A 70,573-nucleotide genomic window follows, 5' to 3' on the forward strand; every position below is an offset into this window, starting at 1 on the left:
ATTTGCCTGTAGCCTATCATGACTACTACCATTGCCGAATTCTAGTCATTCTTCTCCAATCGCAAGAGTAAGCAACTTACAATTTAAGCTTACCACGGAGAATTCTCAGACCCCCCCTCCTTCCTTCTTCTTCTTCTTCTTCTTGCTCCATCGACATTTCTTGTTTGCCTGCGAGAGCTCTCTTTTTGGTCAAAACATGTGTTCTATTCCCTTATGCCCTTCTTGAGACTCATTTACGTGGGGAAAAACAGGTGCTCGTTTGGAGTCACATACCGTTGTCCTAATCATCAAAGAAAATCTCCTTCCAACTCCATCTTCCAGCCTTTGCCTTCTCACTTAGTCAGCGATCAGTGTTTCAGCAGAACACCTTTTCCTCTCCATCAAAACCTCCTTCCATTCCTACCTCATGCTAAGTTTCTACATTCACACATCTTTCTGCCAAGCCTACATAGCTGTGAAACTTTCTTCCCAAACTTTCATCCTCCCCAACAAGCTCGAGCTCCAAGGACACCCTTTGGCTTTCGCTGAGTCCAAGCTGCCCACGCAGCTCTCGCTGAGCCAAGTGTGCCGGGCGTCTGCATTCGAAGAAAGGCGCAGAGCCGCAGCGGGATGAGCCCTTTCCGGAGGCTGCTCGGAGAAGGGGTGCTTTAGGAAGGCCTTCTGCTTTGACGCCTGCTCCTGGCTGAGCTCTAGCTGCAGGGACTCTGCAAGGCTGAAGGACTAGCAAAGTGCCTGTCTCCACGCTGCGGGGTGAAGTGCTACGGCTCCGCCTTCCCTTTCGCAGAAGCGAGGACGCCCTCAGCCGGCTCGGCTTGTGAACGAGCCCTTGCTGGACTTCTGCGACTCGCTGCACTGCACACGCAAGCCCGCTGCTCTGCGGCTTCGTTCTTCGCCTCACCTTGTCCGCACGAAAGGGAAGCCCAGCGAGGGCACTGGACTTGGCCGCTTTTGCTCGTGCATGCTGCACGCACCCACGCTGTAGCGTGCACGCTTTCTTTGCCACAGCTCTGGAGGAGAAAGGCTCACGAAGGCTGTCTGCACTTCAGGCGGCTCTCTTGAAAGCTGGTTCTTGCACAGGCGAACTTACAGCCTTTCAGGCAGTGGGTACGCAGAGCCAGCCCTGCAGCTGTCAGCTACAGCTCGTAGGCATACCGGGAGCCGCTTTCTGTTCAAGTTACAAGGCATTATATCGGTTTCTTTGCTGAGTCCCTTAATACAGTACAAGCAACAAGCACCATACACAGTGATACCTTGACATTTGCCTGTAGCCTATCATGACTACTACCATTGCCGAATTCTAGTCATTCTTCTCCAATCGCAAGAGTAAGCAACTTACAATTTAAGCTTACCACGGAGAATTCTCAGACCCCCCCTCCTTCCTCCTTCCTTCTTCTTCTTCTTGCTCCATCGACATTTCTTGTTTGCCTGCGAGAGCTCTCTTTTTGGTCAAAACATGTGTTCTATTCCCTTATGCCCTTCTTGAGACTCATTTACGTGGGGAAAAACAGGTGCTCGTTTGGAGTCACATACCGTTGTCCTAATCATCAAAGAAAATCTCCTTCCAACTCCATCTTCCAGCCTTTGCCTTCTCACTTAGTCAGCGATCAGTGTTTCAGCAGAACACCTTTTCCTCTCCATCAAAACCTCCTTCCATTCCTACCTCATGCTAAGTTTCTACATTCACACATCTTTCTGCCAAGCCTACATAGCTGTGAAACTTTCTTCCCAAACTTTCATCCTCCCCAACAAGCTCGAGCTCCAAGGACACCCTTTGGCTTTCGCTGAGTCCAAGCTGCCCACGCAGCTCTCGCTGAGCCAAGTGTGCCGGGCGTCTGCATTCGAAGAAAGGCGCAGAGCCGCAGCGGGATGAGCCCTTTCCGGAGGCTGCTCGGAGAAGGGGTGCTTTAGGAAGGCCTTCTGCTTTGACGCCTGCTCCTGGCTGAGCTCTAGCTGCAGGGACTCTGCAAGGCTGAAGGACTAGCAAAGTGCCTGTCTCCACGCTGCGGGGTGAAGTGCTACGGCTCCGCCTTCCCTTTCGCAGAAGCGAGGACGCCCTCAGCCGGCTCGGCTTGTGAACGAGCCCTTGCTGGACTTCTGCGACTCGCTGCACTGCACACGCAAGCCCGCTGCTCTGCGGCTTCGTTCTTCGCCTCACCTTGTCCGCACGAAAGGGAAGCCCAGCGAGGGCACTGGACTTGGCCGCTTTTGCTCGTGCATGCTGCACGCACCCACGCTGTAGCGTGCACGCTTTCTTTGCCACAGCTCTGGAGGAGAAAGGCTCACGAAGGCTGTCTGCACTTCAGGCGGCTCTCTTGAAAGCTGGTTCTTGCACAGGCGAACTTACAGCCTTTCAGGCAGTGGGTACGCAGAGCCAGCCCTGCAGCTGTCAGCTACAGCTCGTAGGCATACCGGGAGCCGCTTTCTGTTCAAGTTACAAGGCATTATATCGGTTTCTTTGCTGAGTCCCTTAATACAGTACAAGCAACAAGCACCATACACAGTGATACCTTGACATTTGCCTGTAGCCTATCATGACTACTACCATTGCCGAATTCTAGTCATTCTTCTCCAATCGCAAGAGTAAGCAACTTACAATTTAAGCTTACCACGGAGAATTCTCAGACCCCCCCTCCTTCCTCCTTCCTTCTTCTTCTTCTTGCTCCATCGACATTTCTTGTTTGCCTGCGAGAGCTCTCTTTTTGGTCAAAACATGTGTTCTATTCCCTTATGCCCTTCTTGAGACTCATTTACGTGGGGAAAAACAGGTGCTCGTTTGGAGTCACATACCGTTGTCCTAATCATCAAAGAAAATCTCCTTCCAACTCCATCTTCCAGCCTTTGCCTTCTCACTTAGTCAGCGATCAGTGTTTCAGCAGAACACCTTTTCCTCTCCATCAAAACCTCCTTCCATTCCTACCTCATGCTAAGTTTCTACATTCACACATCTTTCTGCCAAGCCTACATAGCTGTGAAACTTTCTTCCCAAACTTTCATCCTCCCCAACAAGCTCGAGCTCCAAGGACACCCTTTGGCTTTCGCTGAGTCCAAGCTGCCCACGCAGCTCTCGCTGAGCCAAGTGTGCCGGGCGTCTGCATTCGAAGAAAGGCGCAGAGCCGCAGCGGGATGAGCCCTTTCCGGAGGCTGCTCGGAGAAGGGGTGCTTTAGGAAGGCCTTCTGCTTTGACGCCTGCTCCTGGCTGAGCTCTAGCTGCAGGGACTCTGCAAGGCTGAAGGACTAGCAAAGTGCCTGTCTCCACGCTGCGGGGTGAAGTGCTACGGCTCCGCCTTCCCTTTCGCAGAAGCGAGGACGCCCTCAGCCGGCTCGGCTTGTGAACGAGCCCTTGCTGGACTTCTGCGACTCGCTGCACTGCACACGCAAGCCCGCTGCTCTGCGGCTTCGTTCTTCGCCTCACCTTGTCCGCACGAAAGGGAAGCCCAGCGAGGGCACTGGACTTGGCCGCTTTTGCTCGTGCATGCTGCACGCACCCACGCTGTAGCGTGCACGCTTTCTTTGCCACAGCTCTGGAGGAGAAAGGCTCACGAAGGCTGTCTGCACTTCAGGCGGCTCTCTTGAAAGCTGGTTCTTGCACAGGCGAACTTACAGCCTTTCAGGCAGTGGGTACGCAGAGCCAGCCCTGCAGCTGTCAGCTACAGCTCGTAGGCATACCGGGAGCCGCTTTCTGTTCAAGTTACAAGGCATTATATCGCTTTCTTTGCTGAGTCCCTTAATACAGTACAAGCAACAAGCACCATACACAGTGATACCTTGACATTTGCCTGTAGCCTATCATGACTACTACCATTGCCGAATTCTAGTCATTCTTCTCCAATCGCAAGAGTAAGCAACTTACAATTTAAGCTTACCACGGAGAATTCTCAGACCCCCCCTCCTTCCTCCTTCTTTCTTCTTCTTCTTGCTCCATCGACATTTCTTGTTTGCCTGCGAGAGCTCTCTTTTTGGTCAAAACATGTGTTCTATTCCCTTATGCCCTTCTTGAGACTCATTTACGTGGGGAAAAACAGGTGCTCGTTTGGAGTCACATACCGTTGTCCTAATCATCAAAGAAAATCTCCTTCCAACTCCATCTTCCAGCCTTTGCCTTCTCACTTAGTCAGCGATCAGTGTTTCAGCAGAACACCTTTTCCTCTCCATCAAAACCTCCTTCCATTCCTACCTCATGCTAAGTTTCTACATTCACACATCTTTCTGCCAAGCCTACATAGCTGTGAAACTTTCTTCCCAAACTTTCATCCTCCCCAACAAGCTCGAGCTCCAAGGACACCCTTTGGCTTTCGCTGAGTCCAAGCTGCCCACGCAGCTCTCGCTGAGCCAAGTGTGCCGGGCGTCTGCATTCGAAGAAAGGCGCAGAGCCGCAGCGGGATGAGCCCTTTCCGGAGGCTGCTCGGAGAAGGGGTGCTTTAGGAAGGCCTTCTGCTTTGACGCCTGCTCCTGGCTGAGCTCTAGCTGCAGGGACTCTGCAAGGCTGAAGGACTAGCAAAGTGCCTGTCTCCACGCTGCGGGGTGAAGTGCTACGGCTCCGCCTTCCCTTTCGCAGAAGCGAGGACGCCCTCAGCCGGCTCGGCTTGTGAACGAGCCCTTGCTGGACTTCTGCGACTCGCTGCACTGCACACGCAAGCCCGCTGCTCTGCGGCTTCGTTCTTCGCCTCACCTTGTCCGCACGAAAGGGAAGCCCAGCGAGGGCACTGGACTTGGCCGCTTTTGCTCGTGCATGCTGCACGCACCCACGCTGTAGCGTGCACGCTTTCTTTGCCACAGCTCTGGAGGAGAAAGGCTCACGAAGGCTGTCTGCACTTCAGGCGGCTCTCTTGAAAGCTGGTTCTTGCACAGGCGAACTTACAGCCTTTCAGGCAGTGGGTACGCAGAGCCAGCCCTGCAGCTGTCAGCTACAGCTCGTAGGCATACCGGGAGCCGCTTTCTGTTCAAGTTACAAGGCATTATATCGGTTTCTTTGCTGAGTCCCTTAATACAGTACAAGCAACAAGCACCATACACAGTGATACCTTGACATTTGCCTGTAGCCTATCATGACTACTACCATTGCCGAATTCTAGTCATTCTTCTCCAATCGCAAGAGTAAGCAACTTACAATTTAAGCTTACCACGGAGAATTCTCAGACCCCCCCTCCTTCCTCCTTCCTTCTTCTTCTTCTTGCTCCATCGACATTTCTTGTTTGCCTGCGAGAGCTCTCTTTTTGGTCAAAACATGTGTTCTATTCCCTTATGCCCTTCTTGAGACTCATTTACGTGGGGAAAAACAGGTGCTCGTTTGGAGTCACATACCGTTGTCCTAATCATCAAAGAAAATCTCCTTCCAACTCCATCTTCCAGCCTTTGCCTTCTCACTTAGTCAGCGATCAGTGTTTCAGCAGAACACCTTTTCCTCTCCATCAAAACCTCCTTCCATTCCTACCTCATGCTAAGTTTCTACATTCACACATCTTTCTGCCAAGCCTACATAGCTGTGAAACTTTCTTCCCAAACTTTCATCCTCCCCAACAAGCTCGAGCTCCAAGGACACCCTTTGGCTTTCGCTGAGTCCAAGCTGCCCACGCAGCTCTCGCTGAGCCAAGTGTGCCGGGCGTCTGCATTCGAAGAAAGGCGCAGAGCCGCAGCGGGATGAGCCCTTTCCGGAGGCTGCTCGGAGAAGGGGTGCTTTAGGAAGGCCTTCTGCTTTGACGCCTGCTCCTGGCTGAGCTCTAGCTGCAGGGACTCTGCAAGGCTGAAGGACTAGCAAAGTGCCTGTCTCCACGCTGCGGGGTGAAGTGCTACGGCTCCGCCTTCCCTTTCGCAGAAGCGAGGACGCCCTCAGCCGGCTCGGCTTGTGAACGAGCCCTTGCTGGACTTCTGCGACTCGCTGCACTGCACACGCAAGCCCGCTGCTCTGCGGCTTCGTTCTTCGCCTCACCTTGTCCGCACGAAAGGGAAGCCCAGCGAGGGCACCGGACTTGGCCGCTTTTGCTCGTGCATGCTGCACGCACCCACGCTGTAGCGTGCACGCTTTCTTTGCCACAGCTCTGGAGGAGAAAGGCTCACGAAGGCTGTCTGCACTTCAGGCGGCTCTCTTGAAAGCTGGTTCTTGCATAGGCGAACTTACAGCCTTTCAGGCAGTGGGTACGCAGAGCCAGCCCTGCAGCTGTCAGCTACAGCTCGTAGGCATACCGGGAGCCGCTTTCTGTTCAAGTTACAAGGCATTATATCGGTTTCTTTGCTGAGTCCCTTAATACAGTACAAGCAACAAGCACCATACACAGTGATACCTTGACATTTGCCTGTAGCCTATCATGACTACTACCATTGCCGAATTCTAGTCATTCTTCTCCAATCGCAAGAGTAAGCAACTTACAATTTAAGCTTACCACGGAGAATTCTCAGACCCCCCCTCCTTCCTCCTTCCTTCTTCTTCTTCTTGCTCCATCGACATTTCTTGTTTGCCTGCGAGAGCTCTCTTTTTGGTCAAAACATGTCTTCTATTCCCTTATGCCCTTCTCGAGACTCATTTACTTGGGGAAAAACAGGTGCTCCTTTGGAGTCACATACCGTTGTCCTAATCATCACAGAAAATCTCCTTCCAACTCAATCTTCCAACCTTTGCCTTCTCACTTAGTCAGCGATCAGTGTTTCAGCAGAACACCTTTTCCTCTCCATCAAAACCTCCTTCCATTCCTACCTCATGCTAAGTTTCTACATTCACACATCTTTCTGCCAAGCCTACATAGCTGTGAAACTTTCTTCCCAAACTTTCATCCTCCCCAACAAGCTCGAGCTCCAAGGACACCCTTTGGCTTTCGCTGAGTCCAAGCTGCCCACGCAGCTCTCGCTGAGCCAAGTGTGCCGGGCGTCTGCATTCGAAGAAAGGCGCAGAGCCGCAGCGGGATGAGCCCTTTCCGGAGGCTGCTCGGAGAAGGGGTGCTTTAGGAAGGCCTTCTGCTTTGACGCCTGCTCCTGGCTGAGCTCTAGCTGCAGGGACTCTGCAAGGCTGAAGGACTAGCAAAGTGCCTGTCTCCACGCTGCGGGGTGAAGTGCTACGGCTCCGCCTTCCCTTTCGCAGAAGCGAGGACGCCCTCAGCCGGCTCGGCTTGTGAACGAGCCCTTGCTGGACTTCTGCGACTCGCTGCACTGCACACGCAAGCCCGCTGCTCTGCGGCTTCGTTCTTCGCCTCACCTTGTCCGCACGAAAGGGAAGCCCAGCGAGGGCACCGGACTTGGCCGCTTTTGCTCGTGCATGCTGCACGCACCCACGCTGTAGCGTGCACGCTTTCTTTGCCACAGCTCTGGAGGAGAAAGGCTCACGAAGGCTGTCTGCACTTCAGGCGGCTCTCTTGAAAGCTGGTTCTTGCACAGGCGAACTTACAGCCTTTCAGGCAGTGGGTACGCAGAGCCAGCCCTGCAGCTGTCAGCTACAGCTCGTAGGCATACCGGGAGCCGCTTTCTGTTCAAGTTACAAGGCATTATATCGGTTTCTTTGCTGAGTCCCTTAATACAGTACAAGCAACAAGCACCATACACAGTGATACCTTGACATTTGCCTGTAGCCTATCATGACTACTACCATTGCCGAATTCTAGTCATTCTTCTCCAATCGCAAGAGTAAGCAACTTACAATTTAAGCTTACCACGGAGAATTCTCAGACCGCCCCCCCCCCCCGCCCTCCTTCCTTCTTCTTCTTCTTCTTGCTCCATCGACATTTCTTGTTTGCCTGCGAGAGCTCTCTTTTTGGTCAAAACATGTGTTCTATTCCCTTATGCCCTTCTTGAGACTCATTTACGTGGGGAAAAACAGGTGCTCGTTTGGAGTCACATACCGTTGTCCTAATCATCAAAGAAAATCTCCTTCCAACTCCATCTTCCAGCCTTTGCCTTCTCACTTAGTCAGCGATCAGTGTTTCAGCAGAACACCTTTTCCTCTCCATCAAAACCTCCTTCCATTCCTACCTCATGCTAAGTTTCTACATTCACACATCTTTCTGCCAAGCCTACATAGCTGTGAAACTTTCTTCCCAAACTTTCATCCTCCCCAACAAGCTCGAGCTCCAAGGACACCCTTTGGCTTTCGCTGAGTCCAAGCTGCCCACGCAGCTCTCGCTGAGCCAAGTGTGCCGGGCGTCTGCATTCGAAGAAAGGCGCAGAGCCGCAGCGGGATGAGCCCTTTCCGGAGGCTGCTCGGAGAAGGGGTGCTTTAGGAAGGCCTTCTGCTTTGACGCCTGCTCCTGGCTGAGCTCTAGCTGCAGGGACTCTGCAAGGCTGAAGGACTAGCAAAGTGCCTGTCTCCACGCTGCGGGGTGAAGTGCTACGGCTCCGCCTTCCCTTTCGCAGAAGCGAGGACGCCCTCAGCCGGCTCGGCTTGTGAACGAGCCCTTGCTGGACTTCTGCGACTCGCTGCACCGCACACGCAAGCCCGCTGCTCTGCGGCTTCGTTCTTCGCCTCACCTTGTCCGCACGAAAGGGAAGCCCAGCGAGGGCACCGGACTTGGCCGCTTTTGCTCGTGCATGCTGCACGCACCCACGCTGTAGCGTGCACGCTTTCTTTGCCACAGCTCTGGAGGAGAAAGGCTCACGAAGGCTGTCTGCACTTCAGGCGGCTCTCTTGAAAGCTGGTTCTTGCACAGGCGAACTTACAGCCTTTCAGGCAGTGGGTACGCAGAGCCAGCCCTGCAGCTGTCAGCTACAGCTCGTAGGCATACCGGGAGCCGCTTTCTGTTCAAGTTACAAGGCATTATATCGGTTTCTTTGCTGAGTCCCTTAATACAGTACAAGCAACAAGCACCATACACAGTGATACCTTGACATTTGCCTGTAGCCTATCATGACTACTACCATTGCCGAATTCTAGTCATTCTTCTCCAATCGCAAGAGTAAGCAACTTACAATTTAAGCTTACCACGGAGAATTCTCAGACCCCCCCTCCTTCCTCCTTCCTTCTTCTTCTTCTTGCTCCATCGACATTTCTTGTTTGCCTGCGAGAGCTCTCTTTTTGGTCAAAACATGTGTTCTATTCCCTTATGCCCTTCTTGAGACTCATTTACGTGGGGAAAAACAGGTGCTCGTTTGGAGTCACATACCGTTGTCCTAATCATCAAAGAAAATCTCCTTCCAACTCCATCTTCCAGCCTTTGCCTTCTCACTTAGTCAGCGATCAGTGTTTCAGCAGAACACCTTTTCCTCTCCATCAAAACCTCCTTCCATTCCTACCTCATGCTAAGTTTCTACATTCACACATCTTTCTGCCAAGCCTACATAGCTGTGAAACTTTCTTCCCAAACTTTCATCCTCCCCAACAAGCTCGAGCTCCAAGGACACCCTTTGGCTTTCGCTGAGTCCAAGCTGCCCACGCAGCTCTCGCTGAGCCAAGTGTGCCGGGCGTCTGCATTCGAAGAAAGGCGCAGAGCCGCAGCGGGATGAGCCCTTTCCGGAGGCTGCTCGGAGAAGGGGTGCTTTAGGAAGGCCTTCTGCTTTGACGCCTGCTCCTGGCTGAGCTCTAGCTGCAGGGACTCTGCAAGGCTGAAGGACTAGCAAAGTGCCTGTCTCCACGCTGCGGGGTGAAGTGCTACGGCTCCGCCTTCCCTTTCGCAGAAGCGAGGACGCCCTCAGCCGGCTCGGCTTGTGAACGAGCCCTTGCTGGACTTCTGCGACTCGCTGCACTGCACACGCAAGCCCGCTGCTCTGCGGCTTCGTTCTTCGCCTCACCTTGTCCGCACGAAAGGGAAGCCCAGCGAGGGCACCGGACTTGGCCGCTTTTGCTCGTGCATGCTGCACGCACCCACGCTGTAGCGTGCACGCTTTCTTTGCCACAGCTCTGGAGGAGAAAGGCTCACGAAGGCTGTCTGCACTTCAGGCGGCTCTCTTGAAAGCTGGTTCTTGCACAGGCGAACTTACAGCCTTTCAGGCAGTGGGTACGCAGAGCCAGCCCTGCAGCTGTCAGCTACAGCTCGTAGGCATACCGGGAGCCGCTTTCTGTTCAAGTTACAAGGCATTATATCGGTTTCTTTGCTGAGTCCCTTAATACAGTACAAGCAACAAGCACCATACACAGTGATACCTTGACATTTGCCTGTAGCCTATCATGACTACTACCATTGCCGAATTCTAGTCATTCTTCTCCAATCGCAAGAGTAAGCAACTTACAATTTAAGCTTACCACGGAGAATTCTCAGACCCCCCCTCCTTCCTCCTTCCTTCTTCTTCTTCTTGCTCCATCGACATTTCTTGTTTGCCTGCGAGAGCTCTCTTTTTGGTCAAAACATGTGTTCTATTCCCTTATGCCCTTCTTGAGACTCATTTACGTGGGGAAAAACAGGTGCTCGTTTGGAGTCACATACCGTTGTCCTAATCATCAAAGAAAATCTCCTTCCAACTCCATCTTCCAGCCTTTGCCTTCTCACTTAGTCAGCGATCAGTGTTTCAGCAGAACACCTTTTCCTCTCCATCAAAACCTCCTTCCATTCCTACCTCATGCTAAGTTTCTACATTCACACATCTTTCTGCCAAGCCTACATAGCTGTGAAACTTTCTTCCCAAACTTTCATCCTCCCCAACAAGCTCGAGCTCCAAGGACACCCTTTGGCTTTCGCTGAGTCCAAGCTGCCCACGCAGCTCTCGCTGAGCCAAGTGTGCCGGGCGTCTGCATTCGAAGAAAGGCGCAGAGCCGCAGCGGGATGAGCCCTTTCCGGAGGCTGCTCGGAGAAGGGGTGCTTTAGGAAGGCCTTCTGCTTTGACGCCTGCTCCTGGCTGAGCTCTAGCTGCAGGGACTCTGCAAGGCTGAAGGACTAGCAAAGTGCCTGTCTCCACGCTGCGGGGTGAAGTGCTACGGCTCCGCCTTCCCTTTCGCAGAAGCGAGGACGCCCTCAGCCGGCTCGGCTTGTGAACGAGCCCTTGCTGGACTTCTGCGACTCGCTGCACTGCACACGCAAGCCCGCTGCTCTGCGGCTTCGTTCTTCGCCTCACCTTGTCCGCACGAAAGGGAAGCCCAGCGAGGGCACTGGACTTGGCCGCTTTTGCTCGTGCATGCTGCACGCACCCACGCTGTAGCGTGCACGCTTTCTTTGCCACAGCTCTGGAGGAGAAAGGCTCACGAAGGCTGTCTGCACTTCAGGCGGCTCTCTTGAAAGCTGGTTCTTGCACAGGCGAACTTACAGCCTTTCAGGCAGTGGGTACGCAGAGCCAGCCCTGCAGCTGTCAGCTACAGCTCGTAGGCATACCGGGAGCCGCTTTCTGTTCAAGTTACAAGGCATTATATCGCTTTCTTTGCTGAGTCCCTTAATACAGTACAAGCAACAAGCACCATACACAGTGATACCTTGACATTTGCCTGTAGCCTATCATGACTACTACCATTGCCGAATTCTAGTCATTCTTCTCCAATCGCAAGAGTAAGCAACTTACAATTTAAGCTTACCACGGAGAATTCTCAGACCCCCCCTCCTTCCTCCTTCTTTCTTCTTCTTCTTGCTCCATCGACATTTCTTGTTTGCCTGCGAGAGCTCTCTTTTTGGTCAAAACATGTGTTCTATTCCCTTATGCCCTTCTTGAGACTCATTTACGTGGGGAAAAACAGGTGCTCGTTTGGAGTCACATACCGTTGTCCTAATCATCAAAGAAAATCTCCTTCCAACTCCATCTTCCAGCCTTTGCCTTCTCACTTAGTCAGCGATCAGTGTTTCAGCAGAACACCTTTTCCTCTCCATCAAAACCTCCTTCCATTCCTACCTCATGCTAAGTTTCTACATTCACACATCTTTCTGCCAAGCCTACATAGCTGTGAAACTTTCTTCCCAAACTTTCATCCTCCCCAACAAGCTCGAGCTCCAAGGACACCCTTTGGCTTTCGCTGAGTCCAAGCTGCCCACGCAGCTCTCGCTGAGCCAAGTGTGCCGGGCGTCTGCATTCGAAGAAAGGCGCAGAGCCGCAGCGGGATGAGCCCTTTCCGGAGGCTGCTCGGAGAAGGGGTGCTTTAGGAAGGCCTTCTGCTTTGACGCCTGCTCCTGGCTGAGCTCTAGCTGCAGGGACTCTGCAAGGCTGAAGGACTAGCAAAGTGCCTGTCTCCACGCTGCGGGGTGAAGTGCTACGGCTCCGCCTTCCCTTTCGCAGAAGCGAGGACGCCCTCAGCCGGCTCGGCTTGTGAACGAGCCCTTGCTGGACTTCTGCGACTCGCTGCACTGCACACGCAAGCCCGCTGCTCTGCGGCTTCGTTCTTCGCCTCACCTTGTCCGCACGAAAGGGAAGCCCAGCGAGGGCACTGGACTTGGCCGCTTTTGCTCGTGCATGCTGCACGCACCCACGCTGTAGCGTGCACGCTTTCTTTGCCACAGCTCTGGAGGAGAAAGGCTCACGAAGGCTGTCTGCACTTCAGGCGGCTCTCTTGAAAGCTGGTTCTTGCACAGGCGAACTTACAGCCTTTCAGGCAGTGGGTACGCAGAGCCAGCCCTGCAGCTGTCAGCTACAGCTCGTAGGCATACCGGGAGCCGCTTTCTGTTCAAGTTACAAGGCATTATATCGGTTTCTTTGCTGAGTCCCTTAATACAGTACAAGCAACAAGCACCATACACAGTGATACCTTGACATTTGCCTGTAGCCTATCATGACTACTACCATTGCCGAATTCTAGTCATTCTTCTCCAATCGCAAGAGTAAGCAACTTACAATTTAAGCTTACCACGGAGAATTCTCAGACCCCCCCTCCTTCCTCCTTCCTTCTTCTTCTTCTTGCTCCATCGACATTTCTTGTTTGCCTGCGAGAGCTCTCTTTTTGGTCAAAACATGTGTTCTATTCCCTTATGCCCTTCTTGAGACTCATTTACGTGGGGAAAAACAGGTGCTCGTTTGGAGTCACATACCGTTGTCCTAATCATCAAAGAAAATCTCCTTCCAACTCCATCTTCCAGCCTTTGCCTTCTCACTTAGTCAGCGATCAGTGTTTCAGCAGAACACCTTTTCCTCTCCATCAAAACCTCCTTCCATTCCTACCTCATGCTAAGTTTCTACATTCACACATCTTTCTGCCAAGCCTACATAGCTGTGAAACTTTCTTCCCAAACTTTCATCCTCCCCAACAAGCTCGAGCTCCAAGGACACCCTTTGGCTTTCGCTGAGTCCAAGCTGCCCACGCAGCTCTCGCTGAGCCAAGTGTGCCGGGCGTCTGCATTCGAAGAAAGGCGCAGAGCCGCAGCGGGATGAGCCCTTTCCGGAGGCTGCTCGGAGAAGGGGTGCTTTAGGAAGGCCTTCTGCTTTGACGCCTGCTCCTGGCTGAGCTCTAGCTGCAGGGACTCTGCAAGGCTGAAGGACTAGCAAAGTGCCTGTCTCCACGCTGCGGGGTGAAGTGCTACGGCTCCGCCTTCCCTTTCGCAGAAGCGAGGACGCCCTCAGCCGGCTCGGCTTGTGAACGAGCCCTTGCTGGACTTCTGCGACTCGCTGCACTGCACACGCAAGCCCGCTGCTCTGCGGCTTCGTTCTTCGCCTCACCTTGTCCGCACGAAAGGGAAGCCCAGCGAGGGCACCGGACTTGGCCGCTTTTGCTCGTGCATGCTGCACGCACCCACGCTGTAGCGTGCACGCTTTCTTTGCCACAGCTCTGGAGGAGAAAGGCTCACGAAGGCTGTCTGCACTTCAGGCGGCTCTCTTGAAAGCTGGTTCTTGCATAGGCGAACTTACAGCCTTTCAGGCAGTGGGTACGCAGAGCCAGCCCTGCAGCTGTCAGCTACAGCTCGTAGGCATACCGGGAGCCGCTTTCTGTTCAAGTTACAAGGCATTATATCGGTTTCTTTGCTGAGTCCCTTAATACAGTACAAGCAACAAGCACCATACACAGTGATACCTTGACATTTGCCTGTAGCCTATCATGACTACTACCATTGCCGAATTCTAGTCATTCTTCTCCAATCGCAAGAGTAAGCAACTTACAATTTAAGCTTACCACGGAGAATTCTCAGACCCCCCCTCCTTCCTCCTTCCTTCTTCTTCTTCTTGCTCCATCGACATTTCTTGTTTGCCTGCGAGAGCTCTCTTTTTGGTCAAAACATGTCTTCTATTCCCTTATGCCCTTCTCGAGACTCATTTACTTGGGGAAAAACAGGTGCTCCTTTGGAGTCACATACCGTTGTCCTAATCATCACAGAAAATCTCCTTCCAACTCAATCTTCCAACCTTTGCCTTCTCACTTAGTCAGCGATCAGTGTTTCAGCAGAACAGCTTTTCCTCTCCATCAAAACCTCCTTCCATTCCTACCTCATGCTAAGTTTCTACATTCACACATCTTTCTGCCAAGCCTACATAGCTGTGAAACTTTCTTCCCAAACTTTCATCCTCCCCAACAAGCTCGAGCTCCAAGGACACCCTTTGGCTTTCGCTGAGTCCAAGCTGCCCACGCAGCTCTCGCTGAGCCAAGTGTGCCGGGCGTCTGCATTCGAAGAAAGGCGCAGAGCCGCAGCGGGATGAGCCCTTTCCGGAGGCTGCTCGGAGAAGGGGTGCTTTAGGAAGGCCTTCTGCTTTGACGCCTGCTCCTGGCTGAGCTCTAGCTGCAGGGACTCTGCAAGGCTGAAGGACTAGCAAAGTGCCTGTCTCCACGCTGCGGGGTGAAGTGCTACGGCTCCGCCTTCCCTTTCGCAGAAGCGAGGACGCCCTCAGCCGGCTCGGCTTGTGAACGAGCCCTTGCTGGACTTCTGCGACTCGCTGCACTGCACACGCAAGCCCGCTGCTCTGCGGCTTCGTTCTTCGCCTCACCTTGTCCGCACGAAAGGGAAGCCCAGCGAGGGCACCGGACTTGGCCGCTTTTGCTCGTGCATGCTGCACGCACCCACGCTGTAGCGTGCACGCTTTCTTTGCCACAGCTCTGGAGGAGAAAGGCTCACGAAGGCTGTCTGCACTTCAGGCGGCTCTCTTGAAAGCTGGTTCTTGCACAGGCGAACTTACAGCCTTTCAGGCAGTGGGTACGCAGAGCCAGCCCTGCAGCTGTCAGCTACAGCTCGTAGGCATACCGGGAGCCGCTTTCTGTTCAAGTTACAAGGCATTATATCGGTTTCTTTGCTGAGTCCCTTAATACAGTACAAGCAACAAGCACCATACACAGTGATACCTTGACATTTGCCTGTAGCCTATCATGACTACTACCATTGCCGAATTCTAGTCATTCTTCTCCAATCGCAAGAGTAAGCAACTTACAATTTAAGCTTACCACGGAGAATTCTCAGACCGCCCCCCCCCCCCGCCCTCCTTCCTTCTTCTTCTTCTTCTTGCTCCATCGACATTTCTTGTTTGCCTGCGAGAGCTCTCTTTTTGGTCAAAACATGTGTTCTATTCCCTTATGCCCTTCTTGAGACTCATTTACGTGGGGAAAAACAGGTGCTCGTTTGGAGTCACATACCGTTGTCCTAATCATCAAAGAAAATCTCCTTCCAACTCCATCTTCCAGCCTTTGCCTTCTCACTTAGTCAGCGATCAGTGTTTCAGCAGAACACCTTTTCCTCTCCATCAAAACCTCCTTCCATTCCTACCTCATGCTAAGTTTCTACATTCACACATCTTTCTGCCAAGCCTACATAGCTGTGAAACTTTCTTCCCAAACTTTCATCCTCCCCAACAAGCTCGAGCTCCAAGGACACCCTTTGGCTTTCGCTGAGTCCAAGCTGCCCACGCAGCTCTCGCTGAGCCAAGTGTGCCGGGCGTCTGCATTCGAAGAAAGGCGCAGAGCCGCAGCGGGATGAGCCCTTTCCGGAGGCTGCTCGGAGAAGGGGTGCTTTAGGAAGGCCTTCTGCTTTGACGCCTGCTCCTGGCTGAGCTCTAGCTGCAGGGACTCTGCAAGGCTGAAGGACTAGCAAAGTGCCTGTCTCCACGCTGCGGGGTGAAGTGCTACGGCTCCGCCTTCCCTTTCGCAGAAGCGAGGACGCCCTCAGCCGGCTCGGCTTGTGAACGAGCCCTTGCTGGACTTCTGCGACTCGCTGCACCGCACACGCAAGCCCGCTGCTCTGCGGCTTCGTTCTTCGCCTCACCTTGTCCGCACGAAAGGGAAGCCCAGCGAGGGCACCGGACTTGGCCGCTTTTGCTCGTGCATGCTGCACGCACCCACGCTGTAGCGTGCACGCTTTCTTTGCCACAGCTCTGGAGGAGAAAGGCTCACGAAGGCTGTCTGCACTTCAGGCGGCTCTCTTGAAAGCTGGTTCTTGCACAGGCGAACTTACAGCCTTTCAGGCAGTGGGTACGCAGAGCCAGCCCTGCAGCTGTCAGCTACAGCTCGTAGGCATACCGGGAGCCGCTTTCTGTTCAAGTTACAAGGCATTATATCGCTTTCTTTGCTGAGTCCCTTAATACAGTACAAGCAACAAGCACCATACACAGTGATACCTTGACATTTGCCTGTAGCCTATCATGACTACTACCATTGCCGAATTCTAGTCATTCTTCTCCAATCGCAAGAGTAAGCAACTTACAATTTAAGCTTACCACGGAGAATTCTCAGACCCCCCCTCCTTCCTCCTTCCTTCTTCTTCTTCTTGCTCCATCGACATTTCTTGTTTGCCTGCGAGAGCTCTCTTTTTGGTCAAAACATGTGTTCTATTCCCTTATGCCCTTCTTGAGACTCATTTACGTGGGGAAAAACAGGTGCTCGTTTGGAGTCACATACCGTTGTCCTAATCATCAAAGAAAATCTCCTTCCAACTCCATCTTCCAGCCTTTGCCTTCTCACTTAGTCAGCGATCAGTGTTTCAGCAGAACACCTTTTCCTCTCCATCAAAACCTCCTTCCATTCCTACCTCATGCTAAGTTTCTACATTCACACATCTTTCTGCCAAGCCTACATAGCTGTGAAACTTTCTTCCCAAACTTTCATCCTCCCCAACAAGCTCGAGCTCCAAGGACACCCTTTGGCTTTCGCTGAGTCCAAGCTGCCCACGCAGCTCTCGCTGAGCCAAGTGTGCCGGGCGTCTGCATTCGAAGAAAGGCGCAGAGCCGCAGCGGGATGAGCCCTTTCCGGAGGCTGCTCGGAGAAGGGGTGCTTTAGGAAGGCCTTCTGCTTTGACGCCTGCTCCTGGCTGAGCTCTAGCTGCAGGGACTCTGCAAGGCTGAAGGACTAGCAAAGTGCCTGTCTCCACGCTGCGGGGTGAAGTGCTACGGCTCCGCCTTCCCTTTCGCAGAAGCGAGGACGCCCTCAGCCGGCTCGGCTTGTGAACGAGCCCTTGCTGGACTTCTGCGACTCGCTGCACTGCACACGCAAGCCCGCTGCTCTGCGGCTTCGTTCTTCGCCTCACCTTGTCCGCACGAAAGGGAAGCCCAGCGAGGGCACTGGACTTGGCCGCTTTTGCTCGTGCATGCTGCACGCACCCACGCTGTAGCGTGCACGCTTTCTTTGCCACAGCTCTGGAGGAGAAAGGCTCACGAAGGCTGTCTGCACTTCAGGCGGCTCTCTTGAAAGCTGGTTCTTGCACAGGCGAACTTACAGCCTTTCAGGCAGTGGGTACGCAGAGCCAGCCCTGCAGCTGTCAGCTACAGCTCGTAGGCATACCGGGAGCCGCTTTCTGTTCAAGTTACAAGGCATTATATCGCTTTCTTTGCTGAGTCCCTTAATACAGTACAAGCAACAAGCACCATACACAGTGATACCTTGACATTTGCCTGTAGCCTATCATGACTACTACCATTGCCGAATTCTAGTCATTCTTCTCCAATCGCAAGAGTAAGCAACTTACAATTTAAGCTTACCACGGAGAATTCTCAGACCCCCCCTCCTTCCTCCTTCCTTCTTCTTCTTCTTGCTCCATCGACATTTCTTGTTTGCCTGCGAGAGCTCTCTTTTTGGTCAAAACATGTGTTCTATTCCCTTATGCCCTTCTTGAGACTCATTTACGTGGGGAAAAACAGGTGCTCGTTTGGAGTCACATACCGTTGTCCTAATCATCAAAGAAAATCTCCTTCCAACTCCATCTTCCAGCCTTTGCCTTCTCACTTAGTCAGCGATCAGTGTTTCAGCAGAACACCTTTTCCTCTCCATCAAAACCTCCTTCCATTCCTACCTCATGCTAAGTTTCTACATTCACACATCTTTCTGCCAAGCCTACATAGCTGTGAAACTTTCTTCCCAAACTTTCATCCTCCCCAACAAGCTCGAGCTCCAAGGACACCCTTTGGCTTTCGCTGAGTCCAAGCTGCCCACGCAGCTCTCGCTGAGCCAAGTGTGCCGGGCGTCTGCATTCGAAGAAAGGCGCAGAGCCGCAGCGGGATGAGCCCTTTCCGGAGGCTGCTCGGAGAAGGGGTGCTTTAGGAAGGCCTTCTGCTTTGACGCCTGCTCCTGGCTGAGCTCTAGCTGCAGGGACTCTGCAAGGCTGAAGGACTAGCAAAGTGCCTGTCTCCACGCTGCGGGGTGAAGTGCTACGGCTCCGCCTTCCCTTTCGCAGAAGCGAGGACGCCCTCAGCCGGCTCGGCTTGTGAACGAGCCCTTGCTGGACTTCTGCGACTCGCTGCACTGCACACGCAAGCCCGCTGCTCTGCGGCTTCGTTCTTCGCCTCACCTTGTCCGCACGAAAGGGAAGCCCAGCGAGGGCACCGGACTTGGCCGCTTTTGCTCGTGCATGCTGCACGCACCCACGCTGTAGCGTGCACGCTTTCTTTGCCACAGCTCTGGAGGAGAAAGGCTCACGAAGGCTGTCTGCACTTCAGGCGGCTCTCTTGAAAGCTGGTTCTTGCACAGGCGAACTTACAGCCTTTCAGGCAGTGGGTACGCAGAGCCAGCCCTGCAGCTGTCAGCTACAGCTCGTAGGCATACCGGGAGCCGCTTTCTGTTCAAGTTACAAGGCATTATATCGGTTTCTTTGCTGAGTCCCTTAATACAGTACAAGCAACAAGCACCATACACAGTGATACCTTGACATTTGCCTGTAGCCTATCATGACTACTACCATTGCCGAATTCTAGTCATTCTTCTCCAATCGCAAGAGTAAGCAACTTACAATTTAAGCTTACCACGGAGAATTCTCAGACCCCCCCTCCTTCCTCCTTCCTTCTTCTTCTTCTTGCTCCATCGACATTTCTTGTTTGCCTGCGAGAGCTCTCTTTTTGGTCAAAACATGTGTTCTATTCCCTTATGCCCTTCTTGAGACTCATTTACGTGGGGAAAAACAGGTGCTCGTTTGGAGTCACATACCGTTGTCCTAATCATCAAAGAAAATCTCCTTCCAACTCCATCTTCCAGCCTTTGCCTTCTCACTTAGTCAGCGATCAGTGTTTCAGCAGAACACCTTTTCCTCTCCATCAAAACCTCCTTCCATTCCTACCTCATGCTAAGTTTCTACATTCACACATCTTTCTGCCAAGCCTACATAGCTGTGAAACTTTCTTCCCAAACTTTCATCCTCCCCAACAAGCTCGAGCTCCAAGGACACCCTTTGGCTTTCGCTGAGTCCAAGCTGCCCACGCAGCTCTCGCTGAGCCAAGTGTGCCGGGCGTCTGCATTCGAAGAAAGGCGCAGAGCCGCAGCGGGATGAGCCCTTTCCGGAGGCTGCTCGGAGAAGGGGTGCTTTAGGAAGGCCTTCTGCTTTGACGCCTGCTCCTGGCTGAGCTCTAGCTGCAGGGACTCTGCAAGGCTGAAGGACTAGCAAAGTGCCTGTCTCCACGCTGCGGGGTGAAGTGCTACGGCTCCGCCTTCCCTTTCGCAGAAGCGAGGACGCCCTCAGCCGGCTCGGCTTGTGAACGAGCCCTTGCTGGACTTCTGCGACTCGCTGCACTGCACACGCAAGCCCGCTGCTCTGCGGCTTCGTTCTTCGCCTCACCTTGTCCGCACGAAAGGGAAGCCCAGCGAGGGCACTGGACTTGGCCGCTTTTGCTCGTGCATGCTGCACGCACCCACGCTGTAGCGTGCACGCTTTCTTTGCCACAGCTCTGGAGGAGAAAGGCTCACGAAGGCTGTCTGCACTTCAGGCGGCTCTCTTGAAAGCTGGTTCTTGCACAGGCGAACTTACAGCCTTTCAGGCAGTGGGTACGCAGAGCCAGCCCTGCAGCTGTCAGCTACAGCTCGTAGGCATACCGGGAGCCGCTTTCTGTTCAAGTTACAAGGCATTATATCGGTTTCTTTGCTGAGTCCCTTAATACAGTACAAGCAACAAGCACCATACACAGTGATACCTTGACATTTGCCTGTAGCCTATCATGACTACTACCATTGCCGAATTCTAGTCATTCTTCTCCAATCGCAAGAGTAAGCAACTTACAATTTAAGCTTACCACGGAGAATTCTCAGACCCCCCCTCCTTCCTCCTTCCTTCTTCTTCTTCTTGCTCCATCGACATTTCTTGTTTGCCTGCGAGAGCTCTCTTTTTGGTCAAAACATGTGTTCTATTCCCTTATGCCCTTCTTGAGACTCATTTACGTGGGGAAAAACAGGTGCTCGTTTGGAGTCACATACCGTTGTCCTAATCATCAAAGAAAATCTCCTTCCAACTCCATCTTCCAGCCTTTGCCTTCTCACTTAGTCAGCGATCAGTGTTTCAGCAGAACACCTTTTCCTCTCCATCAAAACCTCCTTCCATTCCTACCTCATGCTAAGTTTCTACATTCACACATCTTTCTGCCAAGCCTACATAGCTGTGAAACTTTCTTCCCAAACTTTCATCCTCCCCAACAAGCTCGAGCTCCAAGGACACCCTTTGGCTTTCGCTGAGTCCAAGCTGCCCACGCAGCTCTCGCTGAGCCAAGTGTGCCGGGCGTCTGCATTCGAAGAAAGGCGCAGAGCCGCAGCGGGATGAGCCCTTTCCGGAGGCTGCTCGGAGAAGGGGTGCTTTAGGAAGGCCTTCTGCTTTGACGCCTGCTCCTGGCTGAGCTCTAGCTGCAGGGACTCTGCAAGGCTGAAGGACTAGCAAAGTGCCTGTCTCCACGCTGCGGGGTGAAGTGCTACGGCTCCGCCTTCCCTTTCGCAGAAGCGAGGACGCCCTCAGCCGGCTCGGCTTGTGAACGAGCCCTTGCTGGACTTCTGCGACTCGCTGCACTGCACACGCAAGCCCGCTGCTCTGCGGCTTCGTTCTTCGCCTCACCTTGTCCGCACGAAAGGGAAGCCCAGCGAGGGCACCGGACTTGGCCGCTTTTGCTCGTGCATGCTGCACGCACCCACGCTGTAGCGTGCACGCTTTCTTTGCCACAGCTCTGGAGGAGAAAGGCTCACGAAGGCTGTCTGCACTTCAGGCGGCTCTCTTGAAAGCTGGTTCTTGCATAGGCGAACTTACAGCCTTTCAGGCAGTGGGTACGCAGAGCCAGCCCTGCAGCTGTCAGCTACAGCTCGTAGGCATACCGGGAGCCGCTTTCTGTTCAAGTTACAAGGCATTATATCGGTTTCTTTGCTGAGTCCCTTAATACAGTACAAGCAACAAGCACCATACACAGTGATACCTTGACATTTGCCTGTAGCCTATCATGACTACTACCATTGCCGAATTCTAGTCATTCTTCTCCAATCGCAAGAGTAAGCAACTTACAATTTAAGCTTACCACGGAGAATTCTCAGACCCCCCCTCCTTCCTCCTTCCTTCTTCTTCTTCTTGCTCCATCGACATTTCTTGTTTGCCTGCGAGAGCTCTCTTTTTGGTCAAAACATGTCTTCTATTCCCTTATGCCCTTCTCGAGACTCATTTACTTGGGGAAAAACAGGTGCTCCTTTGGAGTCACATACCGTTGTCCTAATCATCACAGAAAATCTCCTTCCAACTCAATCTTCCAACCTTTGCCTTCTCACTTAGTCAGCGATCAGTGTTTCAGCAGAACACCTTTTCCTCTCCATCAAAACCTCCTTCCATTCCTACCTCATGCTAAGTTTCTACATTCACACATCTTTCTGCCAAGCCTACATAGCTGTGAAACTTTCTTCCCAAACTTTCATCCTCCCCAACAAGCTCGAGCTCCAAGGACACCCTTTGGCTTTCGCTGAGTCCAAGCTGCCCACGCAGCTCTCGCTGAGCCAAGTGTGCCGGGCGTCTGCATTCGAAGAAAGGCGCAGAGCCGCAGCGGGATGAGCCCTTTCCGGAGGCTGCTCGGAGAAGGGGTGCTTTAGGAAGGCCTTCTGCTTTGACGCCTGCTCCTGGCTGAGCTCTAGCTGCAGGGACTCTGCAAGGCTGAAGGACTAGCAAAGTGCCTGTCTCCACGCTGCGGGGTGAAGTGCTACGGCTCCGCCTTCCCTTTCGCAGAAGCGAGGACGCCCTCAGCCGGCTCGGCTTGTGAACGAGCCCTTGCTGGACTTCTGCGACTCGCTGCACTGCACACGCAAGCCCGCTGCTCTGCGGCTTCGTTCTTCGCCTCACCTTGTCCGCACGAAAGGGAAGCCCAGCGAGGGCACCGGACTTGGCCGCTTTTGCTCGTGCATGCTGCACGCACCCACGCTGTAGCGTGCACGCTTTCTTTGCCACAGCTCTGGAGGAGAAAGGCTCACGAAGGCTGTCTGCACTTCAGGCGGCTCTCTTGAAAGCTGGTTCTTGCACAGGCGAACTTACAGCCTTTCAGGCAGTGGGTACGCAGAGCCAGCCCTGCAGCTGTCAGCTACAGCTCGTAGGCATACCGGGAGCCGCTTTCTGTTCAAGTTACAAGGCATTATATCGGTTTCTTTGCTGAGTCCCTTAATACAGTACAAGCAACAAGCACCATACACAGTGATACCTTGACATTTGCCTGTAGCCTATCATGACTACTACCATTGCCGAATTCTAGTCATTCTTCTCCAATCGCAAGAGTAAGCAACTTACAATTTAAGCTTACCACGGAGAATTCTCAGACCGCCCCCCCCCCCCGCCCTCCTTCCTTCTTCTTCTTCTTCTTGCTCCATCGACATTTCTTGTTTGCCTGCGAGAGCTCTCTTTTTGGTCAAAACATGTGTTCTATTCCCTTATGCCCTTCTTGAGACTCATTTACGTGGGGAAAAACAGGTGCTCGTTTGGAGTCACATACCGTTGTCCTAATCATCAAAGAAAATCTCCTTCCAACTCCATCTTCCAGCCTTTGCCTTCTCACTTAGTCAGCGATCAGTGTTTCAGCAGAACACCTTTTCCTCTCCATCAAAACCTCCTTCCATTCCTACCTCATGCTAAGTTTCTACATTCACACATCTTTCTGCCAAGCCTACATAGCTGTGAAACTTTCTTCCCAAACTTTCATCCTCCCCAACAAGCTCGAGCTCCAAGGACACCCTTTGGCTTTCGCTGAGTCCAAGCTGCCCACGCAGCTCTCGCTGAGCCAAGTGTGCCGGGCGTCTGCATTCGAAGAAAGGCGCAGAGCCGCAGCGGGATGAGCCCTTTCCGGAGGCTGCTCGGAGAAGGGGTGCTTTAGGAAGGCCTTCTGCTTTGACGCCTGCTCCTGGCTGAGCTCTAGCTGCAGGGACTCTGCAAGGCTGAAGGACTAGCAAAGTGCCTGTCTCCACGCTGCGGGGTGAAGTGCTACGGCTCCGCCTTCCCTTTCGCAGAAGCGAGGACGCCCTCAGCCGGCTCGGCTTGTGAACGAGCCCTTGCTGGACTTCTGCGACTCGCTGCACCGCACACGCAAGCCCGCTGCTCTGCGGCTTCGTTCTTCGCCTCACCTTGTCCGCACGAAAGGGAAGCCCAGCGAGGGCACCGGACTTGGCCGCTTTTGCTCGTGCATGCTGCACGCACCCACGCTGTAGCGTGCACGCTTTCTTTGCCACAGCTCTGGAGGAGAAAGGCTCACGAAGGCTGTCTGCACTTCAGGCGGCTCTCTTGAAAGCTGGTTCTTGCACAGGCGAACTTACAGCCTTTCAGGCAGTGGGTACGCAGAGCCAGCCCTGCAGCTGTCAGCTACAGCTCGTAGGCATACCGGGAGCCGCTTTCTGTTCAAGTTACAAGGCATTATATCGCTTTCTTTGCTGAGTCCCTTAATACAGTACAAGCAACAAGCACCATACACAGTGATACCTTGACATTTGCCTGTAGCCTATCATGACTACTACCATTGCCGAATTCTAGTCATTCTTCTCCAATCGCAAGAGTAAGCAACTTACAATTTAAGCTTACCACGGAGAATTCTCAGACCCCCCCTCCTTCCTCCTTCCTTCTTCTTCTTCTTGCTCCATCGACATTTCTTGTTTGCCTGCGAGAGCTCTCTTTTTGGTCAAAACATGTGTTCTATTCCCTTATGCCCTTCTTGAGACTCATTTACGTGGGGAAAAACAGGTGCTCGTTTGGAGTCACATACCGTTGTCCTAATCATCAAAGAAAATCTCCTTCCAACTCCATCTTCCAGCCTTTGCCTTCTCACTTAGTCAGCGATCAGTGTTTCAGCAGAACACCTTTTCCTCTCCATCAAAACCTCCTTCCATTCCTACCTCATGCTAAGTTTCTACATTCACACATCTTTCTGCCAAGCCTACATAGCTGTGAAACTTTCTTCCCAAACTTTCATCCTCCCCAACAAGCTCGAGCTCCAAGGACACCCTTTGGCTTTCGCTGAGTCCAAGCTGCCCACGCAGCTCTCGCTGAGCCAAGTGTGCCGGGCGTCTGCATTCGAAGAAAGGCGCAGAGCCGCAGCGGGATGAGCCCTTTCCGGAGGCTGCTCGGAGAAGGGGTGCTTTAGGAAGGCCTTCTGCTTTGACGCCTGCTCCTGGCTGAGCTCTAGCTGCAGGGACTCTGCAAGGCTGAAGGACTAGCAAAGTGCCTGTCTCCACGCTGCGGGGTGAAGTGCTACGGCTCCGCCTTCCCTTTCGCAGAAGCGAGGACGCCCTCAGCCGGCTCGGCTTGTGAACGAGCCCTTGCTGGACTTCTGCGACTCGCTGCACTGCACACGCAAGCCCGCTGCTCTGCGGCTTCGTTCTTCGCCTCACCTTGTCCGCACGAAAGGGAAGCCCAGCGAGGGCACTGGACTTGGCCGCTTTTGCTCGTGCATGCTGCACGCACCCACGCTGTAGCGTGCACGCTTTCTTTGCCACAGCTCTGGAGGAGAAAGGCTCACGAAGGCTGTCTGCACTTCAGGCGGCTCTCTTGAAAGCTGGTTCTTGCACAGGCGAACTTACAGCCTTTCAGGCAGTGGGTACGCAGAGCCAGCCCTGCAGCTGTCAGCTACAGCTCGTAGGCATACCGGGAGCCGCTTTCTGTTCAAGTTACAAGGCATTATATCGCTTTCTTTGCTGAGTCCCTTAATACAGTACAAGCAACAAGCACCATACACAGTGATACCTTGACATTTGCCTGTAGCCTATCATGACTACTACCATTGCCGAATTCTAGTCATTCTTCTCCAATCGCAAGAGTAAGCAACTTACAATTTAAGCTTACCACGGAGAATTCTCAGACCCCCCCTCCTTCCTCCTTCCTTCTTCTTCTTCTTGCTCCATCGACATTTCTTGTTTGCCTGCGAGAGCTCTCTTTTTGGTCAAAACATGTGTTCTATTCCCTTATGCCCTTCTTGAGACTCATTTACGTGGGGAAAAACAGGTGCTCGTTTGGAGTCACATACCGTTGTCCTAATCATCAAAGAAAATCTCCTTCCAACTCCATCTTCCAGCCTTTGCCTTCTCACTTAGTCAGCGATCAGTGTTTCAGCAGAACACCTTTTCCTCTCCATCAAAACCTCCTTCCATTCCTACCTCATGCTAAGTTTCTACATTCACACATCTTTCTGCCAAGCCTACATAGCTGTGAAACTTTCTTCCCAAACTTTCATCCTCCCCAACAAGCTCGAGCTCCAAGGACACCCTTTGGCTTTCGCTGAGTCCAAGCTGCCCACGCAGCTCTCGCTGAGCCAAGTGTGCCGGGCGTCTGCATTCGAAGAAAGGCGCAGAGCCGCAGCGGGATGAGCCCTTTCCGGAGGCTGCTCGGAGAAGGGGTGCTTTAGGAAGGCCTTCTGCTTTGACGCCTGCTCCTGGCTGAGCTCTAGCTGCAGGGACTCTGCAAGGCTGAAGGACTAGCAAAGTGCCTGTCTCCACGCTGCGGGGTGAAGTGCTACGGCTCCGCCTTCCCTTTCGCAGAAGCGAGGACGCCCTCAGCCGGCTCGGCTTGTGAACGAGCCCTTGCTGGACTTCTGCGACTCGCTGCACTGCACACGCAAGCCCGCTGCTCTGCGGCTTCGTTCTTCGCCTCACCTTGTCCGCACGAAAGGGAAGCCCAGCGAGGGCACCGGACTTGGCCGCTTTTGCTCGTGCATGCTGCACGCACCCACGCTGTAGCGTGCACGCTTTCTTTGCCACAGCTCTGGAGGAGAAAGGCTCACGAAGGCTGTCTGCACTTCAGGCGGCTCTCTTGAAAGCTGGTTCTTGCACAGGCGAACTTACAGCCTTTCAGGCAGTGGGTACGCAGAGCCAGCCCTGCAGCTGTCAGCTACAGCTCGTAGGCATACCGGGAGCCGCTTTCTGTTCAAGTTACAAGGCATTATATCGCTTTCTTTGCTGAGTCCCTTAATACAGTACAAGCAACAAGCACCATACACAGTGATACCTTGACATTTGCCTGTAGCCTATCATGACTACTACCATTGCCGAATTCTAGTCATTCTTCTCCAATCGCAAGAGTAAGCAACTTACAATTTAAGCTTACCACGGAGAATTCTCAGACCCCCCCTCCTTCCTCCTTCCTTCTTCTTCTTCTTGCTCCATCGACATTTCTTGTTTGCCTGCGAGAGCTCTCTTTTTGGTCAAAACATGTGTTCTATTCCCTTATGCCCTTCTTGAGACTCATTTACGTGGGGAAAAACAGGTGCTCGTTTGGAGTCACATACCGTTGTCCTAATCATCAAAGAAAATCTCCTTCCAACTCCATCTTCCAGCCTTTGCCTTCTCACTTAGTCAGCGATCAGTGTTTCAGCAGAACACCTTTTCCTCTCCATCAAAACCTCCTTCCATTCCTACCTCATGCTAAGTTTCTACATTCACACATCTTTCTGCCAAGCCTACATAGCTGTGAAACTTTCTTCCCAAACTTTCATCCTCCCCAACAAGCTCGAGCTCCAAGGACACCCTTTGGCTTTCGCTGAGTCCAAGCTGCCCACGCAGCTCTCGCTGAGCCAAGTGTGCCGGGCGTCTGCATTCGAAGAAAGGCGCAGAGCCGCAGCGGGATGAGCCCTTTCCGGAGGCTGCTCGGAGAAGGGGTGCTTTAGGAAGGCCTTCTGCTTTGACGCCTGCTCCTGGCTGAGCTCTAGCTGCAGGGACTCTGCAAGGCTGAAGGACTAGCAAAGTGCCTGTCTCCACGCTGCGGGGTGAAGTGCTACGGCTCCGCCTTCCCTTTCGCAGAAGCGAGGACGCCCTCAGCCGGCTCGGCTTGTGAACGAGCCCTTGCTGGACTTCTGCGACTCGCTGCACTGCACACGCAAGCCCGCTGCTCTGCGGCTTCGTTCTTCGCCTCACCTTGTCCGCACGAAAGGGAAGCCCAGCGAGGGCACCGGACTTGGCCGCTTTTGCTCGTGCATGCTGCACGCACCCACGCTGTAGCGTGCACGCTTTCTTTGCCACAGCTCTGGAGGAGAAAGGCTCACGAAGGCTGTCTGCACTTCAGGCGGCTCTCTTGAAAGCTGGTTCTTGCACAGGCGAACTTACAGCCTTTCAGGCAGTGGGTACGCAGAGCCAGCCCTGCAGCTGTCAGCTACAGCTCGTAGGCATACCGGGAGCCGCTTTCTGTTCAAGTTACAAGGCATTATATCGGTTTCTTTGCTGAGTCCCTTAATACAGTACAAGCAACAAGCACCATACACAGTGATACCTTGACATTTGCCTGTAGCCTATCATGACTACTACCATTGCCGAATTCTAGTCATTCTTCTCCAATCGCAAGAGTAAGCAACTTACAATTTAAGCTTACCACGGAGAATTCTCAGACCCCCCCTCCTTCCTCCTTCCTTCTTCTTCTTCTTGCTCCATCGACATTTCTTGTTTGCCTGCGAGAGCTCTCTTTTTGGTCAAAACATGTGTTCTATTCCCTTATGCCCTTCTTGAGACTCATTTACGTGGGGAAAAACAGGTGCTCGTTTGGAGTCACATACCGTTGTCCTAATCATCAAAGAAAATCTCCTTCCAACTCCATCTTCCAGCCTTTGCCTTCTCACTTAGTCAGCGATCAGTGTTTCAGCAGAACACCTTTTCCTCTCCATCAAAACCTCCTTCCATTCCTACCTCATGCTAAGTTTCTACATTCACACATCTTTCTGCCAAGCCTACATAGCTGTGAAACTTTCTTCCCAAACTTTCATCCTCCCCAACAAGCTCGAGCTCCAAGGACACCCTTTGGCTTTCGCTGAGTCCAAGCTGCCCACGCAGCTCTCGCTGAGCCAAGTGTGCCGGGCGTCTGCATTCGAAGAAAGGCGCAGAGCCGCAGCGGGATGAGCCCTTTCCGGAGGCTGCTCGGAGAAGGGGTGCTTTAGGAAGGCCTTCTGCTTTGACGCCTGCTCCTGGCTGAGCTCTAGCTGCAGGGACTCTGCAAGGCTGAAGGACTAGCAAAGTGCCTGTCTCCACGCTGCGGGGTGAAGTGCTACGGCTCCGCCTTCCCTTTCGCAGAAGCGAGGACGCCCTCAGCCGGCTCGGCTTGTGAACGAGCCCTTGCTGGACTTCTGCGACTCGCTGCACTGCACACGCAAGCCCGCTGCTCTGCGGCTTCGTTCTTCGCCTCACCTTGTCCGCACGAAAGGGAAGCCCAGCGAGGGCACTGGACTTGGCCGCTTTTGCTCGTGCATGCTGCACGCACCCACGCTGTAGCGTGCACGCTTTCTTTGCCACAGCTCTGGAGGAGAAAGGCTCACGAAGGCTGTCTGCACTTCAGGCGGCTCTCTTGAAAGCTGGTTCTTGCACAGGCGAACTTACAGCCTTTCAGGCAGTGGGTACGCAGAGCCAGCCCTGCAGCTGTCAGCTACAGCTCGTAGGCATACCGGGAGCCGCTTTCTGTTCAAGTTACAAGGCATTATATCGGTTTCTTTGCTGAGTCCCTTAATACAGTACAAGCAACAAGCACCATACACAGTGATACCTTGACATTTGCCTGTAGCCTATCATGACTACTACCATTGCCGAATTCTAGTCATTCTTCTCCAATCGCAAGAGTAAGCAACTTACAATTTAAGCTTACCACGGAGAATTCTCAGACCCCCCCTCCTTCCTCCTTCCTTCTTCTTCTTCTTGCTCCATCGACATTTCTTGTTTGCCTGCGAGAGCTCTCTTTTTGGTCAAAACATGTGTTCTATTCCCTTATGCCCTTCTTGAGACTCATTTACGTGGGGAAAAACAGGTGCTCGTTTGGAGTCACATACCGTTGTCCTAATCATCAAAGAAAATCTCCTTCCAACTCCATCTTCCAGCCTTTGCCTTCTCACTTAGTCAGCGATCAGTGTTTCAGCAGAACACCTTTTCCTCTCCATCAAAACCTCCTTCCATTCCTACCTCATGCTAAGTTTCTACATTCACACATCTTTCTGCCAAGCCTACATAGCTGTGAAACTTTCTTCCCAAACTTTCATCCTCCCCAACAAGCTCGAGCTCCAAGGACACCCTTTGGCTTTCGCTGAGTCCAAGCTGCCCACGCAGCTCTCGCTGAGCCAAGTGTGCCGGGCGTCTGCATTCGAAGAAAGGCGCAGAGCCGCAGCGGGATGAGCCCTTTCCGGAGGCTGCTCGGAGAAGGGGTGCTTTAGGAAGGCCTTCTGCTTTGACGCCTGCTCCTGGCTGAGCTCTAGCTGCAGGGACTCTGCAAGGCTGAAGGACTAGCAAAGTGCCTGTCTCCACGCTGCGGGGTGAAGTGCTACGGCTCCGCCTTCCCTTTCGCAGAAGCGAGGACGCCCTCAGCCGGCTCGGCTTGTGAACGAGCCCTTGCTGGACTTCTGCGACTCGCTGCACTGCACACGCAAGCCCGCTGCTCTGCGGCTTCGTTCTTCGCCTCACCTTGTCCGCACGAAAGGGAAGCCCAGCGAGGGCACCGGACTTGGCCGCTTTTGCTCGTGCATGCTGCACGCACCCACGCTGTAGCGTGCACGCTTTCTTTGCCACAGCTCTGGAGGAGAAAGGCTCACGAAGGCTGTCTGCACTTCAGGCGGCTCTCTTGAAAGCTGGTTCTTGCACAGGCGAACTTACAGCCTTTCAGGCAGTGGGTACGCAGAGCCAGCCCTGCAGCTGTCAGCTACAGCTCGTAGGCATACCGGGAGCCGCTTTCTGTTCAAGTTACAAGGCATTATATCGCTTTCTTTGCTGAGTCCCTTAATACAGTACAAGCAACAAGCACCATACACAGTGATACCTTGACATTTGCCTGTAGCCTATCATGACTACTACCATTGCCGAATTCTAGTCATTCTTCTCCAATCGCAAGAGTAAGCAACTTACAATTTAAGCTTACCACGGAGAATTCTCAGACCCCCCCTCCTTCCTCCTTCCTTCTTCTTCTTCTTGCTCCATCGACATTTCTTGTTTGCCTGCGAGAGCTCTCTTTTTGGTCAAAACATGTGTTCTATTCCCTTATGCCCTTCTTGAGACTCATTTACGTGGGGAAAAACAGGTGCTCGTTTGGAGTCACATACCGTTGTCCTAATCATCAAAGAAAATCTCCTTCCAACTCCATCTTCCAGCCTTTGCCTTCTCACTTAGTCAGCGATCAGTGTTTCAGCAGAACACCTTTTCCTCTCCATCAAAACCTCCTTCCATTCCTACCTCATGCTAAGTTTCTACATTCACACATCTTTCTGCCAAGCCTACATAGCTGTGAAACTTTCTTCCCAAACTTTCATCCTCCCCAACAAGCTCGAGCTCCAAGGACACCCTTTGGCTTTCGCTGAGTCCAAGCTGCCCACGCAGCTCTCGCTGAGCCAAGTGTGCCGGGCGTCTGCATTCGAAGAAAGGCGCAGAGCCGCAGCGGGATGAGCCCTTTCCGGAGGCTGCTCGGAGAAGGGGTGCTTTAGGAAGGCCTTCTGCTTTGACGCCTGCTCCTGGCTGAGCTCTAGCTGCAGGGACTCTGCAAGGCTGAAGGACTAGCAAAGTGCCTGTCTCCACGCTGCGGGGTGAAGTGCTACGGCTCCGCCTTCCCTTTCGCAGAAGCGAGGACGCCCTCAGCCGGCTCGGCTTGTGAACGAGCCCTTGCTGGACTTCTGCGACTCGCTGCACTGCACACGCAAGCCCGCTGCTCTGCGGCTTCGTTCTTCGCCTCACCTTGTCCGCACGAAAGGGAAGCCCAGCGAGGGCACCGGACTTGGCCGCTTTTGCTCGTGCATGCTGCACGCACCCACGCTGTAGCGTGCACGCTTTCTTTGCCACAGCTCTGGAGGAGAAAGGCTCACGAAGGCTGTCTGCACTTCAGGCGGCTCTCTTGAAAGCTGGTTCTTGCACAGGCGAACTTACAGCCTTTCAGGCAGTGGGTACGCAGAGCCAGCCCTGCAGCTGTCAGCTACAGCTCGTAGGCATACCGGGAGCCGCTTTCTGTTCAAGTTACAAGGCATTATATCGCTTTCTTTGCTGAGTCCCTTAATACAGTACAAGCAACAAGCACCATACACAGTGATACCTTGACATTTGCCTGTAGCCTATCATGACTACTACCATTGCCGAATTCTAGTCATTCTTCTCCAATCGCAAGAGTAAGCAACTTACAATTTAAGCTTACCACGGAGAATTCTCAGACCCCCCCTCCTTCCTCCTTCCTTCTTCTTCTTCTTGCTCCATCGACATTTCTTGTTTGCCTGCGAGAGCTCTCTTTTTGGTCAAAACATGTGTTCTATTCCCTTATGCCCTTCTTGAGACTCATTTACGTGGGGAAAAACAGGTGCTCGTTTGGAGTCACATACCGTTGTCCTAATCATCAAAGAAAATCTCCTTCCAACTCCATCTTCCAGCCTTTGCCTTCTCACTTAGTCAGCGATCAGTGTTTCAGCAGAACACCTTTTCCTCTCCATCAAAACCTCCTTCCATTCCTACCTCATGCTAAGTTTCTACATTCACACATCTTTCTGCCAAGCCTACATAGCTGTGAAACTTTCTTCCCAAACTTTCATCCTCCCCAACAAGCTCGAGCTCCAAGGACACCCTTTGGCTTTCGCTGAGTCCAAGCTGCCCACGCAGCTCTCGCTGAGCCAAGTGTGCCGGGCGTCTGCATTCGAAGAAAGGCGCAGAGCCGCAGCGGGATGAGCCCTTTCCGGAGGCTGCTCGGAGAAGGGGTGCTTTAGGAAGGCCTTCTGCTTTGACGCCTGCTCCTGGCTGAGCTCTAGCTGCAGGGACTCTGCAAGGCTGAAGGACTAGCAAAGTGCCTGTCTCCACGCTGCGGGGTGAAGTGCTACGGCTCCGCCTTCCCTTTCGCAGAAGCGAGGACGCCCTCAGCCGGCTCGGCTTGTGAACGAGCCCTTGCTGGACTTCTGCGACTCGCTGCACTGCACACGCAAGCCCGCTGCTCTGCGGCTTCGTTCTTCGCCTCACCTTGTCCGCACGAAAGGGAAGCCCAGCGAGGGCACTGGACTTGGCCGCTTTTGCTCGTGCATGCTGCACGCACCCACGCTGTAGCGTGCACGCTTTCTTTGCCACAGCTCTGGAGGAGAAAGGCTCACGAAGGCTGTCTGCACTTCAGGCGGCTCTCTTGAAAGCTGGTTCTTGCACAGGCGAACTTACAGCCTTTCAGGCAGTGGGTACGCAGAGCCAGCCCTGCAGCTGTCAGCTACAGCTCGTAGGCATACCGGGAGCCGCTTTCTGTTCAAGTTACAAGGCATTATATCGGTTTCTTTGCTGAGTCCCTTAATACAGTACAAGCAACAAGCACCATACACAGTGATACCTTGACATTTGCCTGTAGCCTATCATGACTACTACCATTGCCGAATTCTAGTCATTCTTCTCCAATCGCAAGAGTAAGCAACTTACAATTTAAGCTTACCACGGAGAATTCTCAGACCCCCCCTCCTTCCTCCTTCCTTCTTCTTCTTCTTGCTCCATCGACATTTCTTGTTTGCCTGCGAGAGCTCTCTTTTTGGTCAAAACATGTGTTCTATTCCCTTATGCCCTTCTTGAGACTCATTTACGTGGGGAAAAACAGGTGCTCGTTTGGAGTCACATACCGTTGTCCTAATCATCAAAGAAAATCTCCTTCCAACTCCATCTTCCAGCCTTTGCCTTCTCACTTAGTCAGCGATCAGTGTTTCAGCAGAACACCTTTTCCTCTCCATCAAAACCTCCTTCCATTCCTACCTCATGCTAAGTTTCTACATTCACACATCTTTCTGCCAAGCCTACATAGCTGTGAAACTTTCTTCCCAAACTTTCATCCTCCCCAACAAGCTCGAGCTCCAAGGACACCCTTTGGCTTTCGCTGAGTCCAAGCTGCCCACGCAGCTCTCGCTGAGCCAAGTGTGCCGGGCGTCTGCATTCGAAGAAAGGCGCAGAGCCGCAGCGGGATGAGCCCTTTCCGGAGGCTGCTCGGAGAAGGGGTGCTTTAGGAAGGCCTTCTGCTTTGACGCCTGCTCCTGGCTGAGCTCTAGCTGCAGGGACTCTGCAAGGCTGAAGGACTAGCAAAGTGCCTGTCTCCACGCTGCGGGGTGAAGTGCTACGGCTCCGCCTTCCCTTTCGCAGAAGCGAGGACGCCCTCAGCCGGCTCGGCTTGTGAACGAGCCCTTGCTGGACTTCTGCGACTCGCTGCACTGCACACGCAAGCCCGCTGCTCTGCGGCTTCGTTCTTCGCCTCACCTTGTCCGCACGAAAGGGAAGCCCAGCGAGGGCACCGGACTTGGCCGCTTTTGCTCGTGCATGCTGCACGCACCCACGCTGTAGCGTGCACGCTTTCTTTGCCACAGCTCTGGAGGAGAAAGGCTCACGAAGGCTGTCTGCACTTCAGGCGGCTCTCTTGAAAGCTGGTTCTTGCACAGGCGAACTTACAGCCTTTCAGGCAGTGGGTACGCAGAGCCAGCCCTGCAGCTGTCAGCTACAGCTCGTAGGCATACCGGGAGCCGCTTTCTGTTCAAGTTACAAGGCATTATATCGGTTTCTTTGCTGAGTCCCTTAATACAGTACAAGCAACAAGCACCATACACAGTGATACCTTGACATTTGCCTGTAGCCTATCATGACTACTACCATTGCCGAATTCTAGTCATTCTTCTCCAATCGCAAGAGTAAGCAACTTACAATTTAAGCTTACCACGGAGAATTCTCAGACCCCCCCTCCTTCCTCCTTCCTTCTTCTTCTTCTTGCTCCATCGACATTTCTTGTTTGCCTGCGAGAGCTCTCTTTTTGGTCAAAACATGTGTTCTATTCCCTTATGCCCTTCTTGAGACTCATTTACGTGGGGAAAAACAGGTGCTCGTTTGGAGTCACATACCGTTGTCCTAATCATCAAAGAAAATCTCCTTCCAACTCCATCTTCCAGCCTTTGCCTTCTCACTTAGTCAGCGATCAGTGTTTCAGCAGAACACCTTTTCCTCTCCATCAAAACCTCCTTCCATTCCTACCTCATGCTAAGTTTCTACATTCACACATCTTTCTGCCAAGCCTACATAGCTGTGAAACTTTCTTCCCAAACTTTCATCCTCCCCAACAAGCTCGAGCTCCAAGGACACCCTTTGGCTTTCGCTGAGTCCAAGCTGCCCACGCAGCTCTCGCTGAGCCAAGTGTGCCGGGCGTCTGCATTCGAAGAAAGGCGCAGAGCCGCAGCGGGATGAGCCCTTTCCGGAGGCTGCTCGGAGAAGGGGTGCTTTAGGAAGGCCTTCTGCTTTGACGCCTGCTCCTGGCTGAGCTCTAGCTGCAGGGACTCTGCAAGGCTGAAGGACTAGCAAAGTGCCTGTCTCCACGCTGCGGGGTGAAGTGCTACGGCTCCGCCTTCCCTTTCGCAGAAGCGAGGACGCCCTCAGCCGGCTCGGCTTGTGAACGAGCCCTTGCTGGACTTCTGCGACTCGCTGCACTGCACACGCAAGCCCGCTGCTCTGCGGCTTCGTTCTTCGCCTCACCTTGTCCGCACGAAAGGGAAGCCCAGCGAGGGCACCGGACTTGGCCGCTTTTGCTCGTGCATGCTGCACGCACCCACGCTGTAGCGTGCACGCTTTCTTTGCCACAGCTCTGGAGGAGAAAGGCTCACGAAGGCTGTCTGCACTTCAGGCGGCTCTCTTGAAAGCTGGTTCTTGCACAGGCGAACTTACAGCCTTTCAGGCAGTGGGTACGCAGAGCCAGCCCTGCAGCTGTCAGCTACAGCTCGTAGGCATACCGGGAGCCGCTTTCTGTTCAAGTTACAAGGCATTATATCGGTTTCTTTGCTGAGTCCCTTAATACAGTACAAGCAACAAGCACCATACACAGTGATACCTTGACATTTGCCTGTAGCCTATCATGACTACTACCATTGCTGAATTCTAGTCATTCTTCTCCAATCGCAAGAGTAAGCAACTTACAATTTAAGCTTACCACGGAGAATTCTCAGACCCCCCCTCCTTCCTCCTTCCTTCTTCTTCTTCTTGCTCCATCGACATTTCTTGTTTGCCTGCGAGAGCTCTCTTTTTGGTCAAAACATGTGTTCTATTCCCTTATGCCCTTCTTGAGACTCATTTACGTGGGGAAAAACAGGTGCTCGTTTGGAGTCACATACCGTTGTCCTAATCATCAAAGAAAATCTCCTTCCAACTCCATCTTCCAGCCTTTGCCTTCTCACTTAGTCAGCGATCAGTGTTTCAGCAGAACACCTTTTCCTCTCCATCAAAACCTCCTTCCATTCCTACCTCATGCTAAGTTTCTACATTCACACATCTTTCTGCCAAGCCTACATAGCTGTGAAACTTTCTTCCCAAACTTTCATCCTCCCCAACAAGCTCGAGCTCCAAGGACACCCTTTGGCTTTCGCTGAGTCCAAGCTGCCCACGCAGCTCTCGCTGAGCCAAGTGTGCCGGGCGTCTGCATTCGAAGAAAGGCGCAGAGCCGCAGCGGGATGAGCCCTTTCCGGAGGCTGCTCGGAGAAGGGGTGCTTTAGGAAGGCCTTCTGCTTTGACGCCTGCTCCTGGCTGAGCTCTAGCTGCAGGGACTCTGCAAGGCTGAAGGACTAGCAAAGTGCCTGTCTCCACGCTGCGGGGTGAAGTGCTACGGCTCCGCCTTCCCTTTCGCAGAAGCGAGGACGCCCTCAGCCGGCTCGGCTTGTGAACGAGCCCTTGCTGGACTTCTGCGACTCGCTGCACTGCACACGCAAGCCCGCTGCTCTGCGGCTTCGTTCTTCGCCTCACCTTGTCCGCACGAAAGGGAAGCCCAGCAAGGGCACTGGACTTGGCCGCTTTTGCTCGTGCATGCTGCACGCCCCCACGCTGTAGCGTGCACGCTTTCTTTGCCACAGCTCTGGAGGAGAAAGGCTCACGAAGGCTGTCTGCACTTCAGGCGGCTCTCTTGAAAGCTGGTTCTTGCACAGGCGAACTTACAGCCTTTCAGGCAGTGGGTACGCAGAGCCAGCCCTGCAGCTGTCAGCTACAGCTCGTAGGCATACCGGGAGCCGCTTTCTGTTCAAGTTACAAGGCATTATATCGGTTTCTTTGCTGAGTCCCTTAATACAGTACAAGCAACAAGCACCATACACAGTGATACCTTGACATTTGCCTGTAGCCTATCATGACTACTACCATTGCCGAATTCTAGTCATTCTTCTCCAATCGCAAGAGTAAGCAACTTACAATTTAAGCTTACCACGGAGAATTCTCAGACCCCCCCTCCTTCCTCCTTCCTTCTTCTTCTTCTTGCTCCATCGACATTTCTTGTTTGCCTGCGAGAGCTCTCTTTTTGGTCAAAACATGTGTTCTATTCCCTTATGCCCTTCTTGAGACTCATTTACGTGGGGAAAAACAGGTGCTCGTTTGGAGTCACATACCGTTGTCCTAATCATCAAAGAAAATCTCCTTCCAACTCCATCTTCCAGCCTTTGCCTTCTCACTTAGTCAGCGATCAGTGTTTCAGCAGAACACCTTTTCCTCTCCATCAAAACCTCCTTCCATTCCTACCTCATGCTAAGTTTCTACATTCACACATCTTTCTGCCAAGCCTACATAGCTGTGAAACTTTCTTCCCAAACTTTCATCCTCCCCAACAAGCTCGAGCTCCAAGGACACCCTTTGGCTTTCGCTGAGTCCAAGCTGCCCACGCAGCTCTCGCTGAGCCAAGTGTGCCGGGCGTCTGCATTCGAAGAAAGGCGCAGAGCCGCAGCGGGATGAGCCCTTTCCGGAGGCTGCTCGGAGAAGGGGTGCTTTAGGAAGGCCTTCTGCTTTGACGCCTGCTCCTGGCTGAGCTCTAGCTGCAGGGACTCTGCAAGGCTGAAGGACTAGCAAAGTGCCTGTCTCCACGCTGCGGGGTGAAGTGCTACGGCTCCGCCTTCCCTTTCGCAGAAGCGAGGACGCCCTCAGCCGGCTCGGCTTGTGAACGAGCCCTTGCTGGACTTCTGCGACTCGCTGCACTGCACACGCAAGCCCGCTGCTCTGCGGCTTCGTTCTTCGCCTCACCTTGTCCGCACGAAAGGGAAGCCCAGCGAGGGCACTGGACTTGGCCGCTTTTGCTCGTGCATGCTGCACGCACCCACGCTGTAGCGTGCACGCTTTCTTTGCCACAGCTCTGGAGGAGAAAGGCTCACGAAGGCTGTCTGCACTTCAGGCGGCTCTCTTGAAAGCTGGTTCTTGCACAGGCGAACTTACAGCCTTTCAGGCAGTGGGTACGCAGAGCCAGCCCTGCAGCTGTCAGCTACAGCTCGTAGGCATACCGGGAGCCGCTTTCTGTTCAAGTTACAAGGCATTATATCGGTTTCTTTGCTGAGTCCCTTAATACAGTACAAGCAACAAGCACCATACACAGTGATACCTTGACATTTGCCTGTAGCCTATCATGACTACTACCATTGCCGAATTCTAGTCATTCTTCTCCAATCGCAAGAGTAAGCAACTTACAATTTAAGCTTACCACGGAGAATTCTCAGACCCCCCCTCCTTCCTCCTTCCTTCTTCTTCTTCTTGCTCCATCGACATTTCTTGTTTGCCTGCGAGAGCTCTCTTTTTGGTCAAAACATGTGTTCTATTCCCTTATGCCCTTCTTGAGACTCATTTACGTGGGGAAAAACAGGTGCTCGTTTGGAGTCACATACCGTTGTCCTAATCATCAAAGAAAATCTCCTTCCAACTCCATCTTCCAGCCTTTGCCTTCTCACTTAGTCAGCGATCAGTGTTTCAGCAGAACACCTTTTCCTCTCCATCAAAACCTCCTTCCATTCCTACCTCATGCTAAGTTTCTACATTCACACATCTTTCTGCCAAGCCTACATAGCTGTGAAACTTTCTTCCCAAACTTTCATCCTCCCCAACAAGCTCGAGCTCCAAGGACACCCTTTGGCTTTCGCTGAGTCCAAGCTGCCCACGCAGCTCTCGCTGAGCCAAGTGTGCCGGGCGTCTGCATTCGAAGAAAGGCGCAGAGCCGCAGCGGGATGAGCCCTTTCCGGAGGCTGCTCGGAGAAGGGGTGCTTTAGGAAGGCCTTCTGCTTTGACGCCTGCTCCTGGCTGAGCTCTAGCTGCAGGGACTCTGCAAGGCTGAAGGACTAGCAAAGTGCCTGTCTCCACGCTGCGGGGTGAAGTGCTACGGCTCCGCCTTCCCTTTCGCAGAAGCGAGGACGCCCTCAGCCGGCTCGGCTTGTGAACGAGCCCTTGCTGGACTTCTGCGACTCGCTGCACTGCACACGCAAGCCCGCTGCTCTGCGGCTTCGTTCTTCGCCTCACCTTGTCCGCACGAAAGGGAAGCCCAGCGAGGGCACTGGACTTGGCCGCTTTTGCTCGTGCATGCTGCACGCACCCACGCTGTAGCGTGCACGCTTTCTTTGCCACAGCTCTGGAGGAGAAAGGCTCACGAAGGCTGTCTGCACTTCAGGCGGCTCTCTTGAAAGCTGGTTCTTGCACAGGCGAACTTACAGCCTTTCAGGCAGTGGGTACGCAGAGCCAGCCCTGCAGCTGTCAGCTACAGCTCGTAGGCATACCGGGAGCCGCTTTCTGTTCAAGTTACAAGGCATTATATCGGTTTCTTTGCTGAGTCCCTTAATACAGTACAAGCAACAAGCACCATACACAGTGATACCTTGACATTTGCCTGTAGCCTATCATGACTACTACCATTGCCGAATTCTAGTCATTCTTCTCCAATCGCAAGAGTAAGCAACTTACAATTTAAGCTTACCACGGAGAATTCTCAGACCCCCCCTCCTTCCTCCTTCCTTCTTCTTCTTCTTGCTCCATCGACATTTCTTGTTTGCCTGCGAGAGCTCTCTTTTTGGTCAAAACATGTGTTCTATTCCCTTATGCCCTTCTTGAGACTCATTTACGTGGGGAAAAACAGGTGCTCGTTTGGAGTCACATACCGTTGTCCTAATCATCAAAGAAAATCTCCTTCCAACTCCATCTTCCAGCCTTTGCCTTCTCACTTAGTCAGCGATCAGTGTTTCAGCAGAACACCTTTTCCTCTCCATCAAAACCTCCTTCCATTCCTACCTCATGCTAAGTTTCTACATTCACACATCTTTCTGCCAAGCCTACATAGCTGTGAAACTTTCTTCCCAAACTTTCATCCTCCCCAACAAGCTCGAGCTCCAAGGACACCCTTTGGCTTTCGCTGAGTCCAAGCTGCCCACGCAGCTCTCGCTGAGCCAAGTGTGCCGGGCGTCTGCATTCGAAGAAAGGCGCAGAGCCGCAGCGGGATGAGCCCTTTCCGGAGGCTGCTCGGAGAAGGGGTGCTTTAGGAAGGCCTTCTGCTTTGACGCCTGCTCCTGGCTGAGCTCTAGCTGCAGGGACTCTGCAAGGCTGAAGGACTAGCAAAGTGCCTGTCTCCACGCTGCGGGGTGAAGTGCTACGGCTCCGCCTTCCCTTTCGCAGAAGCGAGGACGCCCTCAGCCGGCTCGGCTTGTGAACGAGCCCTTGCTGGACTTCTGCGACTCGCTGCACTGCACACGCAAGCCCGCTGCTCTGCGGCTTCGTTCTTCGCCTCACCTTGTCCGCACGAAAGGGAAGCCCAGCGAGGGCACCGGACTTGGCCGCTTTTGCTCGTGCATGCTGCACGCACCCACGCTGTAGCGTGCACGCTTTCTTTGCCACAGCTCTGGAGGAGAAAGGCTCACGAAGGCTGTCTGCACTTCAGGCGGCTCTCTTGAAAGCTGGTTCTTGCACAGGCGAACTTACAGCCTTTCAGGCAGTGGGTACGCAGAGCCAGCCCTGCAGCTGTCAGCTACAGCTCGTAGGCATACCGGGAGCCGCTTTCTGTTCAAGTTACAAGGCATTATATCGCTTTCTTTGCTGAGTCCCTTAATACAGTACAAGCAACAAGCACCATACACAGTGATACCTTGACATTTGCCTGTAGCCTATCATGACTACTACCATTGCCGAATTCTAGTCATTCTTCTCCAATCGCAAGAGTAAGCAACTTACAATTTAAGCTTACCACGGAGAATTCTCAGACCCCCCCTCCTTCCTCCTTCCTTCTTCTTCTTCTTGCTCCATCGACATTTCTTGTTTGCCTGCGAGAGCTCTCTTTTTGGTCAAAACATGTGTTCTATTCCCTTATGCCCTTCTTGAGACTCATTTACGTGGGGAAAAACAGGTGCTCGTTTGGAGTCACATACCGTTGTCCTAATCATCAAAGAAAATCTCCTTCCAACTCCATCTTCCAGCCTTTGCCTTCTCACTTAGTCAGCGATCAGTGTTTCAGCAGAACACCTTTTCCTCTCCATCAAAACCTCCTTCCATTCCTACCTCATGCTAAGTTTCTACATTCACACATCTTTCTGCCAAGCCTACATAGCTGTGAAACTTTCTTCCCAAACTTTCATCCTCCCCAACAAGCTCGAGCTCCAAGGACACCCTTTGGCTTTCGCTGAGTCCAAGCTGCCCACGCAGCTCTCGCTGAGCCAAGTGTGCCGGGCGTCTGCATTCGAAGAAAGGCGCAGAGCCGCAGCGGGATGAGCCCTTTCCGGAGGCTGCTCGGAGAAGGGGTGCTTTAGGAAGGCCTTCTGCTTTGACGCCTGCTCCTGGCTGAGCTCTAGCTGCAGGGACTCTGCAAGGCTGAAGGACTAGCAAAGTGCCTGTCTCCACGCTGCGGGGTGAAGTGCTACGGCTCCGCCTTCCCTTTCGCAGAAGCGAGGACGCCCTCAGCCGGCTCGGCTTGTGAACGAGCCCTTGCTGGACTTCTGCGACTCGCTGCACTGCACACGCAAGCCCGCTGCTCTGCGGCTTCGTTCTTCGCCTCACCTTGTCCGCACGAAAGGGAAGCCCAGCGAGGGCACCGGACTTGGCCGCTTTTGCTCGTGCATGCTGCACGCACCCACGCTGTAGCGTGCACGCTTTCTTTGCCACAGCTCTGGAGGAGAAAGGCTCACGAAGGCTGTCTGCACTTCAGGCGGCTCTCTTGAAAGCTGGTTCTTGCACAGGCGAACTTACAGCCTTTCAGGCAGTGGGTACGCAGAGCCAGCCCTGCAGCTGTCAGCTACAGCTCGTAGGCATACCGGGAGCCGCTTTCTGTTCAAGTTACAAGGCATTATATCGGTTTCTTTGCTGAGTCCCTTAATACAGTACAAGCAACAAGCACCATACACAGTGATACCTTGACATTTGCCTGTAGCCTATCATGACTACTACCATTGCCGAATTCTAGTCATTCTTCTCCAATCGCAAGAGTAAGCAACTTACAATTTAAGCTTACCACGGAGAATTCTCAGACCCCCCCTCCTTCCTCCTTCCTTCTTCTTCTTCTTGCTCCATCGACATTTCTTGTTTGCCTGCGAGAGCTCTCTTTTTGGTCAAAACATGTGTTCTATTCCCTTATGCCCTTCTTGAGACTCATTTACGTGGGGAAAAACAGGTGCTCGTTTGGAGTCACATACCGTTGTCCTAATCATCAAAGAAAATCTCCTTCCAACTCCATCTTCCAGCCTTTGCCTTCTCACTTAGTCAGCGATCAGTGTTTCAGCAGAACACCTTTTCCTCTCCATCAAAACCTCCTTCCATTCCTACCTCATGCTAAGTTTCTACATTCACACATCTTTCTGCCAAGCCTACATAGCTGTGAAACTTTCTTCCCAAACTTTCATCCTCCCCAACAAGCTCGAGCTCCAAGGACACCCTTTGGCTTTCGCTGAGTCCAAGCTGCCCACGCAGCTCTCGCTGAGCCAAGTGTGCCGGGCGTCTGCATTCGAAGAAAGGCGCAGAGCCGCAGCGGGATGAGCCCTTTCCGGAGGCTGCTCGGAGAAGGGGTGCTTTAGGAAGGCCTTCTGCTTTGACGCCTGCTCCTGGCTGAGCTCTAGCTGCAGGGACTCTGCAAGGCTGAAGGACTAGCAAAGTGCCTGTCTCCACGCTGCGGGGTGAAGTGCTACGGCTCCGCCTTCCCTTTCGCAGAAGCGAGGACGCCCTCAGCCGGCTCGGCTTGTGAACGAGCCCTTGCTGGACTTCTGCGACTCGCTGCACTGCACACGCAAGCCCGCTGCTCTGCGGCTTCGTTCTTCGCCTCACCTTGTCCGCACGAAAGGGAAGCCCAGCGAGGGCACCGGACTTGGCCGCTTTTGCTCGTGCATGCTGCACGCACCCACGCTGTAGCGTGCACGCTTTCTTTGCCACAGCTCTGGAGGAGAAAGGCTCACGAAGGCTGTCTGCACTTCAGGCGGCTCTCTTGAAAGCTGGTTCTTGCATAGGCGAACTTACAGCCTTTCAGGCAGTGGGTACGCAGAGCCAGCCCTGCAGCTGTCAGCTACAGCTCGTAGGCATACCGGGAGCCGCTTTCTGTTCAAGTTACAAGGCATTATATCGCTTTCTTTGCTGAGTCCCTTAATACAGTACAAGCAACAAGCACCATACACAGTGATACCTTGACATTTGCCTGTAGCCTATCATGACTACTACCATTGCCGAATTCTAGTCATTCTTCTCCAATCGCAAGAGTAAGCAACTTACAATTTAAGCTTACCACGGAGAATTCTCAGACCCCCCCTCCTTCCTCCTTCCTTCTTCTTCTTCTTGCTCCATCGACATTTCTTGTTTGCCTGCGAGAGCTCTCTTTTTGGTCAAAACATGTGTTCTATTCCCTTATGCCCTTCTTGAGACTCATTTACGTGGGGAAAAACAGGTGCTCGTTTGGAGTCACATACCGTTGTCCTAATCATCAAAGAAAATCTCCTTCCAACTCCATCTTCCAGCCTTTGCCTTCTCACTTAGTCAGCGATCAGTGTTTCAGCAGAACACCTTTTCCTCTCCATCAAAACCTCCTTCCATTCCTACCTCATGCTAAGTTTCTACATTCACACATCTTTCTGCCAAGCCTACATAGCTGTGAAACTTTCTTCCCAAACTTTCATCCTCCCCAACAAGCTCGAGCTCCAAGGACACCCTTTGGCTTTCGCTGAGTCCAAGCTGCCCACGCAGCTCTCGCTGAGCCAAGTGTGCCGGGCGTCTGCATTCGAAGAAAGGCGCAGAGCCGCAGCGGGATGAGCCCTTTCCGGAGGCTGCTCGGAGAAGGGGTGCTTTAGGAAGGCCTTCTGCTTTGACGCCTGCTCCTGGCTGAGCTCTAGCTGCAGGGACTCTGCAAGGCTGAAGGACTAGCAAAGTGCCTGTCTCCACGCTGCGGGGTGAAGTGCTACGGCTCCGCCTTCCCTTTCGCAGAAGCGAGGACGCCCTCAGCCGGCTCGGCTTGTGAACGAGCCCTTGCTGGACTTCTGCGACTCGCTGCACTGCACACGCAAGCCCGCTGCTCTGCGGCTTCGTTCTTCGCCTCACCTTGTCCGCACGAAAGGGAAGCCCAGCGAGGGCACTGGACTTGGCCGCTTTTGCTCGTGCATGCTGCACGCACCCACGCTGTAGCGTGCACGCTTTCTTTGCCACAGCTCTGGAGGAGAAAGGCTCACGAAGGCTGTCTGCACTTCAGGCGGCTCTCTTGAAAGCTGGTTCTTGCACAGGCGAACTTACAGCCTTTCAGGCAGTGGGTACGCAGAGCCAGCCCTGCAGCTGTCAGCTACAGCTCGTAGGCATACCGGGAGCCGCTTTCTGTTCAAGTTACAAGGCATTATATCGGTTTCTTTGCTGAGTCCCTTAATACAGTACAAGCAACAAGCACCATACACAGTGATACCTTGACATTTGCCTGTAGCCTATCATGACTACTACCATTGCCGAATTCTAGTCATTCTTCTCCAATCGCAAGAGTAAGCAACTTACAATTTAAGCTTACCACGGAGAATTCTCAGACCCCCCCTCCTTCCTCCTTCCTTCTTCTTCTTCTTGCTCCATCGACATTTCTTGTTTGCCTGCGAGAGCTCTCTTTTTGGTCAAAACATGTGTTCTATTCCCTTATGCCCTTCTTGAGACTCATTTACGTGGGGAAAAACAGGTGCTCGTTTGGAGTCACATACCGTTGTCCTAATCATCAAAGAAAATCTCCTTCCAACTCCATCTTCCAGCCTTTGCCTTCTCACTTAGTCAGCGATCAGTGTTTCAGCAGAACACCTTTTCCTCTCCATCAAAACCTCCTTCCATTCCTACCTCATGCTAAGTTTCTACATTCACACATCTTTCTGCCAAGCCTACATAGCTGTGAAACTTTCTTCCCAAACTTTCATCCTCCCCAACAAGCTCGAGCTCCAAGGACACCCTTTGGCTTTCGCTGAGTCCAAGCTGCCCACGCAGCTCTCGCTGAGCCAAGTGTGCCGGGCGTCTGCATTCGAAGAAAGGCGCAGAGCCGCAGCGGGATGAGCCCTTTCCGGAGGCTGCTCGGAGAAGGGGTGCTTTAGGAAGGCCTTCTGCTTTGACGCCTGCTCCTGGCTGAGCTCTAGCTGCAGGGACTCTGCAAGGCTGAAGGACTAGCAAAGTGCCTGTCTCCACGCTGCGGGGTGAAGTGCTACGGCTCCGCCTTCCCTTTCGCAGAAGCGAGGACGCCCTCAGCCGGCTCGGCTTGTGAACGAGCCCTTGCTGGACTTCTGCGACTCGCTGCACTGCACACGCAAGCCCGCTGCTCTGCGGCTTCGTTCTTCGCCTCACCTTGTCCGCACGAAAGGGAAGCCCAGCGAGGGCACTGGACTTGGCCGCTTTTGCTCGTGCATGCTGCACGCACCCACGCTGTAGCGTGCACGCTTTCTTTGCCACAGCTCTGGAGGAGAAAGGCTCACGAAGGCTGTCTGCACTTCAGGCGGCTCTCTTGAAAGCTGGTTCTTGCACAGGCGAACTTACAGCCTTTCAGGCAGTGGGTATGCAGAGCCAGCCCTGCAGCTGTCAGCTACAGCTCGTAGGCATACCGGGAGCCGCTTTCTGTTCAAGTTACAAGGCATTATATCGGTTTCTTTGCTGAGTCCCTTAATACAGTACAAGCAACAAGCACCATACACAGTGATACCTTGACATTTGCCTGTAGCCTATCATGACTACTACCATTGCCGAATTCTAGTCATTCTTCTCCAATCGCAAGAGTAAGCAACTTACAATTTAAGCTTACCACGGAGAATTCTCAGACCCCCCCTCCTTCCTCCTTCCTTCTTCTTCTTCTTGCTCCATCGACATTTCTTGTTTGCCTGCGAGAGCTCTCTTTTTGGTCAAAACATGTGTTCTATTCCCTTATGCCCTTCTTGAGACTCATTTACGTGGGGAAAAACAGGTGCTCGTTTGGAGTCACATACCGTTGTCCTAATCATCAAAGAAAATCTCCTTCCAACTCCATCTTCCAGCCTTTGCCTTCTCACTTAGTCAGCGATCAGTGTTTCAGCAGAACACCTTTTCCTCTCCATCAAAACCTCCTTCCATTCCTACCTCATGCTAAGTTTCTACATTCACACATCTTTCTGCCAAGCCTACATAGCTGTGAAACTTTCTTCCCAAACTTTCATCCTCCCCAACAAGCTCGAGCTCCAAGGACACCCTTTGGCTTTCGCTGAGTCCAAGCTGCCCACGCAGCTCTCGCTGAGCCAAGTGTGCCGGGCGTCTGCATTCGAAGAAAGGCGCAGAGCCGCAGCGGGATGAGCCCTTTCCGGAGGCTGCTCGGAGAAGGGGTGCTTTAGGAAGGCCTTCTGCTTTGACGCCTGCTCCTGGCTGAGCTCTAGCTGCAGGGACTCTGCAAGGCTGAAGGACTAGCAAAGTGCCTGTCTCCACGCTGCGGGGTGAAGTGCTACGGCTCCGCCTTCCCTTTCGCAGAAGCGAGGACGCCCTCAGCCGGCTCGGCTTGTGAACGAGCCCTTGCTGGACTTCTGCGACTCGCTGCACTGCACACGCAAGCCCGCTGCTCTGCGGCTTCGTTCTTCGCCTCACCTTGTCCGCACGAAAGGGAAGCCCAGCGAGGGCACCGGACTTGGCCGCTTTTGCTCGTGCATGCTGCACGCACCCACGCTGTAGCGTGCACGCTTTCTTTGCCACAGCTCTGGAGGAGAAAGGCTCACGAAGGCTGTCTGCACTTCAGGCGGCTCTCTTGAAAGCTGGTTCTTGCACAGGCGAACTTACAGCCTTTCAGGCAGTGGGTACGCAGAGCCAGCCCTGCAGCTGTCAGCTACAGCTCGTAGGCATACCGGGAGCCGCTTTCTGTTCAAGTTACAAGGCATTATATCGGTTTCTTTGCTGAGTCCCTTAATACAGTACAAGCAACAAGCACCATACACAGTGATACCTTGACATTTGCCTGTAGCCTATCATGACTACTACCATTGCCGAATTCTAGTCATTCTTCTCCAATCGCAAGAGTAAGCAACTTACAATTTAAGCTTACCACGGAGAATTCTCAGACCCCCCCTCCTTCCTCCTTCCTTCTTCTTCTTCTTGCTCCATCGACATTTCTTGTTTGCCTGCGAGAGCTCTCTTTTTGGTCAAAACATGTGTTCTATTCCCTTATGCCCTTCTTGAGACTCATTTACGTGGGGAAAAACAGGTGCTCGTTTGGAGTCACATACCGTTGTCCTAATCATCAAAGAAAATCTCCTTCCAACTCCATCTTCCAGCCTTTGCCTTCTCACTTAGTCAGCGATCAGTGTTTCAGCAGAACACCTTTTCCTCTCCATCAAAACCTCCTTCCATTCCTACCTCATGCTAAGTTTCTACATTCACACATCTTTCTGCCAAGCCTACATAGCTGTGAAACTTTCTTCCCAAACTTTCATCCTCCCCAACAAGCTCGAGCTCCAAGGACACCCTTTGGCTTTCGCTGAGTCCAAGCTGCCCACGCAGCTCTCGCTGAGCCAAGTGTGCCGGGCGTCTGCATTCGAAGAAAGGCGCAGAGCCGCAGCGGGATGAGCCCTTTCCGGAGGCTGCTCGGAGAAGGGGTGCTTTAGGAAGGCCTTCTGCTTTGACGCCTGCTCCTGGCTGAGCTCTAGCTGCAGGGACTCTGCAAGGCTGAAGGACTAGCAAAGTGCCTGTCTCCACGCTGCGGGGTGAAGTGCTACGGCTCCGCCTTCCCTTTCGCAGAAGCGAGGACGCCCTCAGCCGGCTCGGCTTGTGAACGAGCCCTTGCTGGACTTCTGCGACTCGCTGCACTGCACACGCAAGCCCGCTGCTCTGCGGCTTCGTTCTTCGCCTCACCTTGTCCGCACGAAAGGGAAGCCCAGCGAGGGCACCGGACTTGGCCGCTTTTGCTCGTGCATGCTGCACGCACCCACGCTGTAGCGTGCACGCTTTCTTTGCCACAGCTCTGGAGGAGAAAGGCTCACGAAGGCTGTCTGCACTTCAGGCGGCTCTCTTGAAAGCTGGTTCTTGCATAGGCGAACTTACAGCCTTTCAGGCAGTGGGTACGCAGAGCCAGCCCTGCAGCTGTCAGCTACAGCTCGTAGGCATACCGGGAGCCGCTTTCTGTTCAAGTTACAAGGCATTATATCGGTTTCTTTGCTGAGTCCCTTAATACAGTACAAGCAACAAGCACCATACACAGTGATACCTTGACATTTGCCTGTAGCCTATCATGACTACTACCATTGCCGAATTCTAGTCATTCTTCTCCAATCGCAAGAGTAAGCAACTTACAATTTAAGCTTACCACGGAGAATTCTCAGACCCCCCCTCCTTCCTCCTTCCTTCTTCTTCTTCTTGCTCCATCGACATTTCTTGTTTGCCTGCGAGAGCTCTCTTTTTGGTCAAAACATGTGTTCTATTCCCTTATGCCCTTCTTGAGACTCATTTACGTGGGGAAAAACAGGTGCTCGTTTGGAGTCACATACCGTTGTCCTAATCATCAAAGAAAATCTCCTTCCAACTCCATCTTCCAGCCTTTGCCTTCTCACTTAGTCAGCGATCAGTGTTTCAGCAGAACACCTTTTCCTCTCCATCAAAACCTCCTTCCATTCCTACCTCATGCTAAGTTTCTACATTCACACATCTTTCTGCCAAGCCTACATAGCTGTGAAACTTTCTTCCCAAACTTTCATCCTCCCCAACAAGCTCGAGCTCCAAGGACACCCTTTGGCTTTCGCTGAGTCCAAGCTGCCCACGCAGCTCTCGCTGAGCCAAGTGTGCCGGGCGTCTGCATTCGAAGAAAGGCGCAGAGCCGCAGCGGGATGAGCCCTTTCCGGAGGCTGCTCGGAGAAGGGGTGCTTTAGGAAGGCCTTCTGCTTTGACGCCTGCTCCTGGCTGAGCTCTAGCTGCAGGGACTCTGCAAGGCTGAAGGACTAGCAAAGTGCCTGTCTCCACGCTGCGGGGTGAAGTGCTACGGCTCCGCCTTCCCTTTCGCAGAAGCGAGGACGCCCTCAGCCGGCTCGGCTTGTGAACGAGCCCTTGCTGGACTTCTGCGACTCGCTGCACTGCACACGCAAGCCCGCTGCTCTGCGGCTTCGTTCTTCGCCTCACCTTGTCCGCACGAAAGGGAAGCCCAGCGAGGGCACTGGACTTGGCCGCTTTTGCTCGTGCATGCTGCACGCACCCACGCTGTAGCGTGCACGCTTTCTTTGCCACAGCTCTGGAGGAGAAAGGCTCACGAAGGCTGTCTGCACTTCAGGCGGCTCTCTTGAAAGCTGGTTCTTGCACAGGCGAACTTACAGCCTTTCAGGCAGTGGGTACGCAGAGCCAGCCCTGCAGCTGTCAGCTACAGCTCGTAGGCATACCGGGAGCCGCTTTCTGTTCAAGTTACAAGGCATTATATCGGTTTCTTTGCTGAGTCCCTTAATACAGTACAAGCAACAAGCACCATACACAGTGATACCTTGACATTTGCCTGTAGCCTATCATGACTACTACCATTGCCGAATTCTAGTCATTCTTCTCCAATCGCAAGAGTAAGCAACTTACAATTTAAGCTTACCACGGAGAATTCTCAGACCCCCCCTCCTTCCTCCTTCCTTCTTCTTCTTCTTGCTCCATCGACATTTCTTGTTTGCCTGCGAGAGCTCTCTTTTTGGTCAAAACATGTGTTCTATTCCCTTATGCCCTTCTTGAGACTCATTTACGTGGGGAAAAACAGGTGCTCGTTTGGAGTCACATACCGTTGTCCTAATCATCAAAGAAAATCTCCTTCCAACTCCATCTTCCAGCCTTTGCCTTCTCACTTAGTCAGCGATCAGTGTTTCAGCAGAACACCTTTTCCTCTCCATCAAAACCTCCTTCCATTCCTACCTCATGCTAAGTTTCTACATTCACACATCTTTCTGCCAAGCCTACATAGCTGTGAAACTTTCTTCCCAAACTTTCATCCTCCCCAACAAGCTCGAGCTCCAAGGACACCCTTTGGCTTTCGCTGAGTCCAAGCTGCCCACGCAGCTCTCGCTGAGCCAAGTGTGCCGGGCGTCTGCATTCGAAGAAAGGCGCAGAGCCGCAGCGGGATGAGCCCTTTCCGGAGGCTGCTCGGAGAAGGGGTGCTTTAGGAAGGCCTTCTGCTTTGACGCCTGCTCCTGGCTGAGCTCTAGCTGCAGGGACTCTGCAAGGCTGAAGGACTAGCAAAGTGCCTGTCTCCACGCTGCGGGGTGAAGTGCTACGGCTCCGCCTTCCCTTTCGCAGAAGCGAGGACGCCCTCAGCCGGCTCGGCTTGTGAACGAGCCCTTGCTGGACTTCTGCGACTCGCTGCACTGCACACGCAAGCCCGCTGCTCTGCGGCTTCGTTCTTCGCCTCACCTTGTCCGCACGAAAGGGAAGCCCAGCGAGGGCACTGGACTTGGCCGCTTTTGCTCGTGCATGCTGCACGCACCCACGCTGTAGCGTGCACGCTTTCTTTGCCACAGCTCTGGAGGAGAAAGGCTCACGAAGGCTGTCTGCACTTCAGGCGGCTCTCTTGAAAGCTGGTTCTTGCACAGGCGAACTTACAGCCTTTCAGGCAGTGGGTACGCAGAGCCAGCCCTGCAGCTGTCAGCTACAGCTCGTAGGCATACCGGGAGCCGCTTTCTGTTCAAGTTACAAGGCATTATATCGGTTTCTTTGCTGAGTCCCTTAATACAGTACAAGCAACAAGCACCATACACAGTGATACCTTGACATTTGCCTGTAGCCTATCATGACTACTACCATTGCCGAATTCTAGTCATTCTTCTCCAATCGCAAGAGTAAGCAACTTACAATTTAAGCTTACCACGGAGAATTCTCAGACCCCCCCTCCTTCCTCCTTCCTTCTTCTTCTTCTTGCTCCATCGACATTTCTTGTTTGCCTGCGAGAGCTCTCTTTTTGGTCAAAACATGTGTTCTATTCCCTTATGCCCTTCTTGAGACTCATTTACGTGGGGAAAAACAGGTGCTCGTTTGGAGTCACATACCGTTGTCCTAATCATCAAAGAAAATCTCCTTCCAACTCCATCTTCCAGCCTTTGCCTTCTCACTTAGTCAGCGATCAGTGTTTCAGCAGAACACCTTTTCCTCTCCATCAAAACCTCCTTCCATTCCTACCTCATGCTAAGTTTCTACATTCACACATCTTTCTGCCAAGCCTACATAGCTGTGAAACTTTCTTCCCAAACTTTCATCCTCCCCAACAAGCTCGAGCTCCAAGGACACCCTTTGGCTTTCGCTGAGTCCAAGCTGCCCACGCAGCTCTCGCTGAGCCAAGTGTGCCGGGCGTCTGCATTCGAAGAAAGGCGCAGAGCCGCAGCGGGATGAGCCCTTTCCGGAGGCTGCTCGGAGAAGGGGTGCTTTAGGAAGGCCTTCTGCTTTGACGCCTGCTCCTGGCTGAGCTCTAGCTGCAGGGACTCTGCAAGGCTGAAGGACTAGCAAAGTGCCTGTCTCCACGCTGCGGGGTGAAGTGCTACGGCTCCGCCTTCCCTTTCGCAGAAGCGAGGACGCCCTCAGCCGGCTCGGCTTGTGAACGAGCCCTTGCTGGACTTCTGCGACTCGCTGCACTGCACACGCAAGCCCGCTGCTCTGCGGCTTCGTTCTTCGCCTCACCTTGTCCGCACGAAAGGGAAGCCCAGCGAGGGCACTGGACTTGGCCGCTTTTGCTCGTGCATGCTGCACGCACCCACGCTGTAGCGTGCACGCTTTCTTTGCCACAGCTCTGGAGGAGAAAGGCTCACGAAGGCTGTCTGCACTTCAGGCGGCTCTCTTGAAAGCTGGTTCTTGCACAGGCGAACTTACAGCCTTTCAGGCAGTGGGTACGCAGAGCCAGCCCTGCAGCTGTCAGCTACAGCTCGTAGGCATACCGGGAGCCGCTTTCTGTTCAAGTTACAAGGCATTATATCGGTTTCTTTGCTGAGTCCCTTAATACAGTACAAGCAACAAGCACCATACACAGTGATACCTTGACATTTGCCTGTAGCCTATCATGACTACTACCATTGCCGAATTCTAGTCATTCTTCTCCAATCGCAAGAGTAAGCAACTTACAATTTAAGCTTACCACGGAGAATTCTCAGACCCCCCCTCCTTCCTCCTTCCTTCTTCTTCTTCTTGCTCCATCGACATTTCTTGTTTGCCTGCGAGAGCTCTCTTTTTGGTCAAAACATGTGTTCTATTCCCTTATGCCCTTCTTGAGACTCATTTACGTGGGGAAAAACAGGTGCTCGTTTGGAGTCACATACCGTTGTCCTAATCATCAAAGAAAATCTCCTTCCAACTCCATCTTCCAGCCTTTGCCTTCTCACTTAGTCAGCGATCAGTGTTTCAGCAGAACACCTTTTCCTCTCCATCAAAACCTCCTTCCATTCCTACCTCATGCTAAGTTTCTACATTCACACATCTTTCTGCCAAGCCTACATAGCTGTGAAACTTTCTTCCCAAACTTTCATCCTCCCCAACAAGCTCGAGCTCCAAGGACACCCTTTGGCTTTCGCTGAGTCCAAGCTGCCCACGCAGCTCTCGCTGAGCCAAGTGTGCCGGGCGTCTGCATTCGAAGAAAGGCGCAGAGCCGCAGCGGGATGAGCCCTTTCCGGAGGCTGCTCGGAGAAGGGGTGCTTTAGGAAGGCCTTCTGCTTTGACGCCTGCTCCTGGCTGAGCTCTAGCTGCAGGGACTCTGCAAGGCTGAAGGACTAGCAAAGTGCCTGTCTCCACGCTGCGGGGTGAAGTGCTACGGCTCCGCCTTCCCTTTCGCAGAAGCGAGGACGCCCTCAGCCGGCTCGGCTTGTGAACGAGCCCTTGCTGGACTTCTGCGACTCGCTGCACTGCACACGCAAGCCCGCTGCTCTGCGGCTTCGTTCTTCGCCTCACCTTGTCCGCACGAAAGGGAAGCCCAGCGAGGGCACTGGACTTGGCCGCTTTTGCTCGTGCATGCTGCACGCACCCACGCTGTAGCGTGCACGCTTTCTTTGCCACAGCTCTGGAGGAGAAAGGCTCACGAAGGCTGTCTGCACTTCAGGCGGCTCTCTTGAAAGCTGGTTCTTGCACAGGCGAACTTACAGCCTTTCAGGCAGTGGGTACGCAGAGCCAGCCCTGCAGCTGTCAGCTACAGCTCGTAGGCATACCGGGAGCCGCTTTCTGTTCAAGTTACAAGGCATTATATCGGTTTCTTTGCTGAGTCCCTTAATACAGTACAAGCAACAAGCACCATACACAGTGATACCTTGACATTTGCCTGTAGCCTATCATGACTACTACCATTGCCGAATTCTAGTCATTCTTCTCCAATCGCAAGAGTAAGCAACTTACAATTTAAGCTTACCACGGAGAATTCTCAGACCCCCCCTCCTTCCTCCTTCCTTCTTCTTCTTCTTGCTCCATCGACATTTCTTGTTTGCCTGCGAGAGCTCTCTTTTTGGTCAAAACATGTGTTCTATTCCCTTATGCCCTTCTTGAGACTCATTTACGTGGGGAAAAACAGGTGCTCGTTTGGAGTCACATACCGTTGTCCTAATCATCAAAGAAAATCTCCTTCCAACTCCATCTTCCAGCCTTTGCCTTCTCACTTAGTCAGCGATCAGTGTTTCAGCAGAACACCTTTTCCTCTCCATCAAAACCTCCTTCCATTCCTACCTCATGCTAAGTTTCTACATTCACACATCTTTCTGCCAAGCCTACATAGCTGTGAAACTTTCTTCCCAAACTTTCATCCTCCCCAACAAGCTCGAGCTCCAAGGACACCCTTTGGCTTTCGCTGAGTCCAAGCTGCCCACGCAGCTCTCGCTGAGCCAAGTGTGCCGGGCGTCTGCATTCGAAGAAAGGCGCAGAGCCGCAGCGGGATGAGCCCTTTCCGGAGGCTGCTCGGAGAAGGGGTGCTTTAGGAAGGCCTTCTGCTTTGACGCCTGCTCCTGGCTGAGCTCTAGCTGCAGGGACTCTGCAAGGCTGAAGGACTAGCAAAGTGCCTGTCTCCACGCTGCGGGGTGAAGTGCTACGGCTCCGCCTTCCCTTTCGCAGAAGCGAGGACGCCCTCAGCCGGCTCGGCTTGTGAACGAGCCCTTGCTGGACTTCTGCGACTCGCTGCACTGCACACGCAAGCCCGCTGCTCTGCGGCTTCGTTCTTCGCCTCACCTTGTCCGCACGAAAGGGAAGCCCAGCGAGGGCACTGGACTTGGCCGCTTTTGCTCGTGCATGCTGCACGCACCCACGCTGTAGCGTGCACGCTTTCTTTGCCACAGCTCTGGAGGAGAAAGGCTCACGAAGGCTGTCTGCACTTCAGGCGGCTCTCTTGAAAGCTGGTTCTTGCACAGGCGAACTTACAGCCTTTCAGGCAGTGGGTACGCAGAGCCAGCCCTGCAGCTGTCAGCTACAGCTCGTAGGCATACCGGGAGCCGCTTTCTGTTCAAGTTACAAGGCATTATATCGGTTTCTTTGCTGAGTCCCTTAATACAGTACAAGCAACAAGCACCATACACAGTGATACCTTGACATTTGCCTGTAGCCTATCATGACTACTACCATTGCCGAATTCTAGTCATTCTTCTCCAATCGCAAGAGTAAGCAACTTACAATTTAAGCTTACCACGGAGAATTCTCAGACCCCCCCCCCCCCCGCCCTCCTTCCTTCTTCTTCATCTTCTTGCTCCATCGACATTTCTTGTTTGCCTGCGAGAGCTCTCTTTTTGGTCAAAACATGTGTTCTATTCCCTTATGCCCTTCTTGAGACTCATTTACGTGGGGAAAAACAGGTGCTCGTTTGGAGTCACATACCGTTGTCCTAATCATCAAAGAAAATCTCCTTCCAACTCCATCTTCCAGCCTTTGCCTTCTCACTTAGTCAGCGATCAGTGTTTCAGCAGAACACCTTTTCCTCTCCATCAAAACCTCCTTCCATTCCTACCTCATGCTAAGTTTCTACATTCACACATCTTTCTGCCAAGCCTACATAGCTGTGAAACTTTCTTCCCAAACTTTCATCCTCCCCAACAAGCTCGAGCTCCAAGGACACCCTTTGGCTTTCGCTGAGTCCAAGCTGCCCACGCAGCTCTCGCTGAGCCAAGTGTGCCAGGCGTCTGCATTCGAAGAAAGGCGCAGAGCCGCAGCGGGATGAGCCCTTTCCGGAGGCTGCTCGGAGAAGGGGTGCTTTAGGAAGGCCTTCTGCTTTGACGCCTGCTCCTGGCTGAGCTCTAGCTGCAGGGACTCTGCAAGGCTGAAGGACTAGCAAAGTGCCTGTCTCCACGCTGCGGGGTGAAGTGCTACGGCTCCGCCTTCCCTTTCGCAGAAGCGAGGACGCCCTCAGCCGGCTCGGCTTGTGAACGAGCCCTTGCTGGACTTCTGCGACTCGCTGCACTGCACACGCAAGCCCGCTGCTCTGCGGCTTCGTTCTTCGCCTCACCTTGTCCGCACGAAAGGGAAGCCCAGCGAGGGCACTGGACTTGGCCGCTTTTGCTCGTGCATGCTGCACGCACCCACGCTGTAGCGTGCACGCTTTCTTTGCCACAGCTCTGGAGGAGAAAGGCTCACGAAGGCTGTCTGCACTTCAGGCGGCTCTCTTGAAAGCTGGTTCTTGCACAGGCGAACTTACAGCCTTTCAGGCAGTGGGTACGCAGAGCCAGCCCTGCAGCTGTCAGCTACAGCTCGTAGGCATACCGGGAGCCGCTTTCTGTTCAAGTTACAAGGCATTATATCGGTTTCTTTGCTGAGTCCCTTAATACAGTACAAGCAACAAGCACCATACACAGTGATACCTTGACATTTGCCTGTAGCCTATCATGACTACTACCATTGCCGAATTCTAGTCATTCTTCTCCAATCGCAAGAGTAAGCAACTTACAATTTAAGCTTACCACGGAGAATTCTCAGACCCCCCCTCCTTCCTCCTTCCTTCTTCTTCTTCTTGCTCCATCGACATTTCTTGTTTGCCTGCGAGAGCTCTCTTTTTGGTCAAAACATGTGTTCTATTCCCTTATGCCCTTCTTGAGACTCATTTACGTGGGGAAAAACAGGTGCTCGTTTGGAGTCACATACCGTTGTCCTAATCATCAAAGAAAATCTCCTTCCAACTCCATCTTCCAGCCTTTGCCTTCTCACTTAGTCAGCGATCAGTGTTTCAGCAGAACACCTTTTCCTCTCCATCAAAACCTCCTTCCATTCCTACCTCATGCTAAGTTTCTACATTCACACATCTTTCTGCCAAGCCTACATAGCTGTGAAACTTTCTTCCCAAACTTTCATCCTCCCCAACAAGCTCGAGCTCCAAGGACACCCTTTGGCTTTCGCTGAGTCCAAGCTGCCCACGCAGCTCTCGCTGAGCCAAGTGTGCCGGGCGTCTGCATTCGAAGAAAGGCGCAGAGCCGCAGCGGGATGAGCCCTTTCCGGAGGCTGCTCGGAGAAGGGGTGCTTTAGGAAGGCCTTCTGCTTTGACGCCTGCTCCTGGCTGAGCTCTAGCTGCAGGGACTCTGCAAGGCTGAAGGACTAGCAAAGTGCCTGTCTCCACGCTGCGGGGTGAAGTGCTACGGCTCCGCCTTCCCTTTCGCAGAAGCGAGGACGCCCTCAGCCGGCTCGGCTTGTGAACGAGCCCTTGCTGGACTTCTGCGACTCGCTGCACTGCACACGCAAGCCCGCTGCTCTGCGGCTTCGTTCTTCGCCTCACCTTGTCCGCACGAAAGGGAAGCCCAGCGAGGGCACCGGACTTGGCCGCTTTTGCTCGTGCATGCTGCACGCACCCACGCTGTAGCGTGCACGCTTTCTTTGCCACAGCTCTGGAGGAGAAAGGCTCACGAAGGCTGTCTGCACTTCAGGCGGCTCTCTTGAAAGCTGGTTCTTGCACAGGCGAACTTACAGCCTTTCAGGCAGTGGGTACGCAGAGCCAGCCCTGCAGCTGTCAGCTACAGCTCGTAGGCATACCGGGAGCCGCTTTCTGTTCAAGTTACAAGGCATTATATCGGTTTCTTTGCTGAGTCCCTTAATACAGTACAAGCAACAAGCACCATACACAGTGATACCTTGACATTTGCCTGTAGCCTATCATGACTACTACCATTGCCGAATTCTAGTCATTCTTCTCCAATCGCAAGAGTAAGCAACTTACAATTTAAGCTTACCACGGAGAATTCTCAGACCCCCCCTCCTTCCTCCTTCCTTCTTCTTCTTCTTGCTCCATCGACATTTCTTGTTTGCCTGCGAGAGCTCTCTTTTTGGTCAAAACATGTGTTCTATTCCCTTATGCCCTTCTTGAGACTCATTTACGTGGGGAAAAACAGGTGCTCGTTTGGAGTCACATACCGTTGTCCTAATCATCAAAGAAAATCTCCTTCCAACTCCATCTTCCAGCCTTTGCCTTCTCACTTAGTCAGCGATCAGTGTTTCAGCAGAACACCTTTTCCTCTCCATCAAAACCTCCTTCCATTCCTACCTCATGCTAAGTTTCTACATTCACACATCTTTCTGCCAAGCCTACATAGCTGTGAAACTTTCTTCCCAAACTTTCATCCTCCCCAACAAGCTCGAGCTCCAAGGACACCCTTTGGCTTTCGCTGAGTCCAAGCTGCCCACGCAGCTCTCGCTGAGCCAAGTGTGCCGGGCGTCTGCATTCGAAGAAAGGCGCAGAGCCGCAGCGGGATGAGCCCTTTCCGGAGGCTGCTCGGAGAAGGGGTGCTTTAGGAAGGCCTTCTGCTTTGACGCCTGCTCCTGGCTGAGCTCTAGCTGCAGGGACTCTGCAAGGCTGAAGGACTAGCAAAGTGCCTGTCTCCACGCTGCGGGGTGAAGTGCTACGGCTCCGCCTTCCCTTTCGCAGAAGCGAGGACGCCCTCAGCCGGCTCGGCTTGTGAACGAGCCCTTGCTGGACTTCTGCGACTCGCTGCACTGCACACGCAAGCCCGCTGCTCTGCGGCTTCGTTCTTCGCCTCACCTTGTCCGCACGAAAGGGAAGCCCAGCGAGGGCACCGGACTTGGCCGCTTTTGCTCGTGCATGCTGCACGCACCCACGCTGTAGCGTGCACGCTTTCTTTGCCACAGCTCTGGAGGAGAAAGGCTCACGAAGGCTGTCTGCACTTCAGGCGGCTCTCTTGAAAGCTGGTTCTTGCACAGGCGAACTTACAGCCTTTCAGGCAGTGGGTACGCAGAGCCAGCCCTGCAGCTGTCAGCTACAGCTCGTAGGCATACCGGGAGCCGCTTTCTGTTCAAGTTACAAGGCATTATATCGGTTTCTTTGCTGAGTCCCTTAATACAGTACAAGCAACAAGCACCATACACAGTGATACCTTGACATTTGCCTGTAGCCTATCATGACTACTACCATTGCCGAATTCTAGTCATTCTTCTCCAATCGCAAGAGTAAGCAACTTACAATTTAAGCTTACCACGGAGAATTCTCAGACCCCCCCTCCTTCCTCCTTCCTTCTTCTTCTTCTTGCTCCATCGACATTTCTTGTTTGCCTGCGAGAGCTCTCTTTTTGGTCAAAACATGTGTTCTATTCCCTTATGCCCTTCTTGAGACTCATTTACGTGGGGAAAAACAGGTGCTCGTTTGGAGTCACATACCGTTGTCCTAATCATCAAAGAAAATCTCCTTCCAACTCCATCTTCCAGCCTTTGCCTTCTCACTTAGTCAGCGATCAGTGTTTCAGCAGAACACCTTTTCCTCTCCATCAAAACCTCCTTCCATTCCTACCTCATGCTAAGTTTCTACATTCACACATCTTTCTGCCAAGCCTACATAGCTGTGAAACTTTCTTCCCAAACTTTCATCCTCCCCAACAAGCTCGAGCTCCAAGGACACCCTTTGGCTTTCGCTGAGTCCAAGCTGCCCACGCAGCTCTCGCTGAGCCAAGTGTGCCGGGCGTCTGCATTCGAAGAAAGGCGCAGAGCCGCAGCGGGATGAGCCCTTTCCGGAGGCTGCTCGGAGAAGGGGTGCTTTAGGAAGGCCTTCTGCTTTGACGCCTGCTCCTGGCTGAGCTCTAGCTGCAGGGACTCTGCAAGGCTGAAGGACTAGCAAAGTGCCTGTCTCCACGCTGCGGGGTGAAGTGCTACGGCTCCGCCTTCCCTTTCGCAGAAGCGAGGACGCCCTCAGCCGGCTCGGCTTGTGAACGAGCCCTTGCTGGACTTCTGCGACTCGCTGCACTGCACACGCAAGCCCGCTGCTCTGCGGCTTCGTTCTTCGCCTCACCTTGTCCGCACGAAAGGGAAGCCCAGCGAGGGCACCGGACTTGGCCGCTTTTGCTCGTGCATGCTGCACGCACCCACGCTGTAGCGTGCACGCTTTCTTTGCCACAGCTCTGGAGGAGAAAGGCTCACGAAGGCTGTCTGCACTTCAGGCGGCTCTCTTGAAAGCTGGTTCTTGCACAGGCGAACTTACAGCCTTTCAGGCAGTGGGTACGCAGAGCCAGCCCTGCAGCTGTCAGCTACAGCTCGTAGGCATACCGGGAGCCGCTTTCTGTTCAAGTTACAAGGCATTATATCGGTTTCTTTGCTGAGTCCCTTAATACAGTACAAGCAACAAGCACCATACACAGTGATACCTTGACATTTGCCTGTAGCCTATCATGACTACTACCATTGCCGAATTCTAGTCATTCTTCTCCAATCGCAAGAGTAAGCAACTTACAATTTAAGCTTACCACGGAGAATTCTCAGACCCCCCCTCCTTCCTCCTTCCTTCTTCTTCTTCTTGCTCCATCGACATTTCTTGTTTGCCTGCGAGAGCTCTCTTTTTGGTCAAAACATGTGTTCTATTCCCTTATGCCCTTCTTGAGACTCATTTACGTGGGGAAAAACAGGTGCTCGTTTGGAGTCACATACCGTTGTCCTAATCATCAAAGAAAATCTCCTTCCAACTCCATCTTCCAGCCTTTGCCTTCTCACTTAGTCAGCGATCAGTGTTTCAGCAGAACACCTTTTCCTCTCCATCAAAACCTCCTTCCATTCCTACCTCATGCTAAGTTTCTACATTCACACATCTTTCTGCCAAGCCTACATAGCTGTGAAACTTTCTTCCCAAACTTTCATCCTCCCCAACAAGCTCGAGCTCCAAGGACACCCTTTGGCTTTCGCTGAGTCCAAGCTGCCCACGCAGCTCTCGCTGAGCCAAGTGTGCCGGGCGTCTGCATTCGAAGAAAGGCGCAGAGCCGCAGCGGGATGAGCCCTTTCCGGAGGCTGCTCGGAGAAGGGGTGCTTTAGGAAGGCCTTCTGCTTTGACGCCTGCTCCTGGCTGAGCTCTAGCTGCAGGGACTCTGCAAGGCTGAAGGACTAGCAAAGTGCCTGTCTCCACGCTGCGGGGTGAAGTGCTACGGCTCCGCCTTCCCTTTCGCAGAAGCGAGGACGCCCTCAGCCGGCTCGGCTTGTGAACGAGCCCTTGCTGGACTTCTGCGACTCGCTGCACTGCACACGCAAGCCCGCTGCTCTGCGGCTTCGTTCTTCGCCTCACCTTGTCCGCACGAAAGGGAAGCCCAGCGAGGGCACTGGACTTGGCCGCTTTTGCTCGTGCATGCTGCACGCACCCACGCTGTAGCGTGCACGCTTTCTTTGCCACAGCTCTGGAGGAGAAAGGCTCACGAAGGCTGTCTGCACTTCAGGCGGCTCTCTTGAAAGCTGGTTCTTGCATAGGCGAACTTACAGCCTTTCAGGCAGTGGGTACGCAGAGCCAGCCCTGCAGCTGTCAGCTACAGCTCGTAGGCATACCGGGAGCCGCTTTCTGTTCAAGTTACAAGGCATTATATCGGTTTCTTTGCTGAGTCCCTTAATACAGTACAAGCAACAAGCACCATACACAGTGATACCTTGACATTTGCCTGTAGCCTATCATGACTACTACCATTGCCGAATTCTAGTCATTCTTCTCCAATCGCAAGAGTAAGCAACTTACAATTTAAGCTTACCACGGAGAATTCTCAGACCCCCCCTCCTTCCTCCTTCCTTCTTCTTCTTCTTGCTCCATCGACATTTCTTGTTTGCCTGCGAGAGCTCTCTTTTTGGTCAAAACATGTGTTCTATTCCCTTATGCCCTTCTTGAGACTCATTTACGTGGGGAAAAACAGGTGCTCGTTTGGAGTCACATACCGTTGTCCTAATCATCAAAGAAAATCTCCTTCCAACTCCATCTTCCAGCCTTTGCCTTCTCACTTAGTCAGCGATCAGTGTTTCAGCAGAACACCTTTTCCTCTCCATCAAAACCTCCTTCCATTCCTACCTCATGCTAAGTTTCTACATTCACACATCTTTCTGCCAAGCCTACATAGCTGTGAAACTTTCTTCCCAAACTTTCATCCTCCCCAACAAGCTCGAGCTCCAAGGACACCCTTTGGCTTTCGCTGAGTCCAAGCTGCCCACGCAGCTCTCGCTGAGCCAAGTGTGCCGGGCGTCTGCATTCGAAGAAAGGCGCAGAGCCGCAGCGGGATGAGCCCTTTCCGGAGGCTGCTCGGAGAAGGGGTGCTTTAGGAAGGCCTTCTGCTTTGACGCCTGCTCCTGGCTGAGCTCTAGCTGCAGGGACTCTGCAAGGCTGAAGGACTAGCAAAGTGCCTGTCTCCACGCTGCGGGGTGAAGTGCTACGGCTCCGCCTTCCCTTTCGCAGAAGCGAGGACGCCCTCAGCCGGCTCGGCTTGTGAACGAGCCCTTGCTGGACTTCTGCGACTCGCTGCACTGCACACGCAAGCCCGCTGCTCTGCGGCTTCGTTCTTCGCCTCACCTTGTCCGCACGAAAGGGAAGCCCAGCGAGGGCACTGGACTTGGCCGCTTTTGCTCGTGCATGCTGCACGCACCCACGCTGTAGCGTGCACGCTTTCTTTGCCACAGCTCTGGAGGAGAAAGGCTCACGAAGGCTGTCTGCACTTCAGGCGGCTCTCTTGAAAGCTGGTTCTTGCACAGGCGAACTTACAGCCTTTCAGGCAGTGGGTACGCAGAGCCAGCCCTGCAGCTGTCAGCTACAGCTCGTAGGCATACCGGGAGCCGCTTTCTGTTCAAGTTACAAGGCATTATATCGGTTTCTTTGCTGAGTCCCTTAATACAGTACAAGCAACAAGCACCATACACAGTGATACCTTGACATTTGCCTGTAGCCTATCATGACTACTACCATTGCCGAATTCTAGTCATTCTTCTCCAATCGCAAGAGTAAGCAACTTACAATTTAAGCTTACCACGGAGAATTCTCAGACCCCCCCTCCTTCCTCCTTCCTTCTTCTTCTTCTTGCTCCATCGACATTTCTTGTTTGCCTGCGAGAGCTCTCTTTTTGGTCAAAACATGTGTTCTATTCCCTTATGCCCTTCTTGAGACTCATTTACGTGGGGAAAAACAGGTGCTCGTTTGGAGTCACATACCGTTGTCCTAATCATCAAAGAAAATCTCCTTCCAACTCCATCTTCCAGCCTTTGCCTTCTCACTTAGTCAGCGATCAGTGTTTCAGCAGAACACCTTTTCCTCTCCATCAAAACCTCCTTCCATTCCTACCTCATGCTAAGTTTCTACATTCACACATCTTTCTGCCAAGCCTACATAGCTGTGAAACTTTCTTCCCAAACTTTCATCCTCCCCAACAAGCTCGAGCTCCAAGGACACCCTTTGGCTTTCGCTGAGTCCAAGCTGCCCACGCAGCTCTCGCTGAGCCAAGTGTGCCGGGCGTCTGCATTCGAAGAAAGGCGCAGAGCCGCAGCGGGATGAGCCCTTTCCGGAGGCTGCTCGGAGAAGGGGTGCTTTAGGAAGGCCTTCTGCTTTGACGCCTGCTCCTGGCTGAGCTCTAGCTGCAGGGACTCTGCAAGGCTGAAGGACTAGCAAAGTGCCTGTCTCCACGCTGCGGGGTGAAGTGCTACGGCTCCGCCTTCCCTTTCGCAGAAGCGAGGACGCCCTCAGCCGGCTCGGCTTGTGAACGAGCCCTTGCTGGACTTCTGCGACTCGCTGCACCGCACACGCAAGCCCGCTGCTCTGCGGCTTCGTTCTTCGCCTCACCTTGTCCGCACGAAAGGGAAGCCCAGCGAGGGCACCGGACTTGGCCGCTTTTGCTCGTGCATGCTGCACGCACCCACGCTGTAGCGTGCACGCTTTCTTTGCCACAGCTCTGGAGGAGAAAGGCTCACGAAGGCTGTCTGCACTTCAGGCGGCTCTCTTGAAAGCTGGTTCTTGCACAGGCGAACTTACAGCCTTTCAGGCAGTGGGTACGCAGAGCCAGCCCTGCAGCTGTCAGCTACAGCTCGTAGGCATACCGGGAGCCGCTTTCTGTTCAAGTTACAAGGCATTATATCGCTTTCTTTGCTGAGTCCCTTAATACAGTACAAGCAACAAGCACCATACACAGTGATACCTTGACATTTGCCTGTAGCCTATCATGACTACTACCATTGCCGAATTCTAGTCATTCTTCTCCAATCGCAAGAGTAAGCAACTTACAATTTAAGCTTACCACGGAGAATTCTCAGACCCCCCCTCCTTCCTCCTTCCTTCTTCTTCTTCTTGCTCCATCGACATTTCTTGTTTGCCTGCGAGAGCTCTCTTTTTGGTCAAAACATGTGTTCTATTCCCTTATGCCCTTCTTGAGACTCATTTACGTGGGGAAAAACAGGTGCTCGTTTGGAGTCACATACCGTTGTCCTAATCATCAAAGAAAATCTCCTTCCAACTCCATCTTCCAGCCTTTGCCTTCTCACTTAGTCAGCGATCAGTGTTTCAGCAGAACACCTTTTCCTCTCCATCAAAACCTCCTTCCATTCCTACCTCATGCTAAGTTTCTACATTCACACATCTTTCTGCCAAGCCTACATAGCTGTGAAACTTTCTTCCCAAACTTTCATCCTCCCCAACAAGCTCGAGCTCCAAGGACACCCTTTGGCTTTCGCTGAGTCCAAGCTGCCCACGCAGCTCTCGCTGAGCCAAGTGTGCCGGGCGTCTGCATTCGAAGAAAGGCGCAGAGCCGCAGCGGGATGAGCCCTTTCCGGAGGCTGCTCGGAGAAGGGGTGCTTTAGGAAGGCCTTCTGCTTTGACGCCTGCTCCTGGCTGAGCTCTAGCTGCAGGGACTCTGCAAGGCTGAAGGACTAGCAAAGTGCCTGTCTCCACGCTGCGGGGTGAAGTGCTACGGCTCCGCCTTCCCTTTCGCAGAAGCGAGGACGCCCTCAGCCGGCTCGGCTTGTGAACGAGCCCTTGCTGGACTTCTGCGACTCGCTGCACTGCACACGCAAGCCCGCTGCTCTGCGGCTTCGTTCTTCGCCTCACCTTGTCCGCACGAAAGGGAAGCCCAGCGAGGGCACTGGACTTGGCCGCTTTTGCTCGTGCATGCTGCACGCACCCACGCTGTAGCGTGCACGCTTTCTTTGCCACAGCTCTGGAGGAGAAAGGCTCACGAAGGCTGTCTGCACTTCAGGCGGCTCTCTTGAAAGCTGGTTCTTGCACAGGCGAACTTACAGCCTTTCAGGCAGTGGGTACGCAGAGCCAGCCCTGCAGCTGTCAGCTACAGCTCGTAGGCATACCGGGAGCCGCTTTCTGTTCAAGTTACAAGGCATTATATCGCTTTCTTTGCTGAGTCCCTTAATACAGTACAAGCAACAAGCACCATACACAGTGATACCTTGACATTTGCCTGTAGCCTATCATGACTACTACCATTGCCGAATTCTAGTCATTCTTCTCCAATCGCAAGAGTAAGCAACTTACAATTTAAGCTTACCACGGAGAATTCTCAGACCCCCCCTCCTTCCTCCTTCCTTCTTCTTCTTCTTGCTCCATCGACATTTCTTGTTTGCCTGCGAGAGCTCTCTTTTTGGTCAAAACATGTGTTCTATTCCCTTATGCCCTTCTTGAGACTCATTTACGTGGGGAAAAACAGGTGCTCGTTTGGAGTCACATACCGTTGTCCTAATCATCAAAGAAAATCTCCTTCCAACTCCATCTTCCAGCCTTTGCCTTCTCACTTAGTCAGCGATCAGTGTTTCAGCAGAACACCTTTTCCTCTCCATCAAAACCTCCTTCCATTCCTACCTCATGCTAAGTTTCTACATTCACACATCTTTCTGCCAAGCCTACATAGCTGTGAAACTTTCTTCCCAAACTTTCATCCTCCCCAACAAGCTCGAGCTCCAAGGACACCCTTTGGCTTTCGCTGAGTCCAAGCTGCCCACGCAGCTCTCGCTGAGCCAAGTGTGCCGGGCGTCTGCATTCGAAGAAAGGCGCAGAGCCGCAGCGGGATGAGCCCTTTCCGGAGGCTGCTCGGAGAAGGGGTGCTTTAGGAAGGCCTTCTGCTTTGACGCCTGCTCCTGGCTGAGCTCTAGCTGCAGGGACTCTGCAAGGCTGAAGGACTAGCAAAGTGCCTGTCTCCACGCTGCGGGGTGAAGTGCTACGGCTCCGCCTTCCCTTTCGCAGAAGCGAGGACGCCCTCAGCCGGCTCGGCTTGTGAACGAGCCCTTGCTGGACTTCTGCGACTCGCTGCACTGCACACGCAAGCCCGCTGCTCTGCGGCTTCGTTCTTCGCCTCACCTTGTCCGCACGAAAGGGAAGCCCAGCGAGGGCACCGGACTTGGCCGCTTTTGCTCGTGCATGCTGCACGCACCCACGCTGTAGCGTGCACGCTTTCTTTGCCACAGCTCTGGAGGAGAAAGGCTCACGAAGGCTGTCTGCACTTCAGGCGGCTCTCTTGAAAGCTGGTTCTTGCACAGGCGAACTTACAGCCTTTCAGGCAGTGGGTACGCAGAGCCAGCCCTGCAGCTGTCAGCTACAGCTCGTAGGCATACCGGGAGCCGCTTTCTGTTCAAGTTACAAGGCATTATATCGCTTTCTTTGCTGAGTCCCTTAATACAGTACAAGCAACAAGCACCATACACAGTGATACCTTGACATTTGCCTGTAGCCTATCATGACTACTACCATTGCCGAATTCTAGTCATTCTTCTCCAATCGCAAGAGTAAGCAACTTACAATTTAAGCTTACCACGGAGAATTCTCAGACCCCCCCTCCTTCCTCCTTCCTTCTTCTTCTTCTTGCTCCATCGACATTTCTTGTTTGCCTGCGAGAGCTCTCTTTTTGGTCAAAACATGTGTTCTATTCCCTTATGCCCTTCTTGAGACTCATTTACGTGGGGAAAAACAGGTGCTCGTTTGGAGTCACATACCGTTGTCCTAATCATCAAAGAAAATCTCCTTCCAACTCCATCTTCCAGCCTTTGCCTTCTCACTTAGTCAGCGATCAGTGTTTCAGCAGAACACCTTTTCCTCTCCATCAAAACCTCCTTCCATTCCTACCTCATGCTAAGTTTCTACATTCACACATCTTTCTGCCAAGCCTACATAGCTGTGAAACTTTCTTCCCAAACTTTCATCCTCCCCAACAAGCTCGAGCTCCAAGGACACCCTTTGGCTTTCGCTGAGTCCAAGCTGCCCACGCAGCTCTCGCTGAGCCAAGTGTGCCGGGCGTCTGCATTCGAAGAAAGGCGCAGAGCCGCAGCGGGATGAGCCCTTTCCGGAGGCTGCTCGGAGAAGGGGTGCTTTAGGAAGGCCTTCTGCTTTGACGCCTGCTCCTGGCTGAGCTCTAGCTGCAGGGACTCTGCAAGGCTGAAGGACTAGCAAAGTGCCTGTCTCCACGCTGCGGGGTGAAGTGCTACGGCTCCGCCTTCCCTTTCGCAGAAGCGAGGACGCCCTCAGCCGGCTCGGCTTGTGAACGAGCCCTTGCTGGACTTCTGCGACTCGCTGCACTGCACACGCAAGCCCGCTGCTCTGCGGCTTCGTTCTTCGCCTCACCTTGTCCGCACGAAAGGGAAGCCCAGCGAGGGCACCGGACTTGGCCGCTTTTGCTCGTGCATGCTGCACGCACCCACGCTGTAGCGTGCACGCTTTCTTTGCCACAGCTCTGGAGGAGAAAGGCTCACGAAGGCTGTCTGCACTTCAGGCGGCTCTCTTGAAAGCTGGTTCTTGCACAGGCGAACTTACAGCCTTTCAGGCAGTGGGTACGCAGAGCCAGCCCTGCAGCTGTCAGCTACAGCTCGTAGGCATACCGGGAGCCGCTTTCTGTTCAAGTTACAAGGCATTATATCGGTTTCTTTGCTGAGTCCCTTAATACAGTACAAGCAACAAGCACCATACACAGTGATACCTTGACATTTGCCTGTAGCCTATCATGACTACTACCATTGCCGAATTCTAGTCATTCTTCTCCAATCGCAAGAGTAAGCAACTTACAATTTAAGCTTACCACGGAGAATTCTCAGACCCCCCCTCCTTCCTCCTTCCTTCTTCTTCTTCTTGCTCCATCGACATTTCTTGTTTGCCTGCGAGAGCTCTCTTTTTGGTCAAAACATGTGTTCTATTCCCTTATGCCCTTCTTGAGACTCATTTACGTGGGGAAAAACAGGTGCTCGTTTGGAGTCACATACCGTTGTCCTAATCATCAAAGAAAATCTCCTTCCAACTCCATCTTCCAGCCTTTGCCTTCTCACTTAGTCAGCGATCAGTGTTTCAGCAGAACACCTTTTCCTCTCCATCAAAACCTCCTTCCATTCCTACCTCATGCTAAGTTTCTACATTCACACATCTTTCTGCCAAGCCTACATAGCTGTGAAACTTTCTTCCCAAACTTTCATCCTCCCCAACAAGCTCGAGCTCCAAGGACACCCTTTGGCTTTCGCTGAGTCCAAGCTGCCCACGCAGCTCTCGCTGAGCCAAGTGTGCCGGGCGTCTGCATTCGAAGAAAGGCGCAGAGCCGCAGCGGGATGAGCCCTTTCCGGAGGCTGCTCGGAGAAGGGGTGCTTTAGGAAGGCCTTCTGCTTTGACGCCTGCTCCTGGCTGAGCTCTAGCTGCAGGGACTCTGCAAGGCTGAAGGACTAGCAAAGTGCCTGTCTCCACGCTGCGGGGTGAAGTGCTACGGCTCCGCCTTCCCTTTCGCAGAAGCGAGGACGCCCTCAGCCGGCTCGGCTTGTGAACGAGCCCTTGCTGGACTTCTGCGACTCGCTGCACTGCACACGCAAGCCCGCTGCTCTGCGGCTTCGTTCTTCGCCTCACCTTGTCCGCACGAAAGGGAAGCCCAGCGAGGGCACCGGACTTGGCCGCTTTTGCTCGTGCATGCTGCACGCACCCACGCTGTAGCGTGCACGCTTTCTTTGCCACAGCTCTGGAGGAGAAAGGCTCACGAAGGCTGTCTGCACTTCAGGCGGCTCTCTTGAAAGCTGGTTCTTGCACAGGCGAACTTACAGCCTTTCAGGCAGTGGGTACGCAGAGCCAGCCCTGCAGCTGTCAGCTACAGCTCGTAGGCATACCGGGAGCCGCTTTCTGTTCAAGTTACAAGGCATTATATCGGTTTCTTTGCTGAGTCCCTTAATACAGTACAAGCAACAAGCACCATACACAGTGATACCTTGACATTTGCCTGTAGCCTATCATGACTACTACCATTGCCGAATTCTAGTCATTCTTCTCCAATCGCAAGAGTAAGCAACTTACAATTTAAGCTTACCACGGAGAATTCTCAGACCCCCCCTCCTTCCTCCTTCCTTCTTCTTCTTCTTGCTCCATCGACATTTCTTGTTTGCCTGCGAGAGCTCTCTTTTTGGTCAAAACATGTGTTCTATTCCCTTATGCCCTTCTTGAGACTCATTTACGTGGGGAAAAACAGGTGCTCGTTTGGAGTCACATACCGTTGTCCTAATCATCAAAGAAAATCTCCTTCCAACTCCATCTTCCAGCCTTTGCCTTCTCACTTAGTCAGCGATCAGTGTTTCAGCAGAACACCTTTTCCTCTCCATCAAAACCTCCTTCCATTCCTACCTCATGCTAAGTTTCTACATTCACACATCTTTCTGCCAAGCCTACATAGCTGTGAAACTTTCTTCCCAAACTTTCATCCTCCCCAACAAGCTCGAGCTCCAAGGACACCCTTTGGCTTTCGCTGAGTCCAAGCTGCCCACGCAGCTCTCGCTGAGCCAAGTGTGCCGGGCGTCTGCATTCGAAGAAAGGCGCAGAGCCGCAGCGGGATGAGCCCTTTCCGGAGGCTGCTCGGAGAAGGGGTGCTTTAGGAAGGCCTTCTGCTTTGACGCCTGCTCCTGGCTGAGCTCTAGCTGCAGGGACTCTGCAAGGCTGAAGGACTAGCAAAGTGCCTGTCTCCACGCTGCGGGGTGAAGTGCTACGGCTCCGCCTTCCCTTTCGCAGAAGCGAGGACGCCCTCAGCCGGCTCGGCTTGTGAACGAGCCCTTGCTGGACTTCTGCGACTCGCTGCACTGCACACGCAAGCCCGCTGCTCTGCGGCTTCGTTCTTCGCCTCACCTTGTCCGCACGAAAGGGAAGCCCAGCGAGGGCACCGGACTTGGCCGCTTTTGCTCGTGCATGCTGCACGCACCCACGCTGTAGCGTGCACGCTTTCTTTGCCACAGCTCTGGAGGAGAAAGGCTCACGAAGGCTGTCTGCACTTCAGGCGGCTCTCTTGAAAGCTGGTTCTTGCACAGGCGAACTTACAGCCTTTCAGGCAGTGGGTACGCAGAGCCAGCCCTGCAGCTGTCAGCTACAGCTCGTAGGCATACCGGGAGCCGCTTTCTGTTCAAGTTACAAGGCATTATATCGCTTTCTTTGCTGAGTCCCTTAATACAGTACAAGCAACAAGCACCATACACAGTGATACCTTGACATTTGCCTGTAGCCTATCATGACTACTACCATTGCCGAATTCTAGTCATTCTTCTCCAATCGCAAGAGTAAGCAACTTACAATTTAAGCTTACCACGGAGAATTCTCAGACCCCCCCTCCTTCCTCCTTCCTTCTTCTTCTTCTTGCTCCATCGACATTTCTTGTTTGCCTGCGAGAGCTCTCTTTTTGGTCAAAACATGTGTTCTATTCCCTTATGCCCTTCTTGAGACTCATTTACGTGGGGAAAAACAGGTGCTCGTTTGGAGTCACATACCGTTGTCCTAATCATCAAAGAAAATCTCCTTCCAACTCCATCTTCCAGCCTTTGCCTTCTCACTTAGTCAGCGATCAGTGTTTCAGCAGAACACCTTTTCCTCTCCATCAAAACCTCCTTCCATTCCTACCTCATGCTAAGTTTCTACATTCACACATCTTTCTGCCAAGCCTACATAGCTGTGAAACTTTCTTCCCAAACTTTCATCCTCCCCAACAAGCTCGAGCTCCAAGGACACCCTTTGGCTTTCGCTGAGTCCAAGCTGCCCACGCAGCTCTCGCTGAGCCAAGTGTGCCGGGCGTCTGCATTCGAAGAAAGGCGCAGAGCCGCAGCGGGATGAGCCCTTTCCGGAGGCTGCTCGGAGAAGGGGTGCTTTAGGAAGGCCTTCTGCTTTGACGCCTGCTCCTGGCTGAGCTCTAGCTGCAGGGACTCTGCAAGGCTGAAGGACTAGCAAAGTGCCTGTCTCCACGCTGCGGGGTGAAGTGCTACGGCTCCGCCTTCCCTTTCGCAGAAGCGAGGACGCCCTCAGCCGGCTCGGCTTGTGAACGAGCCCTTGCTGGACTTCTGCGACTCACTGCACTGCACACGCAAGCCCGCTGCTCTGCGGCTTCGTTCTTCGCCTCACCTTGTCCGCACGAAAGGGAAGCCCAGCGAGGGCACCGGACTTGGCCGCTTTTGCTCGTGCATGCTGCACGCACCCACGCTGTAGCGTGCACGCTTTCTTTGCCACAGCTCTGGAGGAGAAAGGCTCACGAAGGCTGTCTGCACTTCAGGCGGCTCTCTTGAAAGCTGGTTCTTGCACAGGCGAACTTACAGCCTTTCAGGCAGTGGGTACGCAGAGCCAGCCCTGCAGCTGTCAGCTACAGCTCGTAGGCATACCGGGAGCCGCTTTCTGTTCAAGTTACAAGGCATTATATCGCTTTCTTTGCTGAGTCCCTTAATACAGTACAAGCAACAAGCACCATACACAGTGATACCTTGACATTTGCCTGTAGCCTATCATGACTACTACCATTGCCGAATTCTAGTCATTCTTCTCCAATCGCAAGAGTAAGCAACTTACAATTTAAGCTTACCACGGAGAATTCTCAGACCCCCCCTCCTTCCTCCTTCCTTCTTCTTCTTCTTGCTCCA

Source organism: Coloeus monedula (assembly GCF_965178545.1).
Source record: "Coloeus monedula genome assembly, chromosome: 17".
Taxonomy (NCBI): Eukaryota; Metazoa; Chordata; class Aves; order Passeriformes; family Corvidae; genus Coloeus; species Coloeus monedula.